Raw genomic sequence first — 60,948 nt, forward strand, 5'->3', positions numbered from 1 at the left:
TTTTACGATTATTCATTTGATCTGATCTGATCTTTTATCTGATTATTCATTTAATTTTCGATTTTTTTTCAGAGTTTGTGTAATTTTGTTCACTGATTTTTCTATTTCGGAATTAATTCTAACTTGAGCGTTAATCTTGGATATGGTTTTGTTTTCTGAATGTTCTAAATTCTGAATGTTCTAAGTGTTTTCTGATCTGCGGTTTCCTGCATTTATTATGCCTGTCTTTTGTTTTCTAGGTCTTATATTTCCTCATTTTTTTTATAAGCTGATAGGATTTTATAGTCTAAGGTGTCCTTAAGATGGTTGGTTAGGCTAATATTATTGGCTAAATTCTGAATATAGTTAAGGTTAGTCTCTATAAATTGTTACTGTTATAAGTTTTGAATTTGTTAAAACTATTATGAGGAAATGAATCATTCCAAATTTCATTTTTAGTTTTTTATAGTATTCAGCTGTGATTTCCGTAAGGATGAGAAAGAATTTAAATGGTATGTTAGGTTTTTCGTTTCCTTTTCAATTTTGATTTATGAATTTTTCTTCCATTTCGGTCTAAAATATTTGTAACTAGGTTATCGAAAACTTTCGTTTCACGATACCTTTCTTCGTGTTTTAAATTATTTCTTTTCCTTTCGAAGATCGTGTCATTGTCTTTGAATAGTTCTGGTTCTTCTCGTGTTTTGTTTAATTTTTCTATGTATTTGGATTTTTTTTCTTTTTGTTTTGTGGCATACACTCTATAAAGTTCCTCTTTTTGTTTAATTCTTTCTTGAAGGTCCTCAGGGATAGGATCTTGGTTTTTGAAGCCGAAAAATAGTTCTTTAGGGGATATGTTTGTTTGATAGTGTATAGAATCATTGTAAATTGAGACTGCCAAATTAATTTTTGAAGTAGTTGATAATTTTTTGTAGAATCTCGTAGTAATCTCACTACTATGTTGTGCAATTCTCTTATTGTTCTATGGACAATTTCTATTGTTCCATTTGAAGAGGATTGACCAACACTTGTATAATGGAATTCTACATTATTTTCTTCAAGAAATTGTTTGATTGTGGTGGATTTAAACGAACATTCTTGGTCCATCACAAGCAAACAAGGTCTTCCAACGTTAGCGAAGAATTGAGTTAGTGCTTTTAGTATATGTATAGCTTTTCTTGAATGTAAAGGAATCGCCATGGTTAGTCTTGAGAACTTATCGCAAAGGGTTAGAAAATGTTTATCACTAATTATAAAGATGTCCATATGAACGATTTCCAAAGGTTTTTTAGGAGTGACAGTAATTTGATATTTTTGTTTATATGGGCGTCTTTCATATTTAGCTTTTTGACATATTTTGCAAATGTTAATAAATTTAGTAATTTTAGTTTTCATGTTTGGAAAATAATATTTTCTAGAGTTTGATAGTTTGATCGATTTTGCGCGAGAGAAATAGTTTTTGTAGATAATTTGTAAATTTTGTAAGATTTTTTCGCTGCAACAAATGCCAGTAACACATTTGGGAGATGCATATTCTTTGATTATGTTGATCAACATAGCTGGTCCAAAAAGGGGTGTTTTTATTGTTATTCTATGATAATTTCCGAAAAGTGTAATTGCTTCTCGAGAATCATTATTATTTTCTTCTAGTATTATTTGATTTCTAAATTCATTTAGTGGTTTTTCAGTTGCTGGGATGAATTCGTCATCATTAGTATCTGCTGAGTGTTGCGTCATAGTGTCAGTATTGTTAGAGGCAGTATTTGCATTTAATTCGGATGTTAAAGCAGGGTTTTCCGTTATGCGGGATAGTGGATCTGCATTTCCATTAAGAGTACCTTTTTTATACTTAATTTCAAATTCGAATTCTTCCAAGGCCAGTTTCCAATGAATAAGTCTTCTATTTAAATCATTTTTCTGTCTTAGCCAAACAAGAGGTTTGTGGTCAGTTCTTATTTCAAAAACTGTTCCGAAAATGTACGGTCGGAAATGCTTGGTTGCCCAAACAATGGCGAGTAGCTCTTTTTCGGTAGCTGAATAGTTGCACTCTGTTTCGTTAAGCGTTCTAGAAGCGTAAGCGATTGGGTGTTCCTTACCATCTTCGAATTTTTGTGAAAGTACAGCGCCAAGGGCGAAATCACTTGCGTCTGTTTCTAAAATGAATTTTCTGCTAAAATCAGGATATTTTAAAATTGGATCAGTAGTGAGCATTTGTTTACAATCGTTGAAACAATTTATAAATTCATCATTATGTGTTATTTTAGAACCTTTCTTAAGACATTTTGTGAGGGGTTTGGTCAGTTTTGAAAAATCTTTTATGAATTTTCTGTAATAACCAAGGATTCCTAAGAAGCCTTTAATGTGGGTTGTTGTTTTTGGTATGGGCCAATGCAATATTTTTTCTATTTTGTTTGGATTGGGTTTGATGCCATCTTGAGTTACGATGTGTCCTAAGAATTCACACTCTTTTCTTAAAAATTCACATTTGTCTAATTGAACCTTTAAATTTGATTCAATTAATTTTTTCAACACTTTATTCAAATTGTCCAAATGTTGTTGGAGTGATTTACCAAAAATAATAATATCATCTAGATATACGAGACAGTTTCCTCCTACAAGGTCACTTAAAGTATTATTCATGGCCCGTTGAAAAGTAGCAGGTGCGTTTTTCAAGCCAAAGGGCATTCGTATAAACTCGAAGTGTCCTTTTTCTGTGCTAAAAGCTGTTTTTGGTCTATCCTTTTTATCAACTTCAATTTGATGAAAGCCGGATTTTAAATCAAGGGTAGTGAAGTACATGCTTCTACCTAACTTGTCCAAAATTTCTTCTATATTGGGAATAGGGTATCGATCATCGATCGTTTTTTCATTCAATTTTCTATAGTCAACCACGATGCGCCATTTCTCTTTTCCACTTGCATCTGATTTTTTAGGGACTATCCAGATTGGGGATGTCCATGGGGATATAGAATGTTGGATAATACCGTCAGCAATCATTTCTTCGATTTGCTTATTCACTTCTGCTTTATGAATATTGGGGTATCTATAAGTTTTTGTGTGAATGGGTATATCGTCTTTAGTTTTTATTCGATGTCTAATAGCGGTGGTGCATGAAAGTTTTTCTTTTTCTTGATGGATGATGCCTAGATTTTGTTTAAGAATTTCGAAAAGTTTATGTTTTTCTTCTTTGTTTAAATGATCGGTGCGAATTAAATTTTCGAGATTTGCTATGTAATTTTGCGGATGATCATTATATGGGTGTGTGCTCATGTGATTTATTTCGATCATTTTGTCTAATTCATATGTTTTTGCTGGTTTAGTCCAATGAAATGTTAATGTGTCGCCGTAATTCCTGGCAAGAACTTTAGCATATCCTTGTTTTGCTTTATAAACGCCTGAAGGAATTATTGCATCTTTTATTTGAATGTCTTTTGGAAGAAAAATGTTTCCTTTTGTTTGAGAAACAGGAAGCTTTATAATTTGAGAATTATTAGCATTTAATGTAATTGAAGGGGGTTCTAATGTTCTTATTTCTAAGTCGATTGTACGATCGGGTAGAATAAGATTATGATTTTTTGTATCAATTAGTGTTTCTATATCGGAGAGTGATTCGTATCCGAGTATTCCGTCAAAATAATTATTTGAAAAGGTAAAATTTTAATTTTTTATCTAGAATGGTTATGAATGTGCATTCTTGTGATTTGAACTTACCATTTTTATTTTTTATGGTGATTGTTTCGCATTTCACTCTTTGAGTTAGTGGAACTAATTCTGGATTTAAAAAAGTTTTTGTTCGCTCCGCTGTCTACTAAAAGTTTGATGTTTGAACCGTTTAATTTTGTTGTGTAAAAGGGTAGTCCGTTAATTGCATTTAACTCGGTGGGTTTAAGTTTGCAGTAATTTGAAAATTTACATCTTCTTCATTATCGGTTTCTTCGTCTGAATCGGATTCTTCTGATATTGTTTTTCCGTCATCTTCTTCGGCTGTATGCGAGAAAATTTTGTCTCTCATATTGGACCGTAAGGATTGATCGACGTCCATGGGAACAATTTTTGTACGATCTGAAGATGGTTTCATGTTATTGAATGGTCTATTTTCAAGGTGTTTAGGTTGTGAAAATGTATTATCCCTTTTACATTTTTGTCGACACTAGGATGTTTTTCGAACCCATTATTGGTGTTTGATTTGGTTCTTTCAGCGTTTTGGAATCTGCATAGAAAGGCGTAGGCTGATTCCAAGTCTTCTGGTTGTGCGGTTTGAGCATATCCAAAATATGTTTTGCTCAGACCATTTATGAACGCAGCGAGGCAATCTTGTTCTAAAAACAGGTTAATTGCCTCCCAATGTGAAGCGTATACCGTATTCTGTCTTGCTACTGATTTCATATTGATCAAAATTTCTTTTGTTTTTCTATAGTGAAGGCTCAAAGATTCGTTTTGTTTTAGGTTCCACAGTTGTGTTTGATACGTTGCGATGTTGTTTCGATCGCCATAAACGTTCTGCAAAATATCTGCGACTTCATCAAAAGTAGTAGGGTTTCCGTTCACACAAATAGTGTCACGTGCTTTGCCCTCTATCTTATCAATTACGGTCTGTTCGTAGACACTGAATATTTCTGGTGCCACATTGTTTTTGAAGAGGTCTAGTGTTTTTTTAACTGTTGTTAACCAACCGATTAACTGTTTTTTGTTTCCGTCGAATCCGGGAATGACCCTAATTGGATCCGGGATACGAAAATAGTCAGCATTGCGACTCGAGGTCGTTGGCTGTTGTTGTTGTTGGAAGCGTTGTAAACTATCGTTTTCCGCTTGGAGTGTGTTAACGCGTTCCTCTAACAAGCGCATAGATTCAATCAATGCGTGTATATTTTGTTCCATTTTCACTGGAATTTTCTTGTCCCTAGTGAATTTCAAAGAACGAACTTTTGGGAAAGGGGTATATTTTGGCATTCAATGATAAAAATTGTTTGTTGCCTACCGCCTTTTTATTATAAGAGTGGGGGAACTTATGCTTTAGGATGTAACTCACCTTTTTATCCACGTGTCGGGAAATTAGGGTTTTCCGTTACCTGTCCTTTGCTTTGTCCTTCCTTTTCTTCTTCGGTCGCTCGTTGTCCACGGGTTGGGTCAGCGATTGTCCTTCCTTTTCTTCTTTGGTCACTCGTTGTCCACGGATTGGGTCAGCGATTGTCCTTCCTTTTTCTTTTTTGGTCACTCGTTGTCCACGGATTGGATCAGCGATTGTCCTGCGGTGATTAGTTTACCCAGTAACGCTGGCTGGGGAGTCTTGCCGCTAGCTTTTGTTCGAATGTTCTCTTCCAATTCTAAATAGTTGAAACCAACCGTTCGTGCACTTGTTCTTACACTTTATGAAATAATGAAATTCACGCGATCGTCACGAGTCAACCACGGATCGGGCGATGGAGCAAAGTCCGGGCGATACACAGATTTATTTCCGTTATTTCACTGCACTGTACTTGAACACTTGTCACTGAACGTGAATTGGGCCTAGCCGACTGCGCCAATTATGTTTACGATAGCCCGGAGTAAGTTTAAAAAAAATATTACTGGGGATCTTTATTTGCGAACTGCTAAACTAAGACTAAAGCTAACTTCTGGATTCGGTGGTATTTAGCTAGGCTGGTGTTTTCGGTGCTGCCAGGTTTGCCGGTCACGTTGTCGTCCACGTTTATGATGATCATGTTGCCTCGGTCCGTCTGAACATACGACACCACACCTGGTCGTGGGAACCTGCTTCCAGTGGAGTTCACGTTGGAACCTGACTCCGCGCGTGGAGTAACATCGATGGCTCGCTTGCGACCGTTTTCTTACTCAGCACCTGTATCATAGCGCGTAGCGCATGTGTACATAACTCCTCCCTCCTTAAACGTCGAGCGTCCTCGATCGACTTACCGACGTTTGCAGTGGGATGATGTTGTGAATAGCTTCGGTAGACATTTTCTTCTCTGCATGCTTGGTTTTGTGTTTGTAGATGCAAAATGCAGTTATAAGAAAGCCTGTTAGAACAACAATTAATATCCCTCCTGCAATTGTATGCGTGCGTAAGCGGAGTGTTATTGTATGGAGTTGATGTATGTAACTAATATGCATTGTGTGCAGATCTTGTATACTTGGCTTGTTTAGAGTTATTTCTGTTTTGCTGCCAGTTAAGGGTAGGAAGTAGTCTTCTTGGTCTAACACATCAATATGCGCAGTAAATGTGCTATTTAAGATTTTTACGGTGCAATTGCCGGTTTCAATTAGTGTGGGTACTGCTATTATTTGGCTGTTTGAACGTGAATCAATGACTGACACGTCAAAGGTGGTATCGATTAGAATGACTCCTGGTTTCATTTCTCGTATTATCGTATGCTCGGAGCTCGTGGTGGTGGTACATTTAGATGGATGATTTCTGATGATATTTGAGATACACTCGTCATTTAGCGGTTGTGGGTTGTTGCAAATCGTGCACTCTTCGTTAACATTGAAAATGGTGTTTTTATGCTTGGTTACAAATTTTACATCCGTCTATTCTTCTATGTCTTCTACAGTTGTACAATGTTATCAATGTTCAGGATAAGATTTACTTGTTCTATTTCAGTTTTTACGATTATTCATTTGATCTGATCTGATCTTTTATCTGATTATTCATTTAATTTTCGATTTTTTTTCAGAGTTTGTGTAATTTTGTTCACTGATTTTTCTATTTCGGAATTAATTCTAACTTGAGCGTTAATGTTGGATATGGTTTTGTTTTCTGAATGTTCTAAATTCTGAATGTTCTAAGTGTTTTCTGATCTGCGGTTTCCTGCATTTATTATGCCTGTCTTTTGTTTTCTAGGTCTTATATTTCCTCATTTTTTTTTATAAGCTGATAGGATTTTATAGTCTAAGGTGTCCTTAAGATGGTTGGTTAGGCTAATATTATTGGCTAAATTCTGAATATAGTTAAGGTTAGTCTCTATAAATTGTTACTGTTATAAGTTTTGAATTTGTTAAAACTATTATGAGGAAATGAATCATTCCAAATTTCATTTTTAGTTTTTTATAGTATTCAGCTGTGATTTCCGTAAGGATGAGAAAGAATTTAAATGGTATGTTAGGTTTTTCGTTTCCTTTTCAATTTTGATTTATGAATTTTTCTTCCATTTCGGTCTAAAATATTTGTAACTAGGTTATCGAAAACTTTCGTTTCACGATACCTTTCTTCGTGTTTTAAATTATTTCTTTTCCTTTCGAAGATCGTGTCATTGTCTTTGAATAGTTCTGGTTCTTCTCGTGTTTTGTTTAATTTTTCTATGTATTTGGATTTTTTTTCTTTTTGTTTTGTGGCATACACTCTATAAAGTTCCTCTTTTGTTTAATTCTTTCTTGAAGGTCCTCAGGGATAGGATCTTGGTTTTTGAAGCCGAAAAATAGTTCTTTAGGGGATATGTTTGTTTGATAGTGTATAGAATCATTGTAAATTGAGACTGCCAAATTAATTTTTGAAGTAGTTGATAATTTTTTGTAGAATCTCGTAGTAATCTCACTACTATGTTGTGCAATTCTCTTATTGTTCTATGGACAATTTCTATTGTTCCATTTGAAGAGGATTGACCAACACTTGTATAATGGAATTCTACATTATTTTCTTCAAGAAATTGTTTGATTGTGGTGGATTTAAACGAACATTCTTGGTCCATCACAAGCAAACAAGGTCTTCCAACGTTAGCGAAGAATTGAGTTAGTGCTTTTAGTATATGTATAGCTTTTCTTGAATGTAAAGGAATCGCCATGGTTAGTCTTGAGAACTTATCGCAAAGGGTTAGAAAATGTTTATCACTAATTATAAAGATGTCCATATGAACGATTTCCAAAGGTTTTTTAGGAGTGACAGTAATTTGATATTTTTGTTTATATGGGCGTCTTTCATATTTAGCCTTTTGACATATTTTGCAAATGTTAATAAATTTAGTAATTTTAGTTTTCATGTTTGGAAAATAATATTTTCTAGAGTTTGATAGTTTGATCGATTTTGCGCGAGAGAAATAGTTTTTGTAGATAATTTGTAAATTTTGTAAGATTTTTTCGCTGCAACAAATGCCAGTAACACATTTGGGAGATGCATATTCTTTGATTATGTTGATCAACATAGCTGGTCCAAAAAGGGGTGTTTTTATTGTTATTCTATGATAATTTCCGAAAAGTGTAATTGCTTCTCGAGAATCATTATTATTTTCTTCTAGTATTATTTGATTTCTAAATTCATTTAGTGGTTTTTCAGTTGCTGGGATGAATTCGTCATCATTAGTATCTGCTGAGTGTTGCGTCATAGTGTCAGTATTGTTAGAGGCAGTATTTGCATTTAATTCGGATGTTAAAGCAGGGTTTTCCGTTATGCGGGATAGTGGATCTGCATTTCCATTAAGAGTACCTTTTTTATACTTAATTTCAAATTCGAATTCTTCCAAGGCCAGTTTCCAATGAAGAAGTCTTCTATTTAAATCATTTTTCTGTCTTAGCCAAACAAGAGGTTTGTGGTCAGTTCTTATTTCAAAAACTGTTCCGAAAATGTACGGTCGGAAATGCTTGGTTGCCCAAACAATGGCGAGTAGCTCTTTTTCGGTAGCTGAATAGTTGCACTCTGTTTCGTTAAGCGTTCTAGAAGCGTAAGCGATTGGGTGTTCCTTACCATCTTCGAATTTTTGTGAAAGTACAGCGCCAAGGGCGAAATCACTTGCGTCTGTTTCTAAAATGAATTTTCTGCTAAAATCAGGATATTTTAAAATTGGATCAGTAGTGAGCATTTGTTTACAATCGTTGAAACAATTTATAAATTCATCATTATGTGTTATTTTAGAACCTTTCTTAAGACATTTTGTGAGGGGTTTGGTCAGTTTTGAAAAATCTTTTATGAATTTTCTGTAATAACCAAGGATTCCTAAGAAGCCTTTAATGTGGGTTGTTGTTTTTGGTATGGGCCAATGCAATATTTTTTCTATTTTGTTTGGATTGGGTTTGATGCCATCTTGAGTTACGATGTGTCCTAAGAATTCACACTCTTTTCTTAAAAATTCACATTTGTCTAATTGAACCTTTAAATTTGATTCAATTAATTTTTTCAACACTTTATTCAAATTGTCCAAATGTTGTTGGAGTGATTTACCAAAAATAATAATATCATCTAGATATACGAGACAGTTTCCTCCTACAAGGTCACTTAAAATATTATTCATGGCCCGTTGAAAAGTAGCAGGTGCGTTTTTCAAGCCAAAGGGCATTCGTATAAACTCGAAGTGTCCTTTTTCTGTGCTAAAAGCTATTTTTGGTCTATACTTTTTATCAACTTCAATTTGATGAAAGCCGGATTTTAAATCAAGTGTAGTGAAGTACATGCTTCTACCTAACTTGTCCAAAATTTCTTCTATATTGGGAATAGGGTATCGATCATCGATCGTTTTTTCATTCAATTTTCTATAGTCAACCACGATGCGCCATTTCTCTTTTCCACTTGCATCTGATTTTTTAGGGACTATCCAGATTGGGGATGTCCATGGGGATATAGAATGTTGGATAATACCGTCAGCAATCATTTCTTCGATTTGCCTATTCACTTCTGCTTTATGAATATTGGGGTATCTATAAGTTTTTGTGTGAATGGGTATATCGTCTTTAGTTTTTATTCGATGTCTAATAGCGGTGGTGCATGAAAGTTTTTCTTTTTCTTGATGGATGATGCCTAGATTTTGTTTAAGAATTTCGAAAAGTTTATGTTTTTCTTCTTTGTTTAAATGATCGGTGCGAATTAAATTTTCGAGATTTGCTATGTAATTTTGCGGATGATCATTATATGGGTGTGTGCTCATGTGATTTATTTCGATCATTTTGTCTAATTCATATGTTTTTGCTGGTTTAGTCCAATGAAATGTTAATGTGTCGCCGTAATTCCTGGCAAGAACTTTAGCATATCCTTGTTTTGCTTTATAAACGCCTGAAGGAATTATTGCATCTTTTATTTGAATGTCTTTTGGAAGAAAAATGTTTCCTTTTGTTTGAGAAACAGGAAGCTTTATAATTTGAGAATTATTAGCATTTAATGTAATTGAAGGGGGTTCTAATGTTCTTATTTCTAAGTCGATTGTACGATCGGGTAGAATAAGTTTATGATTTTTTGTATCAATTAGTGTTTCTATATCGGAGAGTGATTCGTATCCGAGTATTCCGTCAAAATAATTATTTGAAAAGGTAAAATTTTAATTTTTTATCTAGAATGGTTATGAATGTGCATTCTTGTGATTTGAACTTACCATTTTTATTTTTTATGGTGATTGTTTCGCATTTCACTCTTTGAGTTAGTGGAACTAATTCTGGATTTAAAAAGTTTTTGTTCGCTCCGCTGTCTACTAAAAGTTTGATGTTTGAACCGTTTATTTTTTTTGTGTAAAGGGTAGTCCGTTAATTGCATTTAACTCGGTGGGTTTAAGTTTGCAGTAATTTGAAAATTTACATCTTCTTCATTATCGGTTTCTTCGTCTGAATCGGATTCTTCTGATATTGTTTTTCCGTCATCTTCTTCGGCTGTATGCGAGAAAATTTTGTTTCTCATATTGGACCGTAAGGATTGATCGACGTCCATGGGAACAATTTTTGTACGATCTGAAGATGGTTTCATGTTATTGAATGGTCTATTTTCAAGGTGTTTAGGTTGTGAAAATGTATTATCCCTTTTTACATTTTTGTCGACACTAGGATGTTTTTCGAACCCATTATTGGTGTTTGATTTGGTTCTTTCAGCGTTTTGGAATCTGCATAGAAAGGCGTAGGCTGATTCCAAGTCTTCTGGTTGTGCGGTTTGAGCATATCCAAAATATGTTTTGCTCAGACCATTTATGAACGCAGCGAGGCATTCTTGTTCTAAAAACAGGTTAATTGCCTCCCAATGTGAAGCGTATACCGTATTCTGTCTTGCTACTGATTTCATATTGATCAAAATTTCTTTTGTTTTTCTATAGTGAAGGCTCAAAGATTCGTTTTGTTTTAGGTTCCACAGTTGTGTTTGATACGTTGCGATGTTGTTTCGATCGCCATAAACGTTCTGCAAAATATCTGCGACTTCATCAAAAGTAGTAGGGTTTCCGTTCACACAAATAGTGTCACGTGCTTTGCCCTCTATCTTATTAATTACGGTCTGTTCGTAGACACTGAATATTTCTGGTGCCACATTGTTTTTGAAGAGGTCTAGTGTTTTTTTAACTGTTGTTAACCAACCGATTAACTGTTTTTTGTTTCCGTCGAATCCGGGAATGACCCTAATTGGATCCGGGATACGAAAATAGTCAGCATTGCGACTCGAGGTCGTTGGCTGTTGTTGTTGTTGGAAGCGTTGTAAACTATCGTTTTCCGCTTGGAGTGTGTTAACGCGTTCCTCTAACAAGCGCATAGATTCAATCAATGCGTGTATATTTTGTTCCATTTTCACTGGAATTTTCTTGTCCCTAGTGAATTTCAAAGAACGAACTTTTGGGAAAGGGGTATATTTTGGCATTCAATGATAAAAATTGTTTGTTGCCTACCGCCTTTTTATTATAAGAGTGGGGGAACTTATGCTTTAGGATGTAACTCACCTTTTTATCCACGTGTCGGGAAATTAGGGTTTTCCGTTACCTGTCCTTTGCTTTGTCCTTCCTTTTCTTCTTCGGTCGCTCGTTGTCCACGGGTTGGGTCAGCGATTGTCCTTCCTTTTCTTCTTTGGTCACTCGTTGTCCACGGATTGGGTCAGCGATTGTCCTTCCTTTTCTTTTTTTGGTCACTCGTTGTCCACGGATTGGGTCAGCGATTGTCCTGCGTTGATTAGTTTACCCAGTAACGCTGGCTGGGGAGTCTTGCCGCTAGCTTTTGTTCGAATGTTCTCTTCCAATTCTAAATAGTTGAAACCAACCGTTCGTGCACTTGTTCTTACACTTTATGAAATAATGAAATTCACGCGATCGTCACGAGTCAACCACGGATCGGGCGATGGAGCAAAGTCCGGGCGATACACAGATTTATTTCCGTTATTTCACTGCACTGTACTTGAACACTTGTCACTGAACGTGAATTGGGCCTAGCCGACTGCGCCAATTATGTTTACGATAGCCCGGAGTAAGTTTTAAAAAAATATTACTGGGGATCTTTATTTGCGAACTGCTAAACTAAGACTAAAGCTAACTTCTGGATTCGGTGGTATTTAGCTAGGCTGGTGTTTTCGGTGCTGCCAGGTTTGCCGGTCACGTTGTCGTCCACGTTTATGATGATCATGTTGCCTCGGTCCGTCTGAACATACGACACCACACCTGGTCGTGGGAACCTGCTTCCAGTGGAGTTCCCGTTGGAACCTGACTCCGCGCGTGGAGTAACATCGATGGCTCGCTTGCGACCGTTTTCTTACTCAGCACCTGTATCATAGCGCGTAGCGCATGTGTACATAACTATATATATATATATAACATATAATAGGAATTACAAAATAGCTTTGTTCTTGCAGCCACATTCGCGTTAAATGTTAGGTGCATCTTCGTGTGGAAGTACATGCAATAATAATAATAGGATTTAAGTGAATTAATTACTGGCGAGTTTATTTATGTTTTTAATCTTGTGATGTTCAATTTAACTTATTATTTTATCATGCTTTTTTATTCAATTTTAATGTGTTATCGTTAAGTAATTATTCTATAATTTTAGTATTTGGTCAATTTAATCATAGAGCGTCAATTTAATGTCTCAATCTTCCAGTAAATTAGAGTAAATGAACTGAGCCTGAGTGTTCAGCAGTCGTTAGTCTGAGAATATTCGATAGCCATTTATCAATAACGGCAACCGCCGTCGGCTAGTTTATTGTAACACCTCCTAGAGGAATTACGGGAGGGGGAATGTCGCCGACAGCGGTAATTAGGCTGCGCCAAAAGGGTATGCAATCTGCATCACAACCAACAACAACAACAAATGTCAACAGCGTAGGACGTAGGATCAAGGGCCAAAGGCTTACCAACCAACAACAACAACAACAAATGTCAATAGCGTAGGGCGTAGGGCCAAAGGGCCAAGGGCTTAGCGATCGTTAGAGCAGCATGTACCAGCAGGATGCATACCTTTCTTGGAAAATTTGTAAAAATAAGGTTTTAAATCCCCAGGGGTAAAAATAAATGAATTATATTAACTGGAGAAAACACTCCTAATGTACTGACCATGCTTTCTCCCACATTTAATACATGCACATCTATCTTAGCTAGATCTTCCTTTAGAATTCCCTTTAATGATTCTACCATGTTTAAAGCCCATTTCCGAAGCTTAAATCCTGCCTTTGCCAACATTTCGACCATGTCTTGTCGTATTAGTTTTGCTTGATCTGCAGATTCGGCACGTTTTGACGCCGGAAATTCACTCAACATCTTCAAAGGCTCGCCTTAAAGTTCTTATTGCCAGGTACGAGCCTTTAAAGATGGTGAGAGTGAATTGCGGTTCCATATGTGACAGTGTTTAGTTTAAATGTACCCACTGGCTCTGCCTCATGTGATCGCCTAAAAAAGCACTGCAGCTCTCGATCCTCCTCATCTATCAACACCTGCCAATACATTTTCTCCACATCGGCTACCATTGCTACTTTGTTAAATCGAAAGCGCAATAAAATAGAGACAAGATCGTCTTTCAATTGAGGTCCGGTCAACAAAATATCGTTGAAACACCTTCCACTGTCTGTTTTGCACGAAGCATCAAACACGACAATGCACTTGGTAGTTGTGATGTCTAGGTTCCATACGGCATGATGAGGTAAATAGTATTGTATACTCTGTTACCTGTGTCGGTTACCTGTGTCATGTGACCTAATTGAAGATATTCATCCATAAAATTATGATATTCTTCGCTCAAGCATGTATCCCTCTTCATTTGCCGAATCGTTTTAGAGAAATTGATCATATGATTCTCCTGTTTCCCTTTTATAGTTGTCCTTCTTTGGCAACTGTAGTATATATCTCCCATCTTCATTTCGTCGTGTTGTTTTATCATACCATTCTTCACATAGTTGCTCTGTTGACAATATCTTTTCCTCAGGAATATCTTCCAATCTTACTAACTTTTCCATTGCAGCATTAAAATCATCATCTATCGCACATCCCGCAATGATTTCGTTGAAATTGTCCTCAATAGCTTCTGTCATGTTCCCGCTGACAATCCAGCCTAACTTTGTTTCGAGCAATCGAGGAAGATATGACGCCAACCTTATTTTTCCTTCACCCTGCAATTCTGCAAACAAGCCGGCTCCTATTAGAATATCAATTCGCTCTGGCTTTTTGAACGTTGGATCTATACCTGAATTATACCTGATGGTATGTTCCATCGATTGACTTCTACCATTTGACTCGGATAGTCGGATGTAACCTTCGGTAACACCAAAAATTGCAATCCTGCTTGGAAATCGGAAACACGCGATCTAATGCTAGTAGAAACCACCAACTCCTGAACACGGTCTGGACATTCGCAATCTCTTCAATTTTAGTTGTTGTGCCAGTCGTTCAGTAATAAAGTTAGACTTCGAACCTTGGTCTAGCAACGCCCTAGCTGGTAACTCTTCATTATCACTTCCGCGAATCCACACCAGTGCTGTTAGTTACGCAATTAGTGTGGTGTTATCGAATTTGCACATAACCAGTGTCGTACGCGGCGTGTTCCAATGTTGCGTTGGTTCTTCCAGCCGTTTCATTCCTTGAACTAGTCGTCGTGTTTCGTTAACAATTCTGGCTAATTCAGATGACGTTGCGGCACTCATCGGTTCCAGCTGAACAACCGCTTTAAAATATTCCCTTCGCAGCTGCTTATTGTCGTCGTATCTCTGGAACAGGATGTCCCAGGTTGACGCGTAGCTTTTCTCCTCCAGTGACACATGCTCAAACTGTAATGCAGCTTCTCCTTTCAGCGAAGCTTAAAGATACTGAAGTTTGGATACATCCGGTAGCTCAGCCACATCATGCGCTAATGACACAAAACAATCCTTATAAGTTTCCCACTGGCTAATGTTACCATCAAACGTCGGAAGTTCGAGTTTTGGTAAACGCATTTTAACACTCGCGGTAGTCGTATTCGCCATCGTGCTACTTGCGATCGGCTGCACACTTTCATCAGTCTTCAACAAATCCATGATAAACCCTCTCACACGGTGAAACTTTTTAAAGAAATCCCTTCTATCATTTCGCATCTGCACTTCATCTGCTTCTTCATCTTCAATAAGCAAATTTTCCCTCGCTTCTTCGTACGCATCTTTCGCTCCTTCTAATGCTTTCAATTGACTTTGTAGTTCTACCCGCTGTTCAGAATCTTTATAGTTGTCTACAAAAACCACAAATTCCTCCATCCACGTACGGCGGTCCTTATACACTTTTGTTAGTTTCGTAACCTTTTTGTCCGCAGACATTTTGCTTTATTTGAACCACTTTATTATTAAGCCAAGAACGCTACCAATTTACGCGAATCTCGATGGCTATTTCTAAACTCCTACAAGGTCAATGACCAATCAAGCTAAACCGCTGCGTGTGCACTTTCACTCAACGCACTTCACAGTTCACCAGCACTCACACGAACACAAATGCTACCACTTTGCGCACTCACTTCTCTAATCGCGATAGCTGTTCCTAAAACTCCTGGTCAATGACCGACTAAGCCAAGCTATAGTTCGCGCAATTTCACACAAGGTTCATAGAATCAAACTCGTACAATATTAAATCTCGTCTTTCAGTCCGTTTTAACGTTTTTACAATTGTTTTTTTTTCCTTTTTTCTTTAGTCCGCACTTGTCCCCCGTTGGCCTTACCGTTTCCTTTATCCATGTTTGACAAGGGTCACCGCACCATCAACATGTTTTAGTGAATCACAAACAGCCGAACGATTTATACCGAAACTTTCCACCCACGCTTACAAATTGTGACTGTACTTAACACAATTTCCAGATCCGGTTCGAAGGACCAAATGTTCTATAGCTCACAACTAATTTAATTTCGGATCGATCGGTTCACTACTAAACATCGCGGTGGTTACGTTAATTTATTATACATATTTACAATTCAATTACACCTTAATCCTATTCTAATCCTAAGTCTATCACCAATATATACACGTTTTAGATCCGTCTGGCGGATTGCCTACTCATAGGCGCAAACATGCTCCATGGACTATTTGTGATATAAATGTTCGATTCAACATAGTTTTCGAAATTCGTTAGCCCTTGTACTCAGTAGCCCAAGGATACTTCAGTATTTTTCGATATGAATTAGCTATACACGAAAGTTCGGAGGGGTAGATGATTGATCTTCATGACTCTTCCTGGGAGCGTCTGTTCTCCATGTTAGAAGCGGCTTCCTCAGCGTGTGTCTCTTCTCGAAGGGCTGCGCTGGCTTCTTCCGTCTTGGCTCGCTGCAGGACTCTAAAAAGCCAACGAACGTAGGCCCTACGACGAGACTGAAGGTTAGAGGATGAGCCTTGCAAGTCACCCTCGTAAAAACTTCACCACAACGAACAGTCAACAAGAAGAAGTACCGTATTAGACTAATCGATTTAGACCCACGCAAGGAAAAAGGACTTACGATTGGAAGCTCGGGATATGGAACTGCAAAACCCTCTCATCGGATGTGAAGACCCGAATTGCGTTCGATGAGGTCTGGGCCCGCGGTTCCGAAATAGTAGCACTTCAGGAGGTATGCTGGAAAGGCGTGACGGTGCGCCAGTACCGTAGCAACTGCACGATCTACCAGAGCGGTGGAGAGACGCGCGAGCTCGGTACTGCGTTCATGGTGCTGGGTGCGATGCAGCAGAGAGTGTTCGGATGTTGGCCGATCAATGAGCGAATATGCAGGTTGAGAATTCGTGGCAGATTCTTCAACCTGAGCAATATTAATGTGCATAGTCCGCACCTTCGGAGCATCGATGACAAGAAGGAGGCCTTCTATACGCAGCTGGAGAGGGAGTACGACCGCTGCCCTAAACATAACGTGAAGGTCGTCTTCGGAGACCTTAATGCTCAGGTCGGACAGGAGGAGGCATATAAACAAACGATTGAAGCTTTAGCGTCCACCAGCTGACTAATGACAACGGCCTCAGGTTAATAAACTTTGCCTACTCCAAGCATATGAGCATCCGCAGCACCTTCTTCCAGCATGCACACCGTCATAGTTACACCTGGAGACACAAAGTGATTCAAAGTCCCAAATCGATATCGATCTGATTGACAGAAGGCACTTCTCGGATATTATCGACGTTAAAACGTATGGAGAAACTCTCCGTGGTTAACAACCAACGGAGTCAGGCCACCCCAAGGCACATCCTGAACCGGTTGAAGTATGCTGATATGGCGGAGGGGTATGCGACAGCGCTCGGGGAAGCGCTACCGGCCGAGAACAACATCGCCGCGATGCCCCTCGCAGACCACTGGCGTATGGTGGAACAAGCCATCATCACTGCAGCCGAACACAAGATCGGCCGCTTACCACGTAGAGAGAAAAAGGAATGGTTCGACGAAGACTGCAGACGAGCACTATCCGAGAAGAATGCAGCGCGCGCCCGCATGCTACGGCATGAAACCCGTCAGAACGTGAAGATCTACAGACGACTGAGGAAACAGCAAACCCTGCTCTTCCAGGCCAAGCAGCGCCGTTTTGATGAGTCAGACAAACAGCTGCTGGAGCAGCTCTCTCTGTCGGGGGACACCCGATTGTTCTAAAGCCATCAGAGATTGAAGGAGGCACGGAGCGAGGTTGCTCCTAAAACCGCAATGTGCCGGGATGCGGAAGGAAATCTCCTGACGGACGAGCGGGATGTGATCGAAAGGTGGAAGTGCTATTACGAAGGACATCTTAATAAAGCAGACGCAGGAGAGGCTGGTGCAAGTGGCACAACAAGGTAACCACCACAGCAGCAGCACAGCAGTAACAAAAATGACAACAACGGAACAGACTACGGTGCCCCCGCCATCTCTGGATGAGATTGCCAGCGCCATCAAGCAGCTTAAGAGCAATAAATCTGCCGTCAGCGATAGACTGGCGGCCGAGCTCTTCAAGATGGGGCCGGAGAGGCTTACCGTCGAAATGCATGAGCTGATCGTGAATGTAAATGTGTTACATAGACATAGAATGTAGATACATATTGAGTAAATGAATTACCCGTGCATAAAAAAAACTGACTTTAACAAACATTGAAGTGGCCGCTTCTGTAGATGTGTGGTTTAACCCACCAAACTGACAGTTTTTTGGCTTTGTTCGATGCAACTGGATTTTTAGTACAGGAAATTGGTGGCGTTTTCGGTATCTTGGTTATTTGGGGTGTGAGCGATCGCTGAACGAAAGAAACAAACACAAGCACACGAAAGGATGCTCGCGCATGGGCGCGAGCATTGAGAGAGCGCACCGTATATTTTGTATGGAAGCGGGAGAGAACCGTGGTACCCGTTTCCTCCCCTTTTTTTAAGCCTAGGAAATCTTCCATCGGCTTAACTCTAGGTTTGTACGCACACTATGTTAAAAATTACCCACTCTTTGCCTGTAGGATCCCCAGTTCGGCATAAGGCGTAGGGGAGCACAGCGAACTCGATGGCTGGACCAGGTGAAGCGAGACCTGACGGAGATCGGGTGTCTGCATGGATGGGAGGCTGCAGCCAGGGACCAAGCATCCTGGAGAATTGTTGTTGACCGGGCCATGTCACATCGACGTGCTCTATTGTGAGCAGGCTAAAAAGAGAGAGAGAAAGAGAGAGAGAGAGAGAGAGAGAGAGAGAGAGAGATAGAGAGAGAGAGTAAGAAATATTTACTCACCAGAATGTTTTAAAATTTTATCTTTGTTTTGTATCCGTTTTGGTATGCAAACGCATCCGAAAATGTTCCTGCAACAAGTAAACATGAAACAAATCAATTTGTTTCTCAGGCAACAAAAATGTTCCAGCAACTTGAGTTTGACAGTTCGTCCATACAATTTGGTAACAAATTTTCCCGCAACCTTTTCATAGAACTCAGCCTAATTAGACATTCCCCCCTGTGCAAAGCGACGGAAGAAATCATGGCGTTCGGAGAATTTTATCATGCCTTCTTTTTCCCTCCAACGGCAAATTTGTCAAGCAGCTCGTCGAGCTACCCGTCCCTGGCTCCGCCTCATTCTAATCGCCATAGCGCTATGTCTTTCTCGCGTGTGGCCAATGCTCGCGAGTTGTTGTGGCGCTTTAAAAGCCGTTAACAAACATTCCCGCTGCGCAAAGCGATCGAAAACTTCTCAAACTCAAACTGCAAACATATTTCACAGCGCATGGCTGCGAAATCCATGGGAATCCAAGCGTTTTCCCTGACATTTCTGCTCGCTTTTTCGACCGCTTTTGACGGAAAGCGATCAAAAATCCGAGCTACAAAACTGCTCGATTTTGTCGTGCGGGTTGCGGCGATGAAATTACATTTTCACAAATAAAAAAAAGGCGCAATGAGTTCAAACGCTACAATGTAAAAATGACAACGGAATCGCTAGCTCACGCAGGAGGGTTTGCTGTGCAACGCGCAGAACCTTAATACGCATTACCACGTTCAGCCCGGCACTGATTTTCATCAACTTTCCTTTTCGCCGGCATCAAGAACGCAAGCTGATTGTGAAACCGGCATACTGGAAAGTCCGCTGGCAGTCCCTGGGGCATGCCATCGAACTGAACGTGTTAAACATTTAGAATAACTTTAGTACACTAAGCTTTTTTGCTTTCGTATGGTGAAGATTACACGGATCTGCTGAGCCGTCTGCGCATGGGTGTGAGTATGCGTGTGTGTGCAACACTTTCGCCAAATGTGTTTTCTTCCGGAATGTTATGATCCATCGGTCAAAGAAAGGAAGGTGTTCATGACAGTGGCGGATTAGGGGAATCGGGAGCCCTAGGTGGAAAGACGAGTTGAGGCCCCTGCCAATGGTAACTGATGACCGAAAGGAGGGGGGTACTGGCACACAGCTGTTGGGAGATTGAACATACTAAAATTGCTGGCGGTGGAGGGTGGCCATGGAACCCCTACCATCATCGGTCACAGGCCCTAAAACTGTTGCCGGCATGGTGAGGGGGGAAGGGGGGTGCAAATGGTTCTCCAGCCAAGTGGCCCCAACGACCATCTTTCTGGGGGCCCTTGTCGCTAATACTCTGTCCACTTGTAAAGATTAGTGATGGGTAAATACGATTTTTTACCGGAGTCGGATCGATCCGACTCCGGTGCCTCCGGAGTCGGACTCGGAGTTACTCCGGACTGTTTTCCCCCGGGGGAAGGGAAGGGGGGGGGTGCACGAGCAAACCTCCGGACTCATCGACTCCGAGTCCGGATCACTCCGGATCACTCCGGATCACTCCGGATCACTCCGGATCACTCCGGATCACTCCGGATCACTCCGGATTACTCCGCATTACTCCGGATCACTCCGGATCATTCCGGATCAGTCCGGATCACTTTGGATCACTCCGGATCACTCCGGATCACTCCGGATCACTCCGGATTACTCCGGATCACTCCGGATCACTCCGGATCACTCTGTATCACTCCGGATCACTCCGGATCACTCTGGATCACTCCGGATCACTCCGGATCACTCCGGATCACTCCGGATTACTCCGGATCACTCCGGATCACTCCGGATTACTCCGGATCAATTTGAAATACTCCGGATCAGTTCAAATGAGTCCGGATCTGGATCAGTCTGAATCAATCCGAATGAGTCCGGATCACTCTTGATCACTTCGGATCAATCCGAATCAGTCCGAAGGAGTCCGGATCAGTCCGAATCAGTCCGAATGAGTCCGGATCAGTCCGAATGAGTTCGGATCAGTCCAAATGAGTCTGGATCAGTCCAAATGAGTCTGAATGAGTCCGAATGAGTCTGGATTAGTCTGGATGAGTCCAGATGGGTCGGGATGAGTCCGGTCGAGGCCGGGCGAGCAGTTTATGTTTCCGATGCAATTACTAATGCCCAAAATGACTGGTCACTATCGTTAAGAAAGTTATTAATGAATGTGTTTCGTTTCAAATAATGCATCCAGAATGTACGATGCGGTTTAAAAAATTTCTTTCTGTTTGAAATATTTCTTTCTTGCAATAATATTTACCTTTAAAATATTTACCGTCACATTAAAAATTCCTTTTACCTTATACTTCCCGTATGCTTCCCATTATATGAAGTCAACAGCAATAAGGCTATTTCAATTTTGTTTGATGATTGTTGGTTTATATTTATAGAATTTAAAAAACATACAATTTTAGTTCATAAAGTCAAGTTGAATTATAATTTAATACATTAGGGTAAATGTACCAATAGTGGTTCAATTTGTGGTGGTATAGATGTATTTTAATGGATTTAAAGTGTCAGGATGGACAATTTCTGAATATTTTAACACATAACAGTTGGAATATGTTTTATCTTCGCATTCACAACCATTTTTACAATGAAACACATCAAATTTACGAAAAAATACATATTTTTGTGATTGTTTCGTTGTACCTATAATGGTATGGTTCCTATAGTCGTCGTATTGTGTTCCTATAGTGGTTGTAAACAAGGATGCCTCAAAACAGTGTATAATATCAATATAACTTAGTTTTGAAGCTGTGTTCGTGTGAATAGCAAGGTATACTGCCATAATAATGATTTCTTTTGTAATGTGATCGTAAAAATGTATGAATTTGGTTGATGAAAATATTGACTAAAGTACTGTATAACACCTATCGTCAACTCATACCCAAAATAGTTTGCTTGATTTGAAGCCGATTTTTCACTCAGCCAAATAAGCGAATTTTGGCCTTTGTTTGGTAAATTCACAGAAAACTCATTTTTGTTGCTTATTTTAATAAAAACAGTACGACTTATAAAAAATGTCGTCAAAAAAATCTAAAATGACCTGTTTTTGTTGATTTTAGAACTAGGACTACTATAGGAACATGCCTGTTTGGTGTACCTATAATGGCACTATCGTAAAAAAAAACTTAAAAATACGTAAATATGGTCAAAAGCCAATTAATTTGAATAAAACAATATCATTTGATAACAATTATGTTAAAAAAATAATAATTTCGTTGTTATGTGATCATTCAAAACGTTAACTAAAATATGAGTATCGTTACAAAATCCTAAGGAATTTGGAAAAATGTTGATTCCGATCACAAAATAATGGATTTTTCAGTCACTAAGAAACGAAATGGCCCCATTTAATTTTTAAATCCTTTGTAAAAGACTAGAACACATTTCACACTATCATAAATAACTTAACTACTGTTAATTTATCGTACTAGACGCATTTTTGTGCAATACCACCACTATTGATACTAGCACCACTATAGGTACGTTTACCGTATTTCTTATTAATTCGTGATTTGGTTTTTTTTACAATTTCAATCACATGTTAACCTATTTCTCCTTTCATTCTTTCATTTTGTAGTTGTATTGAACGCATACCATTTCCTTTACTTTCCTGCTTCCAAGTCGACTTCTTTTTTGAGTCAACATCTGTCCTGTTTTCGAAAAAACTCTCTTACAGGGAACAGAAGTTGCTGGAATACTCAAATATTTTTGCGCAAGTTTTACTAATCCAGGGTATATTTCTAATCTACTCTTCCACCAATTGAGAGGATCTTCATTAATTTTTAGATTTTTTTCTTGTAAATATCGATCTAGCTCTGCAGTAGCTGTTACAATAGGATTATTGGTAACACCGGGTTGTGGATTATTGGAATAGGATTATTGGGTTGTGGTTGAACATGCTGTTTAAATCTTAAGTGTTGCTATGCATGATAAAATAGGAATTTTATTTTTATAGAAGCGATCTAGCATTTCATACGTAGAGTTCCATCGTGTGGGGCAATCCTGTTTAAGTTTTTGTTGTGATAATTTCAAATTTTGCTGCACTTCTGAAAGTTTTTGCATTGCTTTTTTGCTTCTCCGAAAATGCATGACCACATTTTTTACTATTTATATTGTTTTTTCTATAGTATAGCTAATAGATTCTTGAACTGCTAAATTTATGGTATGTGCACCGCACGGAAGGTGTTCAATGCCAAGTGCTCTTGCTGATGCTATCATATTAGATGCATTGTCTATTACTATTGTTGCTATTCTTCCATGAATTTATAATTTGTTGGTAACGTATTCGATACATTTTGCTATATTGCTCCCGGTGTGATCTTTTTCGAACTCCGAGCAATCTATTATAAATGCAGATAGTTCGAAGTTATCATTTATAAAACGAGCTGTTATGGCAAGGATCTGGAACTGGTTCCATTTATACTCGACCATGCATCAGCAGTTAGAGCAATAGAACTATCTGATATTAGTTTGGCTTTAACATATTCCAAAGTTTCATTGTAAATTTTTGGTAACGCGAAATTAGCTAATGTTTTTCTGGTTGGTACATTATAATTTGGATTAAATTCTTTTATAAATGCTCTGAAATAGTGATCCTCAACGATATAAAATGGATAATATTCCTTACATATTAATAATATTAGCAGTTTATCTAAATTTTAAACTGCGTTTGGTGACAGACTGGTCTTAGATATAAAATAATTGTCTATTGTGCGTGATGATTTTGCAGAAGACGAGGATTCTTGCTCGTTATCTGAAGTTGGTTCGGCTCTATTTAAAGGAGTTGAGTGATGCTTTCTCTTCATATGTCGTCGTAAGTTAGAAGTGTTATCAGACCACAACATCAAGCTACAGTATATGCATTTTACCCCACTATCCACTCTTTCAAAATGCTGCCAAATTTCGCTAGAAGAATAGACATTAGGCGCTTTTATGAATAGACATTAGTCCGAACTTTATTTATAGGTCTTAAAGTAAAAAAAACTGAAACACCACAGCACAATGTATCCTTTCAAATTCTATAAAGCGTTTAAAAGGTTCGGTATTTAAAACTTCTTCTTCTATTTGACGTAACGTCCTACGCGGACATGCCGGCCTATACAGGCTTTCAAGACTTAATTAATTACCACGTAGCCGAATAGTCAGTCCTTGCTACGAGGCGACGGTCCATTCTGGGATTAAATAGCATGACGGGCATATTATCGAGTCGTTCAATTTGACGACTGTGCCACGGAACCGCCCGTATTTAAAAAAGAACTGTTTAAAAATAGTTTTATAATTTTAATTGTGTAATTGAACATTTGGAAATATTATTAAGATTGTTTGTTGTGTATTCCTTTGATTTTGTTTGATATTACTTCAATAAGATTTCTCATACTACACGTCCCGCCAGGTTAGTGGTTAGTTGGATCATTTCAAGTGCATTGCGCTAGATCCAATGTGGCGAGAGAAAGATAAATAGCAATAAAGAAAGAAGACCAAATTCTCCTTAGCAACAAATAGAAACAGGGGAGAGTGCAATCTAGAGCGTACTCGTAAGTTGATGAGAAAAATGCTCGCAAAATACGGCGATGTGACGAGCATTCAGCATTGATGAAATTTATATAATTTTAAAAATCAAGAACGACTGTAAACAAATACAGACAATTTAATAAAAAATAATTGCGTTGCACATGAAAATGTTCAAAGGAAATCTTTAAATAAATGAACCCTGTTTAAGGGAACCCTGTAATCATAACTCGGTTGTGATCAATCGGTTAAGTTTCCCGTTGGGGGAGGAGCCTGCTATCTTCTCCTCCAACGGTTAATCCAACTCGGCATGTCGTAGGGAAATCAACTGGTCCTCCAAGCTGTAAGCTTTTTATTCCTCAACGTAATAGTAATTAACCGAGTGAACCAGTGATAACAGTTTGAACACTAATAAGAATTGGATGACTTTGATAGTATATCAATACAATCTACGATTCGCTTGTCTTCTAATCCTTTGAGAATCCTTAACGGGTAGTTCGATTTGGACACTAGTTGACCATCCTCAGCGACATCGGTTCTATTCGGTGATTTTTGGTTCCTCCTCTCCTCTTTTCCAACCCGTAAACAAAAACTATAAGAATTGTGAGTTAGTTAACGCAACTAGGGGTACTGTTGGTCGTGTAACATTTAAATAACCGGTAAGTTGATTTTGAAGTAGATTTTTGCGTAACGACTGCAGGTCGCTTTCCCAAGTGTAGTTCTGTGTGAAGAGTATGTGAAGAGTGCATTTTGTTCAAATTTAAATTTAAAATTTCTGTTTTCTCCTCTTTGCTCAGATCGCTACAGTCTTGAAGGGTGATTACAACAAGCCGTGTTTTGCCAGTAGGTGTGGATATTCTTTCCATGTGAGTTATTTTCATATACTTTTCTAGTGTCCTAAATTAGTTTTACCATGTGTAAAATTCTTCATTATAAATTTTTAAATGAAAAAAGTTGTTTTACCCATTACTGACGTGTAATGTAGATCAGGTGGTCTCGTCCCATACAATTTGATAACTAATTTAAGAATAAAAAAATGGTGAAATGAATTTCCATAGGAACAGTTCGCTTTTCATAGCACATACGTAGTATACATTGGTCTCCTAGTGTTGAGTAGCGCTACGATTCGGAAAGTAAATCTTTTTGCTAAACCTTTTTTACATGCCCTTTTGATAAGATCGCATAAAAAATTAGTTTTATTTGCTTCCGTATTGTTCGACTTCCTTTTTGCTACTGACCTTTCCTCCACTCTCTCTCTCTTTCTATCTCTCACACTCTCTCGTTTTGTCGCTCTCATTTCTCTTCTTCTCGCAAATCGCACTCTTTGCGGAAGCAGTTTACCGCGTTCAAGAAAGGCCTATTTACCTTGTCTATAGACCTATATCGGATTCTGCGGTCGTACCTTACACCCCCACCCGTAATCCTGGTCTAGTATCACAGGCCAGTGTTACTTTATATCAACGACCGCTAAATTACACGTCCCTCTTTTAAATAAACCACTTGCAGTTCTTACTAATGCTTGACGGCACCTATCATCTTTAGAAAGTATAACCTCCTCTATAACTCCTCGTATCCATTGTTTTCTGTTTTTTCCTTCTGCTATGAACACTATATCTCCTTTCTTTAAAGGGTTGGACTCGGCGAACCATTTCGATCTATTATTTATGCCTGGCAAATATTCATATATCCACCTCTGCCACAACTGTTCCACGTATAATTGTGATAGCTTGTACTTATCGCGAAGCGCTTCTGCATTATTAGGTCTTGCTGAGACCAAATGTGGTTCATTTGGAGATACTTCCGTTAAAAAATTGTTCGGACTTAGCGCGTCCGACGATTCATCCGCCACATACGTTAAAGGTCGCGAGTTTACCAGGTCTTCAGCTTCCGTGATCGACGTAAGAAGGACTTCATCTGTCAATCGCTTTCCTTCTTGTAGAACCTCTAAAGCAGCTTTAACAGTCCGCACCATTCTCTCCCATGAGCCGCCCATATGCGAAGAAGTTCGCGCGTTAGTCAGCTCGTTGGCGCATTCTTCGTCGACCGCCTGCATTCGTTCCACTAGTTCCTTACTGGCTGCCTTCAAATTCGTCCCATTGTCTGAAATAAATTCTGAAGGAGGGCCTCGACGGCAGATAAATCTTCTAATAGCCATTAAACATGACGATGCACTCAAATCGTAGGCTACTTCTAAGTGCACCGCACGTACTACAAGACATGTGAAGAGGACAATCCACCTTTTTTGACGACTGCGACCTACCGTCACCTCGATTGGGCCGAAATAATCGATTCCGACACTGCTGAATGGGCGTTGCGTGTTGCTGATCCTTTCAGGAGGTAATGGTGCCATTCTGGGAACTGCCGGCCGACTTCGCTTGACTTTACACCAAACGCAACCGCTTACGGTTTTTCTCACTGCTGCATTCATATTTGTAATGAAGTAACGTTGCTTAAGATCGTTTTTCACTGCCTCTCGAAAAGCATGTCCATGCTTTTCATGGTACCACTGAATGATTTTTCCGGTGATGGAGTGGTGCCTGTGCAGAATGATTGGAAATCTTAAATCAAAAGGAAGTACTTCTTCATTAATGGTGCGCCCTTCCATGCGAATAATTCCATCGCCGTCGATCAATGGTGTTAGGCGATATAACATGCTCGACTTCTCAAGAGGAATCCACTCTTCTGCTGACAAATTCATGTTATGTCTCAATACCTTTAGTTCATCTCCGAAACATTCCGCCTGAGACATTTTTAAGAGAATAAACTCTGCTTTATAATGCTCTTCTTTAGTTAAAGGAACGTTTACTTTTTTCCAATTTATCGTGATTATTTTCTTCCGCTGTAGTTTGGTCGCTTTAAATGTTTCTAGCTCTTTCCCATCTCGTCTACGTTTACAATTGGATATAAATCTAATCACACATGCCATAGTGCGAATTAGTATAGTCCATTTCGATATACGTGTCACATCAATGAGGGGTTTCTGGAGATCTACCTCATGGTACAGGTGAATTGCGCGTAATCCTTCTTCAGTGTTTGCGCCAATACTTGGTTGATTTGGCCATTCTAATTCATTTTTATATAAAAATGCAGGTTTTTGAGCCATACTGCTTCCGGATCTTTACAACGTTTCGTCAGTTTATCTGCTACATTTTCATTCGAAGGAATCCAGCGCCAATCCATCACACTCGACGTTTCCAAGATTTCACCAATCCGGAAAGCAACAAAGGGTTTGTATCGATGTTGGTCGGATCGTATCCACGATAATACGGTACGAGAATCGCACCAGAGAAATTGCTTCGTAATTGCCAATCTATGCATTTTCTTTACTGTGTTCACTAACCTTGCGCCTAGAACTGCTGCGCATAGCTCTAACTGTGGAATCGTACGTTCTTTGATAGGTGCTACCTTTGATTTGCTCATCACCAAAGCACACTGGATGCTATCAAAGAACACGGCTCTGAAGTACGCTACACACCCATATGCAGATTGACTAGCATCCACAAACACATGCAATTGAAGCTCTTTGATCTGTTTTGTAGAAAACCCACCAAAATATGCTCGCGGGATTTTAATAGCTTCGATTTTAGGCATCAATTGTCTCCAATTTTCCCAATTTTTTAGCGTCGAATAGTCGATGGGTTCATCCCAATCGCATCCAGTTCTCCATAACTCTTGAACGAGCATTTTTCCTAACACTGTGAATGGTGTCAGGTATCCCATTGGATCAAACAGCGACATCACGCAACTGACAACTATTCTCTTCGAAGGGTGATCATTTTCATAAACTTTAGAAGGTGGTGCGAATTGAAATGTGTCATCCTTTACATTCCACATTATGCCCAGAACTCGATCAACTTTCGTAATACACTCTGAACATTTCTCTTTAAATTGGATTGATAGCGCAGGATTTTGTTCTCCCATTTCCTCGCTAAATCCTTTTCCATTACTGACCCAATTTCGTATATGGAAACCACCTTTTGAGTGTACATATGTTACTTGCTTTGCCAATCGTACTGCTTGTTCTATTGAATCCGCACTATCATAATAGTCATCAACGTAGTGTCGATTCTTTATTGCATCGCAAGCTTCAGGATATGTCTCACTATACTCGTCGGCATTCTTATTTTTTACAAACTGTGCCGAACATGGCGAGCATGTTGATCCGAAGGTGGCAACATCCATAACGTATGTTATTGGTTTCTCATTTTCTGGGTCAGGGAACAAGAATCTTTGAGCTTGTTTATCTTCCTTTCTAATTGCAATTTGGTGGTACATCTCTTTGATATCTCCACCAAATCCAATTGGACCTTCTCTGAAGGGACATATAACGGATGGCAGCGAGCAAAGCATATCAGGGCCCTTTAGTAATTCCGTGTTCAAAGACACACCTCTAACGGTTGCAGCTGCATCCCAAACTAATCTGAGTTTTCCTGGTTTGTTTGTGTTTTTTACCACATTAAGTGGGAGATACCATACAGAAGCAGGGTCCGTTTCATCTAACTCTTTTTTAGTCACCTTATGAGCATAATTCTTTAATTCATACTCTTCTATCATCTTATGTATGGCTTCTTCCAGTTCCTTGTCCTTCGCCATTTTTCGTTTCAAACCATCTAAACGCCCTTTTGCCATTTGGAAACTGTCAGGAAACTTTCGTTCATCTGATTTCCATAGGAGTCCCGTCTCAAATCTGTCACCTATACGCACCGTGGTCGTTTGCAAGATATCGTTCGCTCTGCGATCTTCTTTGGCTACTGGCAGCTTGGCTCCAAGAACGTCAGAATTCTCTAAAGTGTATTGCATTCTTAAAACGTCATACAGCTCTTCGTTGGTAACTGGAACGATAGTATGGGAATTAATTCGTTCATTTGGTATATTGCTTACCGTACTCTTCGGGCCATAAATTGACCAACCGATCTTGCTTTTCACGGCGATTGGCTCTCCTGGCTTGCCAATTTTCGACTCCATCGGGGCAAATAAATGCAGGTTGTCCAGTCCTAGCAGTATCCTCACGGGCTCATTTGCCGCCTCTTCAATTGGCACATCTTTCAGGTGTGGGTATTGCTGCTGTAGATAACGATAGGACTCTCTTTGAGAAGGAAGCACAAGCTTTTTCACGGTTCGTGCTCCCTTTAGTAGAAAGCTCTCTGATGATCCTCTTGTGGATAAAACGACATCGATTTTCCTTGACTTATCTTCCCGTCGTTCGACGTCTGCACTCCAGCTCACCACTAGCGGCTCATTCACGCCTTGAATGCCAAGCGCATCAGCAACTTCATCCTCAACAAATGTTCCCGAAGCCCCTTCGTCCAGAAAGGCCACCGTATCATAAGTACGATCACCCGCCGATAACGTAACTGGCATCGTTCGAAAAACCGTGGAAGGATATTTTCCACGATGTGCGTTGCACGCAGCTTCCACTAGGGTAGACGTCTGATGCAGCAAAGGATGGTGGAGATCGTTGCATCCCTCAAACCCGCATGCACGCCTAAACCGACACACAGCTCTTCCATGATTGTTCAGACAGTTCTCGCACAACGAATTTTTCTTTACGTAGTCCAGCCAGCTTAGTACTGAAAGATTCTTAAATTCGTTACAGTCTCTCACCTTGTGCGAAATGCTGTTGCAAACGTAGCACTTTTTGACGTCCCTGTTTTCGATCGCATGATGATTTAGGTTTGCACGGGTCCCAGAACGGAAATTTCCTCTGTTGGTCTTGTAGCTTCCGAAATCCTTCACTTCCGTGATATCCTCCGTAAGGGCAGTCAGGTAGCTTGAAAACACTTGTAGAGATTTTCCACGCCTATGTCGTTTATATCTTACCCAATCCAACTGGTAACCTGGAGGCAGCTTCTCCTCCAGCTCTTCGACGAGCAAAGGATTGCTTAAATGCTCCGTCAGCTTCGCACCCACGATGTGTCCGACCAATTGTTTCACTGCGAGTCCGAACGTTATAAACGTCTCCAGTCGATCAGCATCCGGAGCAGGTACAGCTCGAACCTTGCGTAACAGCGCCTTCAGGATACGACGAGGTTTCCCAAATAAATTTCGCAGCTCCTTTATCATGTCCGGAACAGCATCCGCGAGCATCAACGTTCCATTTACCGCTTCCAATGCATCTCCACTTAGGCTTTGTCTCAATCGTTGTAAGTTTTCGAGGTTAGAAAAGCCACATGCTTTTGCCGTGTCCTCAAAACAGCTGATAAACGCCGGCCAATCCTCGGGGGCACCACTAAACAGGGGTAATGGCATCGATAAACGTTTACGTGCCGACTCTTGACGACGCGTAAGGGGTTTTTCTTCAACCTCCGTTTCCACATCACTTTCAACGAGCTCACGATCACCGCTAGATAAATCCTCACTCGCCGTGCTGCGCTCATCCTCATCCATCTCCTTTGTTGCACTACGACTTGTCACGCAAGGGTTATCAACGGGACGACGTTGATTGCGTTTCAATTTGGAAACCTTCAAACGCAAATTCTCAATCTCGTTATCTTTCTCTCGCATCTCTGCGTCGTATTTGGCTACAAGCGCATTGATGCTTTTCTCCTTGCTCGATCTCGTTTTACTTCTTTTCTCACCGTTTAGCTTCAATTGCTGCGCACCACGTGTCTGCTGCGCCGATTCTCCTTTCTCGATCATCTCCACTCTCGCTGCAACGGCCAATACGGCATCCACAACGTCGCCGGTCTCGTTCGTACTTTCGGGAATACGCTGCGTCGTCGGCTTCGATTCCCGTGACGGTCCAGCCTCTTCGTCGTGCTCCGTTTTGCGTTCCATCATCTGGCAGAACAAGCACTCGATGCAGGTAGAGATTCACGATCACTTTTAGTATTGTGGTAAGAAACTATTTTTTTATTGTTGAGTAGCGCTACGATTCGGAAAGTAAATCTTTTTGCAAAACCTTTTTTACATGCACTTTTGATAAGATCGCATAAAAAATTAGTTTTATTTGCTTCCGTATTGTTCGACTTCCTTTTTGCTACTGACCTTTCCTCCACTCTCTCTCTTTCTATCTCTCACACTCTCTCGTTTTGTCGCTCTCATTTCTCTTCTTCTCGCAAATCGCACTCTTTGCGGAAGCAGTTTACCGCGTTCAAGAAAGGCCTATTTACCTTGTCTATAGACCTATATCGGATTCTGCGGTCGTACCTTACACCTAGTGTACGGTATTGTTTTAATGCATAAATAATTTTTAAAACGTTCAGATTTAATGTAGCTTATAATTAGAATTCATTCCCACAATTAGCGTTGCCCGAAACAGACGTGTTTTTTTGTTTGCGGAGCTCGAGTGGCGTATACTAGTGATGGGCGTTTCGGAGCGCACCAACGGTTCCGGAGCCGGCTCCGACTTTTTCCCGGAGCCGGCTCCGCTCCGACGGCTCCGGAGCCGGCTCCGCTCCGACGGCTCCGGAGCCGGCTCCGCACCAACGGTTCCTGAGCCGGCTCCGCACCAACGGCTCCGGTGCCTGCTCCGCACCAACGGCTCCGGAGCCGGCTCCGCGCCAACGGCTCCGTAGTCGGCTCCGGACCAACGGCTCCGTAGTCGGCTCCGGACTAACGGTACTCACGGCTCCGTTCCAATGGCTCCGGAGCCGGCTCCGAAATTGTCTGGAGCCGGTCGGAGCCGGCTCCGGCTTCGGAGCCGTTTTGCCCATCACTAGCGTATAAAAATCGTTCAGAGTTGTAACAGTGTTAGTGTCCGTGCAGAACAAGGCACTACATTGCCGAGCTTTAAAAAAAAATCGCTCACCCGATCCATCGTCATGGATCGTGGTAAAAAGCGACGTGGAAGACCACCAAAAGCATCAACAATACGTCACAATATTGGCAACAACAATGTGACGGTAGAAACCAGAAATTCGTTCGAGTTATTAAATGATAGTGAAGATCTTCCTCTCTCCTCGTACAATGCGAGAGCAAGTGTGCGTACAACCGAACGTGTACCTCCAATCGTCGTGACCGGCACATCTGTAGGCGATGTCCATCGTAAAATAACTGGTGTTGGTGTAGTTAATTACACAACAAATACTACCGTGAAAGGTATCGTAGTGCATGCTACAAACACGAGTGATTTTCGTAAAATAATCGAGGAATTCAAAAAAAACTTCGACGCACTTCTACACACATCAGCTTGATGACGAAAAAACCACAAAAATTGTCATCTTTGGCCTCCCAGATTATCCTTTGGAAGAAATCAAAACAGCACTGGAAGAAGTGCATGTAAAACCAACGGCGATAAAAAAATTGCAGATTCGTAGAAAGAAATTCGACGATCAGATGATGTATCTATTACATTTTGTGAAGGGTTCAATAACCCTTAGTGAACTCAAAAATATTCGAGCAGTGAACCACCATCGCGTATTTTTTGAATATTACACATCTGCAAGCGGGCCAATGCAGTGTAAAAATTGCCAGCGTTATGGTCACGGTAACGCAAACTGCCACCGCCCACCTGTGTGCGTGAAATGCGCTGGTTCACACGCATCCAAATCCTGTCCGCTTAGCGTAACTACTACTAGCCCAGACGGTAAAATAGCGCCGACAAAGCTGCGCTGCGCTAATTGCGGTGACCACCACACAGCCAATTATTCAGGCTGTCCTACACGTGTAAGCGTAACTAAAGCTACTAAAGCGCCACCTAAGACGAAAGAATTCAAATACAACGAAAACAGTTTCCCCTCAATAGGAAATCCGCCCAAGCCACGCCAAGTGCCGATTAACTATTCAAATGTGTTCAATTCAAAGAAAAACACTTCTACAGGAGATTTCGACATAAATTTTGAAGAAATAGGCCAAATTGTCGAAGACGTATTTACACATTTAAGCGAATGTCGCAACAAAAAAATTTTAATTTCCGTAATAGTACAGATAACAGCTAAATATTGTTTCTCCAATGGCAAATAAAAAGGGCTTAAAAATCATGTATTGGAATGCCAATGGCATAGCCAGCAAACAACATGAATTTTTCAATTTCATGGATGCAAATAAGATACAAATAGCAGCTCTGAATGAAACATTCCTTAAATCTAATATGCGTTTTTCACATTGCAGGTGGTGTAGCTATAGTAGTCAGTAAAAATATCATCCATAAATTACTTCCTTCATTCAAATTGAAATCACTAGAAGCCATAGGCATACAGTTACAAACTGATAGAGGAAAAATAAGTATAATATCAGTATATAATCCTGGAGCAAACAGAGATTGTGAGAGTTTTAAAGCAGACGTTAACCTATTGAGTGCTATCCCAAACAGTTATTTCCTTTGTGGCGACTTTAACGCTAGACACAGGCTATGGAATTGCCAAAGTGCAAATCGGATGGGAAAAACCCTTTTTTTGAAACTTTACAAAGAGGAAATTTTTCGATTCACCATCCACATAACCCTACATACTTTCCCAGTGATGAAAATCGAAACCCATCCACTATTGATCTCGTTCTCACAAACAATTTACACCAGATAACATCACCACGAACAATAACCGAATTTACATCCGACCATCTTCCGGTTATCTTTGAAATTTCCTTAACCAATAGCTTTAAACCATGTGGCAACAGTATTCCAAACTACTCCAAAGCAAATTGGACAGGGTATCAAAAATACATTTCCCAACACATAGAGCTGTCAAACTTGAATTTAGCTAAAATTAACAATGAAAAACAAATTGATCTCATGGTAGCCTATTTTTCTAAACTAATCAGCACAGCACATAGCAAATTTGTACCACTAACTAAAATAGACCGATATAAATTAATAATCCCTGAGGCTACACTAAACAAAATGAAATACAGAAACCAATTAAGGCGCCGATGGCAAAGAAATAGGTGGGACCATGCTTTAAAAAATGTGTACAAAACATTAGCAAAACAAGTTGAAGAGGAAATATCCCTGATCAGAAACAATGCTTGGTCTACCAACTTAGAAAAAATGAACAAAACACGTAATAATACTAGGCTATGGAGATTTGTTCGGATCATGAATGGAGACAGTAAAACTATACCCCCAATTAAAGAATATGGAAATTTCTTACTAACAAATCCTGAGAAATGTGAAGCCTTAAAAGCTCACTTTGAAAACGCTAACAATACCACAATACAAACAAAAAGCTCTCAGGAGCGCTTAGTTAAAAAAACACTAGATGAATTCAACAACTTTCACTCCTTACCAGCTAACTTAGATAAAGAATTAATTAAACCAAAAAAACTTTGTCAAATAATTAAGAAACTACAATCAAAAAAATCAGTAGGTATTGATAACATTAATAACACAGCTATAAAGAAAATACAGATGCAGGGAATAATTTACTTGACATTTATCTTAAATGCATGCTTAAAATTATGCTACTTCCCTAATGATTGGAAAAAAGCAAAAATAATTCCTATCCCAAAACCAAACAAAGATCCCAGCGATACTAAAAACTATACACCGATAAGCCTCTTGAGTTGCCTGGGAAAAATCTTTGAAAAACAAATTGCTGATCGCATAAAAAAACACATTGACATGCACAACATTATCCCAAAGTACCAATTTGGTTTCCAAGCTGGACTATCCACAACTCACCAATTACACAGATTAACAAACACTATAAAATCACAAAGAGACAATAAGAAGTCAACAGGATTAGCATTACTAGACCTAGAAAAGGCTTTTGATACGGTTTGGCATGAAGGATTGTTATTCAAACTTGTATCCTTCAATTTTCCTCCAAATCTGATTCGACTTATCACTTCATTTCTCAAAACGCGAACAGGCTCGGTTCACATAAATAATTTTACCTCCACACCGTTCTACCCATTAGCAGGTCTTCCTCAAGGAAGCGTACTGTCACCGATTCTGTTTAATATTTACACATGCGATATTCCAAAAATGAAAAATGTCAAACAATACTGTTTTGCCGATGACTTTGCGATTAGTTCCTCTGCCAAATGTCCAAGAACAATTATAAAAAGCCTAAACAAAGGACTAAATGAGTATGCAAGATACTGCAAAACATGGAAGCTGAAAGTAAATGAATCTAAAACGGAAGCTATTTTTTTCTCGCGTTGCACAAGTAGAAGAAAATTGCCAGATAGAAAATTAAACATTAATAATAATGAAGTGGAATGGAAAAATGAAATTAAATATTTACACAAAATTTACACTCGACAAAAGGTTAACATTCAAAAAACATATTGAAAATAGAATACTCTCTGCAACAAAAACCTCATTATCTCTATATAGCTTTACTAACAGGAATTCAAAACTAAACTTAAAAAATAAGCTTTTGCTTTATAAACAAATCCTACGACCTATATTATTATACGCATACCCAGTTTGGGAAAAAAGTGCCTCTACGCACTTAAAGAAAATCCAAGTGTTCCAAAACAAATTTCTTAAACGAATCCTTAATTTACCACTTTGGCATAGTACTAGTGACATTCATCAAAGAACAAATATGATAAAAATAATACAATATGCTGATCTACTATTAGAAAAGTATAAAACAAATTGTACGTCCAGCCCGTGGCGATTTGTAAATAGGTTATATTAAAGTAAATAGACTAGATTATAAATTTATGTAATAGAGGAAAGATTAGTGTAGATAAGGTTGAAACTAGATTCTCTTTCGTTATCATTTTTTCTTAGACTATAAGTGCTCAATGTGACCAGGGTTTTTTTTAAAAAAACGTTTCCCTGCAGAAGAACTCCACTCTAACGCGATGGCTGAAACATGATCTATATCATGACGTGTAAACTGTTAAATTTATCCAGTATATTGTGTAAAAGGCACAAAAGGTCTAATATCAATCAGAGCTCCACTATATTGTAATTAAAAATAGTAAACAATGAAAAAAATAAATAATAAATAAATAAATAAATAAATAAATAATTAGAATTATTTTACGTATTTTAGATGGTATTTTAGTAAAAATGACGAAGGGTTTAAGTGTTTTTGTGTATTGGGCAAGCCTCCAGAAAGCTTGTTTGAGGAAAAAAATTCACCCGTGCTGTATAAAAGTGCAATTCACATGTGGTTATAAAAACAGGGTTTGAGACCACCTGGTCTTCAAACACTTTGCATTTGGCCATAAAAATGTAATGCTTGTCACATCGCCGTATTTTGCGAGCATTTTTCTCATCAACTTACGCTTACGCTCTAGATTGCACTCTCCCCTGTTTCTATTTGTTTCTAAGGAGAATTTGGTCTTCTTTCTTTATTGCTATTTATCTTTCTCTCGCCACATTGGATCTAGCGCAATGCACTTGAAATGATCCAACTAACCACTAACCTGGCGGGACGTGTAGTATGAGAAATCTTATTGAAGTAATATCAAACAAAATCAAAGGAATACACAACAAACAATCTTAATAATATTTCCAAATGTTCAATTACACAATTAAAATTATAAAACTATTTTTAAACAGTTCTTTTTTAAATACGGGCGGTTCCGTGGCACAGTCGTCAAATTGAACGACTCGATAATATGCCCGTCATGCTATTTAATCCCAGAATGGACCGTCGCCTCGTAGCAAGGACTGACTATTCGGCTACGTGGTAATTAATTAAGTCTTGAAAGCCTGTATAGGCCGGCATGTCCGCGTAAATACCGAACCTTTTAAACGCTTTATAGAATTTGAAAGGATACATTGTGCTGTGGTGTTTCAGTTTTTTTTACTTTAAGACCTATAAATAAAGTTCGAACTAATGTCTATTCATAAAAGTCTTATTTTTCTATTAAATTTCTATTTATCAATGGAATTAATTTTGCTTTTAAGTTTCTACGTTTCTATGAAACAATTTCATTTTTGTTAGCCTTGTTAAAATAAATCATTTTGTTAGGGACACCTTTCTAAGATAAACACAATTTATTTTGTTCCTTAATTTTGGCTCATCTTGAGGAATAAAAAGGCTGATCATGGGACAAATACACCGAACCATATAACCTAAGATGAGGTCCACTTAATACAGTCCATAGACATATTTTATTAGGATGATAGTATGCATGGTTTGATGATTGTGTTATTAACATTTGGTAATTTGATATGTTTCATAAACAATAAACAATAGTGCCACAAGGCATTATTTACATAATTCTACTGTTATATCTAAATTTCTACGAACCTTACCTTGTAGTAAACCGTCCTCCTTGGAATTTGTTGTAAACGAAAGTAATTTTTATCAAATTCCTAAATATATTTTTCTATCCATCTGTGTTTTACTCATAGACATACAAGCTGCTTTACGCTCTATTTTGGGCTCTACGATGTCTTCTAGCGAAATTTGGCAGCATTTCGAAAGAGTGGATAGCGGGGTAAAATGCATATACTGTAGCTTGATGTTGGGGTCTGATAACACTTCTAACTTACGACGACATATGAAGAGAAAGCATCACTCAACTCCTTTAAATAGAGCCGAGCCAACTTCAGATAACGAGCAAGAATCCTCGTCTTCTGCAAAATAGACACACGCACAATAGACAATTATTTAATATCTAAGACCAGTCTGTCACCAAACGCAGTTTAAAATTTAGATAAACTGCTAATATTATTAATATGTAAGGAATATTATCCATTTTATATCGTTGAGGATCACTATTTCAGAGCATTTATAAAAGAATTTAATCCAAATTATAATGTACCAACCAGAAAAACATTAGCTAATTTCGCGTTACCAAAAATTTACAATGAAACTATGGAATATGTTAAAGCCAAACTAATATCAGATAGTTCTATTGCTCTAACTGCTGATGCATGGTCGAGTATAAATGGAACCAGTTCCAGATCCTTGCCATAACAGCTCGTTTTATAAATGATAACTTCGAACTATCTGCATTTATGAAACTTTATGAAACTTTATGATTGCTCGAAGTTCGAAAAAGATCACACCGGGAGCAATTTAGCAAAATATATCGAATACGTTACCAACAAATTATAAATTCATGGAAGAATAGCAACAATAGTAATAGACAATGCATCTAATATGATAGCATCAGCAAGAGCACTTGGCATGCTATCATAAATTTAGCAGTTCAAGAATCTATTAGCTATACTATAGAAAAAACAATATAATGTAATATACTGGAGATTTGACCCCTGATAAGACCATAGTGCCCAATATGCCGGATCAGAATATGACCATCACCGTGACAACTGTGCGATAATCTGAATGTCAAAATAAAGATCATTCGTTTACGGATCGTTGTACTGACAACACCTTCAGCCTTCTGTTTATTCTTCTACTTTGCGATTTTGTGCCTTTGCTATAACTTGAACGTTCAATTCAAATTGGTAAAACTCGAGGTTTTACATCTCAGAAGTGGGATACGTCTTATCGCCTGCACCTGCTTTTCTGTCCAATCCAGCACGGCACAAGATTGTGTATCAAAGAGTTTGTGTGTTTGTGTGTGAGACGACGCTACCATCTGCCATCACGATGCGCAAAAACGAGAAGCTTCTGTATGTGCTTGCCGGTACAGGCAGCAAATTCGATGATTAGGCAACGATTTGCCTCATGGCTAGATGGCCAGATTCACCAGCCGCAACGATCTCGATCCCTGCAACCGCATAGACTCCAGCCATCCAGCATTTGCATTTTGTGTGGCCGCCATCTTGTTCATGTTGGACGACAATGACGACGCCGCCATTTAGTATGAATACGGCCGCTGGCTATTCTTTCATCATCGCTCATACTTGGAAAAGCTTCGCGCATCACTTCTGTAATTGCATGTGCACCGCATGCCGTGTTGTCATCGCCTCCGATTCATCGTGTGTATAGCCTTCCGCCACTTTATGGATTGACCCCGCTACCACCCTCTACCGCCGCGTCATGTTCGAGTGCTGTGGCATCGGTTGTAGCCTACTGAGCTGTTGAACAACAATCATCGTGGTGTCGTTCAGTTTTCAGGTTCATCCTGATCGACATTGTCCTTATGCTTGGCTGTAACTTCTGTAAACGTCAGCAAGACTTCTGGAGGAGATGCCGATCAGCGGCAGGAGTACTTACACCCACTATGAGATTGATTCAACCGCACGCATCACATGACGACATCATTCAGGATCAGTTCTTTTCGATATCAGCATCGTTCTCATGCTTGGCTGTAACTTCCGTAAACTTCAGCAAGACTTCCGGAGGAGATGTTGGTCAGAAAAGCAGCTGTGATTGAAATTGACACCCACCTTGAAATTGACCCAACTTTACGCATCATATGACGACATCATTCAGAATCAACACCTTTCGATATCATCATCGTCCTTATGCTTGGCTGTAACTTCCGTAAACTTCAGCAAGACTTCCGGAGGAGATGTTGGTGAGAAAAGCAGTTGTGATTGAAAGTATGTGAGTTATTCTCATTCTCAGCTCTGTTCAATAAGTATTGAAGATTTCTACAGTAAAGCCGCTCAAATTGAGGTCAATTTGTTTGTCAGGATAGCCGAGCTGTAATATCCTGGAGATTTGACCCCTGATAAGACCATAGTGCCCAATATGCCGGATCAGAATATGACCATCACCGTGACAACTGTGCGATAATCTGAATGTCAAAATAAAGATCATTCGTTTACGGATCGTTGTACTGACAACACCTTCAGCCTTCTGTTTATTCTTCTACTTTGCGATTTTGTGCCTTTGTTATAACTTGAACGTTCAATTCAAATTGGTAAAATTCGAGGTTTTACAATAAATAGTAAAAAATGTGGTCATGCATTTTCGGAGAAGCAAAAAAGCAATGCAAAAACTTTCAGAAGTGCAGCAAAATTTGAAATTACCACAACAAAAACTTAAACAGGATTGCCCCACACGATGGAACTCTACGTATGAAATGCTAGATCGCTTCTATAAAAATAAAATTCCTATTTTATCATGCATAGCCACACTTAAGATAAGTTCAAAACTTAATGAAAATCACTGGGAAATCGTAGAAGAAACTGCTAAAGTCCTCCGATATTTGGATTCAACCACTAAAGAAATAATGGCGGAAAAAACAGTTACATTATCAAAATTGGGTGTGCTGATAAAATCTTTGATTATTCTATTAAGAGCGCTATCATCTCATCTACATACAAACGCCAAACAGCTAGCAACAGAAATTATGTCAGGGATTGAAGATAGGTTCAACACTCGTAACTATAAGGACATTTCATCATTAGCAATACTACTTGATCCAAGGTTTAAAAAAGAAGGGTTCTAGGAAATTCCATAGAATACGAAGAGGCGTATGCTTGTTTACTTGAAAAATTAATTCCATTTAAAACTCAATGCGAAAATGACACATCTACTGTAGAAGAATGTACAGAAATTATACAGGACGATGATATATGCGGTGTATTCAAACAGCATGTTCAACCACAACCCAGTGGTGTTACCAATAATCCTATTGTAACAGCTACTGCAGAGCTAGATCGATATTTACAAGAAAAAAATCTAAAAATTAATGAAGATCCTCTCAATTGGTGGAAAAGTAGATTAGAAATATACCCTGGATTAGTAAAACTTGCGCAAAAATATTTGAGTATTCCAGCAACTTCTGTTCCCTGTAAGAGAGTTTTTTCGAAAACAGGACAGATGTTGACTCAAAAAAGAAGTCGACTTGGAAGCAGGAAAGTAAAGGAAATGGTATTCGTTCAATACAACTACAAAATGAAAGAAGGAAAGGAGAAATAGGTTAACATGTGATTGAAATTGTAAAAAAAACCAAATCACGAATTAATAAGAAATAATGTATTAAATTATAATTCAACTTGACTTTATGAACTAAAATTGTATGTTTTTTAAATTCTATAAATATAAACCAACAATCATCAAACAAAATTGAAATAGCCTTATTGCTGTTGACTTCATATAATGGGAAGCATACGGGAAGTATAAGGTAAAAGGAATTTTTAATGTGACGGTAAATATTTTAAAGGTAAATATTATTGCAAGAAAGAAATATTTCAAACAGAAAGAAATTTTTTATACCGCATCGTACATTCTGGATGCATTATTTGAAACGAAACACATTCATTAATAACTTTCTTAACGATAGTGACCAGTCATTTTTGGCATTAGTAATTGCATCGCAAACATAAACTGCTCGCCCGGCCTCGACCGGATTCATCCCGACCCATCTGGACTCATCCAGACTAATCCAGACTCATTCGGACTCATCCAGACGCATTCGGACTCATTTGGACTGATCCAAACTCATTCGGACTGATCCGGACTCATTCGGACTGATCCGGACTCATTTGAACTGATCCGGAGTAATCCAGATTGATCCGAAATGATCCGGAGTGATCCGGACTGATCCGGACTGATTCGGACTGATTCGGAGTGATCTGGAGTGATCCGGAGTGATCCGGAGTGATCCGGAGTGATCCGGAGTAATCCGGAGTAATCCGGACTGATCCGGACTGATCCGGACTGATCCGGAGTTGAATCCGGTTGTGATCCGGAGTCGGAGTCATATTTTGCGCACCGGAGTCGGAGTTGATCCATGACTCCACTTCGGATTACCCATCACTAGTAAACATACGGCATACTACAGACTACAGATCTTCGGCGACCGCTTAGTCCGCCTACCGTTAGATCCGCCGCTGGTTCATGACGGTGTTTTTTTTTATTGTAGAGTGCATCCTTTCCCCTGCCTGCAGCGTATGCATCGAGCAAGAGACAGTGTGGCAGTATGCAAGTTTCCCGTTGAATAGGAGCCGTCCCGCGGCACCACCATCATTCCGTACGTCTCAACAGCATGCCCGTCATCGGTTCTAACCGCGTATGAACCGTCCGCCGTAGCAAGGGCAGACTATCCGGCTACGTGGTACTCAAGTCCTGAAAAGGCCGGGATGATCGCATAGGCTATTACGCCAATAATAATAATAATAAGAAGAAGAAGAACTTATCATAACAGTCCACACCCGGGGAAGAGTTTGTCTTGACTTTGTGGCTGCCGGGCTACCGCTACGGCGCGACAAATCAACGGAATGAAATCGACCGAAACATTAACCCACCGATCCGTACCCATTGCCGGTCAATCGGCGTCATGATAACGACTCCAACTCAACAAGCCACCAGATTCTGGACGGACAGGTGCAGCACCATACGCGCACCGTAATAAACTTCTCAAACTCAAACTGCAAACATATTTCACAGCGCATGGCTGTGAAATATTTCGCATTCAAAATTGTTGCAAATTTATAAATGAATGCATCGCTAGCCAATGGCAACTTTCCCAAAGCATGGAGGAAATCTTGGATGGTTCCTATTTACAAAAAGGGCGACAGGACAGATGCCATCAACTACCGGGGTATTACATCCTTGTGTGCCATTGCCAAGGTGTTCGAACTAGTGATATACAAAAATCTGCTACATGCATGCCGCAGCTACCTAAGTCCGTATCAACATGGATTCGTGCCAAAAAAGTCGACTACCACGAACCTGGTTGAATTTGTAACCTATTGCACTAGTCAAATTGATGCCGGAGCTCAAGTCGATGCAATTTATACAGATCTAAAAGCAGCATTCGACTCTCTTCCGCACGCAATTCTTCTCGCTAAACTCGATAAGCTAGGAGTTCCCAGCCCGCTCGTACAGTGGCTTAAGTCGTACCTAATTAATCGCACATACATTGTGAAAATTGAAAAGCACATGTCCAAAGAAATAGTCAGCAGCTCGGGTGTGCCACAAGGAAGCAACATTGGCCCGCTTCTCTTCATATTGTTTATCAACGATGTTACCCTCGCTTTACCTCCCGACAGTATCAGTCTGTTTGCCGACGACGCAAAAATTTTTGCGCCTATTAACAACACAGGTGATTGTACATTCCTGCAAGACTGCATCGACATTTTCTGTTCGTGGTGCAAGCGTAAGGGACTGACTATCTGCATCGAGAAATGCTACTGTGTACTCTCTGTACTCTTTTAGTCGATGCAGGAGCCCAGTGACTGGGACCTATTTCATGGACGGCACTGCAGTTAATCGACAGAATCATGCCAAAGACCTGGGCGTTCTGCTTGACTCTAGTTTGAACTTTAAACAGCATATCGATGACGTTGTAGCCAGAGGAAATCAATTACTTGGCGTGGTTATCCGGACAACTAATGAATTCCGCAACCCCATGTGCATCAAAGCTGTGTACAACTGTATCGTTCGTTCGGTTCTGGAATATTCGTGCGTAGTCTGGAGCCCAACTACCGCTTCTTCAATTGCTCGACTTGAGGCGATCCAACGTAAGCTCACGAGATATGCCCTACGCCTACTTCCCTGGCAGGATCGCAATAATGTTCCTCCGTATGCTGCGCGGTGCCGTCTTCTAGGCCTTGAACCTCTTTCGGTTAGAAGACGCAATCCACAGTGTTCTTTCATCGCTGGATTGCTAAATGGCTCTATCGACTCATCGCCATTGTTGCATCGAGTCGATATCTATGCACCATCCCGAACACTTAGGTCTAGAGAAACTCTACGGCTCGCTCAACCCCGTTCCAGTGCTGGTCGGTCAGACCCTATGTTCCGCATGTCGGCTGTCTTCAACACTGTCTCCGATTGTTTCGACTTCGACATCTCAACTCAGTGCTTCAAGGAACGTCTCCGGCTTTTGCCGTGGCCGCAGTGAATTGCGATGCAAATCTTGGTTTTGCTATGTATTTTTTTTTTTATTGAACTGTTACATCTTAATTAGGCCATACGGCCCGTTGAAGATTAATAAATAATAATAATAATAATAATAATATTTCAACATTTTCAGCGCTGAAATTTTTGGATTGATATATTTCTTCGATCGGAATCCAAGCGTTTTCCCTGACATTTCTGCTCGCTTTTTCGATCGCTTTTGGCGGAAAGCGATCGAAAGTCCGAGCTACAAAACTGCTCGATTTTGTCGTGCGGGATTTCTGCTCGCTTTTTCGATCGCTTTTGGCGGAAAGTGATCGAAAATCCGAGCTACAAAACTGCTCGATTTTGTCGTGCGGCTATGTATTCAATTCAAATTTTGTTTCCACTTGCGTCCGCTAGATGAATTGGAAAGAAATGCGCTACATATCACATGCACGTTTGCTTCGATCGTTTGTCCTTTAATACCCCCAACAGCAGAGCCGGTCGTAAAGATGGTGGTACCAATCCAATGGTAGTGTTTAGTGTTGGTTCAAGAGCGAAAGAGGTACCTCAATCGCTCCGCTCTTCTTATTGTGCGTGCTCCCGCACTGCCCACAGGAAAAAGAGGTAGCTCCGCACGACGCGCTGCACACAGGAGCGATTGTGCGATGCGCTCCCAGGAGCGATTGTGCGATGCGCTCCCAGGAGCGAAATTTCGCACATTACTGAGCGCTGCACGCAGGAGCGATTGTGCGATGCGCTCCCAGGAGCGAAGTTTCGCACCTCACGGAGTGCTGCACGCAGGAGCTGTGCGTTTGAAAGCTTCGCACAGAAAATGCGCGTACAGTGCGCGCAATTTTCGCACACTGCGCACAGTGCGAGCACACTTCGTACTGTGCGAGCACACTCCGAACAGTGCGCGCACTTTACGCACAGTGCCAGAACAGTCCGGACTTTTCGCACACTTCGCACAGTGCGAGCACACTCAACACTTGCTCAAACCAGGTTGTAAAAACGGGGTTTCTCTAACTAACTCAAGCTTCAACTGTAAGCTTCATCTCCAAAGCGTTAAATCCCAATACAACGTTGTCAAATGTGTGTGTGTGAGAGAGAGAGAGAGAGAGAGAGAGAGAGAGAGAGAGAGAGAGAGAGATAGGCAAAAACGTGATCCGGAGTGATCCGGAATGATCCGGAGTGATCCGGACTAATAATTGTTAAACAACATGTTATCTAGTCTATTGAGTAATAATGTATCTAAAACACGTATTTAAGAGAGTGTCACATTTTTTTCGGCAGATATTTCCTTGGTTTAAACATCGAAGACATTTGGCACTTGGCGGTCACTTTTTACCTTTCAAGCCCCAAAGCGCAGAACGCTGAAACACGCGCACAGCTGAAATCAATACAATTTAATCATCGTTGGCCCAAGGCATTGGGTAGAGCGAGAAACATAATTCTTTGCCAGTGTGGATGGCCGGTGCACGAGCACACCGAAACTGTGCGGAGACATTTTCTGCGAGAATCGAATGTACAGAACGCTGCGCTTGACCACCATCGAAAACCCGTTACACAAACACAAGGATACAACACACCCAGACAAAAATTTAAAGGCCCCGAAACACAATAACAACACAGCGGTCCGTAGCTGGAGAAATTATTAGGAAAAATCGGCTGACATCAAGCACGCGTTTCTTTAAAACTATGAACTGTGAAGGTCGTAGGTAAACGACGCTCCAGTGGGTTGAGGTTTCTCTTGAATTTGGCTGAGATAAAACGTCCCGCAGTGCAAAGCGGCGGAAGAAATCATGGCGTTCGGAGCATTTTATCATGCCTTCTTTTTCCCTCCAACGGCAAATTTATCAAGCACCCGCTGCGCAAAGCTATCGAAAACTTCTCAAACTCAAACTCAAGGATAATGTATTTAGAAGGTTGATTTTTATCGCTTTTGCTGGGCGACATTGTGGGGGACATCTGTCACTCTCTGCATACAAATTTCCAAGGTGGAATATAGAGGAGGTGTCTTCTTAGCGTTTGGCATGTTGCCATTTTGAGATTCGGTTTGACAACAGCCGTCGATATTTGTTTACAGGCAGCAGCTACATTATAACGTGTAAAATGTCGATTTATGGAGTGTGGATGCAAAATACGAATTTTAATGCTAAAAAAATGTTTATTAAACGAAAACAATTCATATATCATATCCAAATACCAGCAACATTCGTCGCATTTGACAACTGCCGTCGATCATGGTTTTGTGCTTTTTTCTAAAGCCTCGATGCCCAATTGTTGTACATGACGACACCTCCTTTCTACCGACTTTGCAAATTTCATTACCCCGCACCAGCCTTCCCCGATTTTTAAACCGGAGCCCACGGAAGAGATATGTCAAGTTGAAAAATGTCATTTTGCTATGAACAACTTCACCTTGTCATTTATAACACCTTGCTCAAACTGCAAACATATTTCACAGCCCGCTGCGCAAAGCGATCGAAAACTTCTCACACTCAAACTGCAAACATATTTCACAGCGGATGGCTGTGAAATATTTCGCATTTAAAATTGTTGCAAATAAAAATGAAATATTTCAACATTTTCAGCGTTGAAATTTTTGGATTGATATATTTCTTCGATCGGAATCCAAGCGTTTTCCCTAACATTTCTGCTCGCTTTTTCGATCGCTTTTGGCGGAAAGCAATCGAAAATCCGAGCTACAAAACTGCTCGATTTTGTCGTGCGGGAATATATCAATCCAAAAATTTCAGCGCTGAAAATTTCGAAATATTTCATTTATAAATTTGCAACAATTTTGAATACGAAATATTTCACAGCCATGCGCTGTGAAATATGTTTGCAGTTTGAGTTTGAGAAGTTTTCGATCGCTTTGCGCAGCGGGATTGAAGAAAATTGACAGTTTGATGGTTATAGCGTACGGTGCGAACTGGCTTACAAATATTTATTTTTCTCTTAAGTTAGTGCATTGTTTGTCGTAAAATTGGTGATATTTGATACAAGAAAGGTCATATTATGTGTGTATGTCGACACATTGTAGTGTTCTGGTCAATTTTAAAAGAAATATTCAGCCAAATCCAAGCTGTGTTATTGTTCTGAGCAAAGTGGGCATAGGGACTAGGTGGGCTTATAGGTTTGGCGGGAAGGCCACATTGGACGAACGAATGACAGGAGGGGATTCGATTGTGATACGTAGTTTTTCACCCATACGTAGACACATCAACCAAAACAGCCATTGGAATTCACACGCATACATCAACAAATGATCGAATCCCCTCCAGTCATTTCGTTTTCATTTTTCTACAGCACGGCTGTCAAATTGCTCAGGATAAGCCCACCTGTATAATAAACCCACTTTCAAGGTGGATTTAAAATGAACCACGTGGTGGACTCTAGTGCATTTTGACAATTCGTCACTTGACGTAAGGTCCCCAGGATTCAAACTTTGTTTATATTTATTAAATTTGTTCATATAATTTATCTACCCCATTTTTTCGATTAAACATTCTTTAAAAATATATTTTGGAATTCGCGAGTTCTTATTTAACATTAAAACATGGATTAAAGTGTGTTATTTTGTGTTATTTCGTGAATTTATTCTATAATTCATTGTGTTTTCGACATTTTTCATGATAAAAATTAAGAAAGCATTATTTTTTTTCAATTTTCACATCAATTCCTCATTATCTACGAGCCGCATTGACAATTTACGTGAGATTAGAACTCTTACTCGTTAAATTTCGTGCATAAACAAATCATCAAATCTTTTGTTAATATATCTAATTTTTTTTGATAAAACTAATAGACACACAAAAATGCACATAATAATAAAGAAATCTGTTCTATTTGCTAAGCTTTGTGTGCGGAAACCGGATGGTTAACGGTTCAAAAATGACGAAAAGTCCTTCAACTATGGCGGCCCCCCAAAGGCCCTAATCCACCACCTGATATTTTTAATCCACCTTGCCTTGCCCACTTTGGTTCTGACCGTATTAATACACGATGCGCAATCTTAGATTGCGCATACATTCATTTTATCAAAACATAAGTCATTTCGCGTAGCCAGCCCTGAGCTATAAACGTCATTTCCATACATTTTCAGATTGCGCCAAGATTGCGCATAAATTTTCAAGATTATATGTCCGAGATATATAAATATTTTTTGACAGATAAATATATCAAATCGGGCCGTTTGACAGATAAATATATATTCAGGCACAGCCCTGTCACTTCATATCGTGCTTAACGAAACACGAACATTCTTCGTTCAATCGAGTGTTCGGCTCGATCGAGTAGTTTATAAATAACCGTGAATGTCGCGAATAAACTCTCTCTTCCAATTTTGCTGCACAACGAATAACTGCTGGTAAATATAAAAGGTTTGAAAGTTACACCGAAACGCGGAAAATAAATTATCCGAAATAGTGAGATTAAACAATATATGCGCAATCTGAGATTGCGCATCGTCTATTGCTACGGTGAGTTTCGGCAGGAGACCACAACATTGAGCTGTCAAAAATGAACATTTATTGTGTATTTGTTTTCGGCAGCATTTCAAATGAAAAATAGCTTGTTTATCGTGATTTTAAAATTCCAAACAAATTAGAAAAAATTAAATAAGCATAAAATCTTTAATATACACCATTTTTCCATTGTTTTACTGTTCTGATGCTCTTAATCACAAAACCTGCCGAACCATTGGCTGACAGCAAAGCTGCCGAAAAAAAGCAAAATTTATTTGATACAGGCGTTCCCCGAGTTACGACGTTTCGCAGATACGGCGATTTTGATTTTGACAGTTCAAAGTTGTCATTGAGACGAAATTGATGTATTTTTTGTATTTTAAAATGCTAAATAATTTTTGTTTTGATCGGATATTATAAACTATTTCAAAGAGTTTAAAAAAGTTATATTCAGTCAGAATCATATCAAATAATTAAATCAGTGGCTAAAACCTCTCCTACTTGCCAAATTACACGCAAATTAGTGATATTTTGGCTAAAAATCACGAGATACGACTTAGGCCCGTGTCTGTGCTCCATCGCATGCGATTTTATCGCACGTGCTGTCAAACGCTTTTTCGTATAATATTGCGATTATTTGGATGATTTTAATAATATAACGATTATGAAAAATTAAGTTGAGATTGTTCCTACAAAACACCACACGTTTAGTTTGACAGATAAAATCAGATGCGGCGTCCGACGAAATCAAATTTTTTTGATTCCGTCGTACGACGAAATCGCACGTCCGACGTTAACTGTCAAATCCCATATAAAATTTTGACAGGCCTTCCGATAAAATCGCATCCGATGGAGCACAGACACGGGCCTAAGGGCGGTGGCAACGCTTTTTCGCATGCGATTTTATCGGACGGCCAGTCAAATTTTTGTATGGGAGCAACGCTGATCGGATGCGATTTTATCGGACGAGATTTATATGGGATTTGACAGATAACGTCGGACGTGCGATTTCGTCGTCCGACGTTATCTGTCAAATCCTATATAAAAATTTGACAGGCCGTCCGATAAAATCGCATGCGAAAAAGCGATGCCACCGCCCTTACGCGGAAATTCGAGATACGTGGTATTTTGCGGCCGTTTTCGGCCTCCATTAACCGTGTATCTCGGGGACCGCCTGGACACAGCTAGCACAACATTTGGAACACACAGCACAACAATTGGTACATGGAAGAGGATTTGGAAAACGGCTTTAACTTTGTGAAAAGTGTCCAATTTACAAAATGTAAAAGCAATAATGAAGCTAAGATATGTGTCTATCTATTTAACCTCTGTTTATTAATTTTATTCAGTAAATTCGTCACAATTCTTGATTTGTCCAAACGCTGTACTAAATCGTCCATAATTGGTGCACCTAGCCTACTTCGATTTTTAATTTGACGATGAAACACTGTAATCGAGCTGTAGTCGTTTTTTTATTCGTCTTTTGTTTGATGACTTCCATTCGCGATGCCACCAATGAAGTGTGATAAAATACCGTTTTTTTTGTAAAATTCCCAGTTTTTTCCGGAAAAAGAAAATTCCAGGCTGATTCTCGGTTTGGCCGGTTTTTCCGGATAAATCGCAACGCTGAAAAGGGGGACAAATCCCATCACTCAAAGAAGAATAATAAGATAGTTGAAATGTTTTTTACAGGATTGAATTGTTTGGGTACTGTATTAAGCTGGCTAGAAAACCCTGCAGAGCAAGGAACAATTGTGTCGATTAACCCTGTGGTGGATTACTTATAGCAATATCTTAGTTTTAATCAAGTAGCCATTGGTTACAGCAACCGTGGTTACACTGAATATGGAATAAATGTAGTGAGTCTTAGTTCACACTTAGAACGGTGTACATCGTCTTTCAATCGCTCCTACAACCCCATAAATTCGGTGACAGAAAATCAAAATAAGCTAGAGAGACTATAATGAAATCAGACTTTATAACGGGTTTTAATAAATCAAATTTTGTATCACAATATTAAATATTGTACAATATAAATTTAAATAAAACCTATAAATGGAATTTCAATGGACTGCACCTACAATAAAACCTTTAAATAAATAATAGCTAGTACCTGGTTACGAAAGCAGATTCCAAAAAGTTATTTGACTAGTTACAATAATAATACTAAAGCGGTATTCAATAAATATTCGCACTGAAGTTTCCAAAACAGTGCGCTGTGAATCTGTCGTTGAAAGCCCATTTATCCATCTAATGGAGCGCCTAAATATACCATTGAAATTTCCGTATTTCCATACACCGCAGCAACAGTCGGATAGAAATTTTTTTCTGGTAAATCTGTCAAATAAATAAATAAAAATAAATAAATAAAATTCTCATTTTTAACATATTCGTTGCTTAATAGATCAGAAATCATTAAAATTTCATGCATAATTATCCAAGTGCCACAAATCCGCTAAACGACCTCTAGACGGGGTTTAAACGACTCAACCTCTCAGCTTAAAGGAATCTAAAAAAAAAACTTCGTTTAGAAGACGATACACAATTGATGAATTTTAAAAATTGCAAAACAGCTAGTGATAACTTAGCTAGCCAGCGGAGCTTTCTCTTTCCCTTAGTATTTTTGTAGTTTTGCATTGAAGGTACAAAGTGCCAAATTATATAAGGGAATAGTTCAATCACTTAGGGGAATGTTTCAAATCGGTAGGGGAATTTTGCATGCAAGCTGAGAAAGTTTGCAATCATATAGGGCAGCAGTCGGCAAACTTTTGAGGCAAAGGGCCAAATTTAGTAAATAATCTAAAGTTGCGGGCCAGGGAAATGCGGTTTTTTCTATTATTGTGATTTATTAATTACATTATATAACTTTAAAAACAAAATATTTGGTTAATGATATCAAGTAATGCGATAGGTATTATTGCTGTTTTTCTGTAATTGTGTCATCCAAGTATGGTTCAAAATTGATAATACCTACTTAAAAAAAATAATGTACAAATATATAAAGCATAAAATTTCGTATGCGACCTTCATTTCGAAAGTCTTATTGTGATGTTAAAATAATGTTAATACAGTGGAGCGCCGTTTATCCGGGCTTCTCGGGACATTACCTCACCCGGATATGCGAATAACACGGATAATGTGTCACATGATATATTTTATCACCAATTCCTGATTAAGTTGTGGAAAATTTACTTATTTTTTGATAAAAATAACCCAGTTTTTATTAACTTCATGTGTTTTCAATGAGAATATTTGAAATTTGCCATGAAATATAATGTTTTTTTGTTACGACAATGTGCTCTTTTAACCACTTTTTCAAATATCCTCCTCATAACGCAATGTCACCTTTGTATTGAACTGTCATTTCTCAACAGCACGGATGAACGGAAAGCCGGATAGAGGGTACCTGGATAAACGGCGCTCCACTGTATTACATAACGGTTGCATTAAAAAATGGACAACAATTGTCGATTTTTCATGGTTTTACCTTAACCCGCACTAACAAAACGTTAATTGCACTTTGAGTAGTAGTATCCCATTAGTTAGCAGACAAAATTTGACACCTCTATCAGTCGAACTCTAACCATGATGGACAAAAAAGTGAATCAAAAGCGTGCGCGATCAAAGAATGGCACCCCGTAGCGTCCAAAATCGACTGCGTGCGGGAGTTTGTGTACGTCGTATATACCCGTTTTGGCATTTTGGTCGCCAACATCTTGGCACTATTAGGCAACAATCAAAGCATCGAAAGAAAGCCCAGGTTCATTTTTGAGGTTTCAAATGAAGCCAAATGAAATGAAGACAGGGGAGCGTTAGCTGGACTGGGATATCGATGCAACCCACCAAACAGTAAAATAATACCTGGGAAACATGAAGAAACCGATCAGGAATTAGAAATCGCATCCACTGGCTTCGAAGTGGCAAACAATTACGCAAAAACTCAATGCAATCATTTCAGGTGAATTTCGACAGAATTTCGATATAACACCCTAGTCCGAAAACTGGTCCAACATCCCTCACCTGTGTCCCATCGATTTTTTTTCTACGCCAACGTGATGCAAAAATTCTACTCTAACAAGTTTGTAGCGAAATGTATTGATAAAAAAATGAAGGTAGAACTTAAATCATGCATGTCTTTGTCCACCATGGTGAAAATTCCTAATAACTGACGAAAGGCAATTCGCAAAGTCTTGAACATATGTGTGCAAGTAATCTGAAATAATTCCCTTTGAACAGATGTAAATGTAAATAAATTATCTTTCCTACTTTTTTCTAAGTAAGTAAGTAAGTAAATAAGTAATTTATTGGTTTTTTTTGTAACAATATTCCAAGAATTATACATTGGTTCCGATCGATTGACCTCTACTCAATAACCTGATTGTTATAACGCTTTGCGTATTTGGATTGTACATCTTTACCTGAATTGAAGTAGATCGGGAAAAAATGAGAAAAAAAAGAAAAAAAACCCTCTGATTGTTTTACCTTAAGATAATCCTACGTACTAGTCCTTACTCCTATTTTTACATCTACATTACAATCTAGCTATTTACAATTGTGCCTTCACTGGCATTACAAAACTTATGTGTTACGAACAAAATTTTTTACTAGTTCAAAACCCGTAATTCTATGTATATCAAATGTGCTATGCCATGGGGGAAGGTTTAGCACTCTTTTCAAGAACTTATTCTGAAATACTTGTAACTTATTTATATGAACATTTGCACAATTTGCCCATATCTTAGATGAGTAAAGAATTGTTGGCCTAATTACGGTTTTATAAAGTAACAAATTGTTTTTTAAGTTCAATTTAGAATTCTTGTTTATGAAGGTATACAAAATTTTTATAAGTCTTGATCCACTTATAACTTTTTCCTCTATATGTTTCCTGAAGCCTTTTATCCAAAACCAATCCCAAATACTTTACATTATCTTTCCAAGCAATATCCCAGTCACTTATTTTTAGATTACGATCTGGTAATTTATATGCGCTAGTGCAACGTGTAAAAAATATGGCCTCAGATTTTTCCTCGTTGATTTTTAATTTCCAAGTTTTACAAAATGTCACATATTTTTTAATTCCATTGTTGAGGTTTTTAATAATAGATTTTGGATTGGAATCCGAACTACTCATGGCAAAGTCATCTGCAAAACAATATTTTTTTACAGATTTTGTTTTAGGCAAGTCGCTTGTAAATATGTTGAAAAGAACGGGTGACAGCACGCTGCCTTGGGGTAATCCGGCAGGTGGGTGAATGTCATTTGGTTTCGAAGAGGTTATTTGCACGAAACAGCTTCTATCGGATAAAAATGACTGAATCAGTTGAATGATGTTCGGAGGAAAATTGAAAGAAATTAGTTTGTACAAAAGCCCTTGGTGCCATACCGTATCAAACGCTTTTTCTAGATCTAGCATCACAAAACCAGTGGATTTTTTAATATTTCGCTGTGTTTTGATGTTTGAGGTTAATCTATCAATTTGTTTAGTAGTTGAATGCCCTGGTTGTAAACCGTATTGGTAAGAAGGTATGATGGTGTGTTGATTGCGATGCTTCATATTTTTTTTTTTGTAAATTTTTTTCAAAATTTTTTCCCAGACAACTGAGTAAACTTATTGGTCTATAGCTTTTAGGGTCTTTATGATCTTTTTTGGGTTTAGGAATTGGGATGACTTTGCCTATTTTCCATTCAAGAGGAAAATAGTGGATTTTGGTACAAGCGTTTAAAATAAACGCTAAATATACGATGGCTTTTTTAGGCAACTGTTTTAGGGAATGGTTATTGATTTGATCTGGTCCTTGAGATTTTTTTGATTTCAACTTATAAATGATGTTTTTAATGTGTTTTGGTTTAATAAAGTTTGTGGGATCGAAGTTGTTGCTGGGTTGTGCTTGATGGTAGGAAAAGAATCTACTATTTGTCTCTTGGATGTGATGTTCAATTGGGCTCTGTTTTGGAAACGTTGTTCTGTAAGCTTTTTCAAAATGGTCTCTCAAAATTTCACATTTTTCATTATTTGTAATATAACACTTTCCATTAGCTTTTAAGGGAGGAATAAATGTAGAATTACCTTTTATAATTCTAACAAATTTCCGTAGTCTAGATTTGCTTGGGTCGTTATTATTTTTTTCAAGGTTGCCTGTCCAACTCTGGTTTCGTAAGTTTTTTATATCTAATATTATTTCTTTTTTTTAATGTGTTTTAAGTTGTTTTAAGTATAGTGTTATTTCTATCTTTCTGCCATTGCTTCCTTGTTGCATTTCGATGTTTAATTTTTTTAAGTATATTAGGGGGTAGAATTATTTTAAATTTATCTGGTATTATGAATGGGACAGACTTAGTGTGGGCGTAGTTATTTAATTTTGAGAAATATTTTATCATTTGATCTATTTGGTTTGATGTGTTAATATTTTGGAGATTTAGATTATTTGTATTGAGGCGATTATTTAAAATTTCTTTGAATAAAGTCCAGTTTGCTTCTGAGTAGTTCGGTATTCCAGAAATATGTTTGTTTTGTGTTAGGCCAATATTATATTCAAAATAAACAGGTAAGTGATCTGAGGTAAATTTTTGTATGGTAAGAATATTGCAAATTTTTTCGGGTTTGTTAGTTAATAGTAGATCTATGGTTGAGGGGAGACGGTTTGGGTCATTTGGATAATGGGTGTGCTCTTCAGGATGAACAATAGAAAATTTTCCTCTTTAATTTTCTCGAAAAGGGTTTTTCCCATCTGATTTGATTTGCTACAGTTCCAGAAACGGTGACGTGCGTTAAAATCACCACAGATAATAAAGTGATTTGATATTTTGCTTAGTTTTGTGATGTCCTTTCTGAAACTACTGTGATCATTGTTTGAACCTGGATTATAGATGGAAATAATGGTCACTTTACTGTTTTGGGTCTTGATGGTAATTCCTATTGCTTCAAGTACTTTTAATTTGTAGTCTCTATTTACTTCGTGGTTGATACCTTTAGATATTACTAAAGCTACTCCACCTTTTTCTCCCTGAGTTCTGTCTAGTCTGTAAGTATGATAATTGGGGTGCGAAAAACGGGTACCATTCTTAAGAAATGTCTCACTTATGGCTGCGATGTGTATATCTTTTTTCAAAAGGTAGTTAAAAAAATTCGTCTTTTTTGCTTGAAATACCGTTGGCATTCCAGTGAATGATTTTAAGTACACTATTTGAGGTTAGGAAAACAATATTTTGCTGATATTTGAACAATAACTGCGATTAGGTCTTGTTTTGAGCTACATTTGCTCAGATTTGAAAATACATCTTTAACGATTTGCCCTATCTCGTTGAGGTCAAAGTCAAGTTTATTGTTTGAACGTGTTTGTTGTTGGTGGAACAGTTCAGAGAAATTCATGTGGTTTGAAGGAGTGGAACGTGTTGGTGTGTTGGGGAGACGAGGGAACGATGTCTCGTTGTACGTAAATTCTCTGGAGCGAGAAGGTGTTGGTGTTACCTTTTTAAGCCGTAGCCTAGTAGCTGGGCAGCCGGAGAAATTTGCCGTATGATGTTCACTGCAATTTGCGCACTTCAATTTGGCTGGAGCTATTTTACCGTCTGGACAGGTTGTTGTTTGGCTTAGTGGACACGTTTTGGATGTGTGTTTATCGGCACACTTTACGCACACTGGAGGAAGATAACAGTTTACGCTACCATGTCCGTAGCGCTGGCAGTTTGTACACTGCATTGGACCGTATTTGTTAGAGTAGTACTCAAAGTATACTCGGTGATGATCTACTGCTCTAACCTGTTTCAGCTCGCTCAGTGTTATTGACCCTCTAGGGAAGTGTAGGAGATACATACACTGGTCGTCGTAGCGTTTTTTCTTGAGTTCGAGTTTTTTGATTACACATGGTGCGATATTGACTTCAGCAAGAACGGTTTTAATGTATTCTGTATCTTGCTCGGGTAACCCAAAGATTACCACTTTCGTTGTTTTTTCTTCCGGTAGTTGCGTGTAAAAAGAATTGTTGTGGCGCTTCAACACGTCCACTACAAGCTTAAAATCTTTAGATGTGGTAGTGTTAACCACTATACCTTTATATGTGCAGTTTGTTGTGTAGTTCACTACACCAACGGAGGTGATTTTTTTGTGCACATCTCCTACTTGTGTGCCGGTGACTGTGATCGGTGGTATTTTTTATTTTTGTTGTTTTGCCGTTGCCGATGCGGCAATTATCGATGGAGCTTCTTCATCTTCGCTAAGAATATCGTAATCGTTACTTGTGGAAACGTTTGGTATCGTGATGTATGAGCACGAAGGCACGGCGTCCCTCGGTGCTGATCCTTTCTTGCTGCAGCCCATGGCTATGGGCCGAGCTAGCCTTTTTAACGCCTTCGCTATTTTGTTGTCGTAGTTGTCGGTTTTACTAGTGTGTGTGTTCTATATCAGTGATCGCAGATAACGATTAGATGCGTCCGAACGGGTCGGAGACTGACGAAGAACTCTCCTACTTTTTTCTACAGCCAGTCGAAAATGACATATTTTTCATGCAAAAGTTACGGGGATATTGACCTCGAGTTCGAACATACTGAACGGCCCGTCATTCCATAGTACTTTAATTAAAAGTTGAAAAAGTACGATGGTTTAATATGGTATACTAAAAGATCTTCAGTAATTTGTGTGCGAACCGTTTCTTCCCCATCTTTCAAAATCAGTCAAATCCTTTCGCGGGCCGCATTTGGCCCGCAGACCGGACTTTGCCTACCGCTGATATAGGGGAGTGTTGCAATCGACTAGGGGAATTTTGCAAGCATACTGTGGAGCTGTCATCAGACTGTGGGTGCCGCTGTAAATACCTCAAAATATTTTCGTTAATTATTCTAACTTATCATGTTTAATTATGGCTCCGCAGCAGTGTTTATTTAGTTTATCATGTGTACAGCTGAATGCCACACGAAAACAACTCCAAATGATGTTTTAAAAACAACATCATCGCTATTAATTCGAAGCTTTTTACAAATGTATCTGATGACAGCTTCACAATATGCTTGCAAAATTCCCCTAGTCGATTGTAACACTCCCCTATATGATTACAAACTTCCACAGCTTGCTTGCAACATTCCACTACCGATTTGCAATATTCCCCTAAATGATTGAACTATTCCCTTATATGATTCGAAACCCTGTATGCATCACTAGAACTAGAACGGCGATACGATTGACAAAATACTCAATTCCTATATGAACCACCTAAAGCAAGTGAGAATTGAATAATGGTTGATCGTGATGACACCCGTGTATTTGACAATACGACCATTCCTATTAATTTTTGCTCGAAGAGTTAGAAAGGTATATACAGGGTTTTCCATTCCAATTAACAACTGTCCACAGTCAACTAGCAATCCTCTATTTGAAAAACACGATTGTCTACCACTTACAAACAAGTCAAGCCGTTTTTGGTACACTGTCCATTTCAATTTCACATTTGTCGTCTTCGAAAACACACGTCAGATGCGGCACGGGTTGTTTTGGTTTTGGCTGGAACGTGTATCACTTGATGCTAGGACAGCTGAGCGAAATGGACATGCTAGGCATTTTATGTATACTTTAATCTTTCAACACAATGCAGAAATTTTGACATTTATCGGTGCTTTTACTTGTAGCCAGTGAAAAAAAATTACAACGTCCCAAAATAACCTAAAAACTGTAACGATCCAAGAATAACTAAAACCAAATGATAAAACTGCTGAACATGTCCAAATTGCCCAGCTTTCCCATTTTCTGATATTCAATCAAGACCTGTTTACAACATGGTTCAATTCTTACAGACAAGTGATACACGTTCCAGCCAAAACCGTGCCGCATCTGACGTGTGTTTTCGAAGACGACAATTGTGTAATTGAAATGGACAGTGTACCAAAAACGGCTTGACTTGTGTGTAAGTGGTAGACAATTGTGTTTTTCAAATCGAGGATTGCTAGTAGACAGTGGACAATTGTTAATTGGAATGGAAAACCCTGTAACCTAAAAACTGTAACGATCCAAGAATAACTAAAACCAAATGATAAAACTGTTTAACATGTCCAAATTGCTCAGCTTTCCCATATTCTGATATTCAATCAAGACCTGTTTACAACATGGTTCAATTCTTACAGACAAGTGATACACGTTCCAGCCAAACCCGTACCGCATCTGACGTGTGTTTTCGAAGACGACAATTGTGTAATTGAAATGGACAGTGTACCAAAAACGGCTTGACTTGTGTGTAAGTGGTAGACAATTGTGTTTTTCAAATCGAGGATTGCTAGTAGACAGTGGACAATTGTTAATTGGAATGGAAAACCCTGTAACCTAAAAACTGTAACGATCCAAGAATAACTAAAACCAAATGATAAAACTGCTGAACATGTCCAAATTGCCCAGCTTTCCCATTTTCTGATATTCAATCAAGACCTGTTTACAACATGGTTCAATTCTTACAGACAAGTGATACACGTTCCAGCCAAACCCGTACCGCATCTGACGTGTGTTTTCGAAGACGACAATTGTGAAATTGAAATGGACAGTGTACCAAAAACGGCTTGACTTGTTTGTAAGTGGTAGACAATCGTGTTTTTCAAATCGAGGATTGCTAGTTGACTGTGGACAGTTGTTAATTGGAATGGAAAACCCTGTAAGGCATGAGCGAAATAAATAGCAAGCAAAGGGCAACAATATAATGATAAGATATAAAGTGCCGTCGATTGAGCAGACCAGTGAAGTTATGAAGCTATCGTTTTTTTTTTGTATGGATATTTGATTTTATAGTCGTTTAAGCTTAATCTGGGGCCCTTCATCGACTCTTAGCACATTTACTTATTAATAAAAAAAATATTTACCTGTAAATGCAACTCCAAGAAATTCATAGTTTTTCTCAAAAGACAAAGAATTTTCGTCACAATCCAGTATTACACGTATTCTTTCTCCAACCTATTGAACAAGATAGGAATAAACCAACAATTATTCTGATGTATTTCTTCTCCATCATATTACTCAGCTATCACGTACCTTATATTTAGGGGCATTATTCAGAAGAGGGTATATACCATGGGCGTCTCCGTTGTGAAGTAGCAAATTATCTACCAGATTCCATCCCCAACTTTGATCGTCGGCACCTATCGGTAAGCCATGCAGTTGTAACGTGTGATATAAGATTTTAATGGTGCTATTAGACTAGGTAGATGAAATTATAATCGATATGTCAAAGCGCGTTCGACAGAAATTATCATGGGGCAAAAAATTTATTCGGATGACCGTATGTTGATTCTATACCGAGAGGAATTTACCTGTCAGAGAGCTAAAAAACGTAAATTTAAACCAATGTTCCATTAAATGCAAGGTTAAACAAAGCCAGACATGTTTTCAACGTATTAGCAAGCGTTTAAGTAATTGCAACAGAAAACAATTAAACACATTCAATTCAGATTCCCTGCGCGTTATTACACTAGAAACCAGAATTTGAGTGTCATAAAGCTCGCTGGAATCGATTTTGACAACCGAAGTCCAATTCCATCCTCGAAATATAATAGCACGGCTAATATCTTACCAAGTAAAGCATAATATCCATGACATTGAATAGCGGCATCCTTGGTAGCAATTCCTACAACTGCTACCGTTCCAAGTGGACCTTCCCACCGTACTTCCCAGGCATGCCTGCCATGTTTAAATCCAATTTTCCCTCTGGAACCGTCCGTACTTTGTGCCACAGGGTTTCTTCGTAAAGGAAGACAAAATACAGGTTTTCGATTTAGAGAAGTACATAATTCTTCTGGTCGTAATGCATTTCACTGCAAGCCACGCTCCAGTTCTAAGATTTTTAGTCATTCACACCTGTGAAGAGTAAACCCATTTGGCTTGATATATACGTGGCGACTACAATCAAACGGATTCCAGGCGTGGAAATATGCTCGCAGTTTAGCTTTGTACGTCGGCACAACAGTCAAAAGATCGTTTTTAAAAGCCTCTGCAGGAACTTTTTGCAAACATTGTGCGCGCCAAACTTCATTGTTTTCATCGCAAAAGAATCGGTACCAGCTTTTGCAAACTAATGTACAGTTACGTAGATCCTGCAGCTTCAGAAAGGAAAATATTAGCTCCAATACATTATCCGGAATGTTTGGGGCGTATTCCATCAAATCCTCTTCCATCGTATGCACAATAGCAATATCGATTTTATGCAACACAAATGTCTTACAAAACTATTGTTAAAGAGCACTGTAGTAAAACAAGTTTCTTGTACTGGATCAAGTAAGTTCAAAGCGGACGATTGAGCTAGTCTTCATTGTTATTCCCGAGCTGCAATGTTGTATTATAAGATATATACAGTCTGTTCCCGAGTTACCGTTCAGTTAGACATACAGCGACAACGCCACGCGCGACAAAAAGTAGCTCAATTTTGCAAACAGAGCTACTCGTCGCGCGACAATTTTGCTTCATCCGAAATAATCGAATTATCTAGTTTTTTTTTACAAGCCAAATGAATGCAAAACGCAAAAAACAAGATTTGAACACATTTTGACCTATTTTTTTGTGTTTTCAAATATAAAACAAGTTGGTTGACTGAGTCAAATGAGCTACTTTCATCTACACAGAGT

At 39.0% G+C, this 60,948-nt stretch overlaps 1 protein-coding gene across 8 annotated transcripts; it reads right to left on the reverse strand.

Moving 5' to 3' along the window:
* Window positions 1-18,761: 18,761 nt before the first annotated feature.
* LOC120899901 (F-box/SPRY domain-containing protein 1) lies at window positions 18,762-60,667 on the reverse strand. 8 transcript variants are annotated; one of them, XR_005739122.1, is made up of 6 exons: window positions 60,185-60,664; window positions 59,901-60,067; window positions 59,363-59,469; window positions 59,194-59,284; window positions 55,829-56,755; window positions 49,659-49,986 (listed from the first exon to the last, which is right to left on the reverse strand). XR_005739122.1 is itself a non-coding variant. In XM_040306230.1 (6 exons), exons 1-6 carry the CDS (start codon window positions 60,499-60,501, stop codon window positions 49,772-49,774), a joined length of 813 nt encoding a protein of 270 aa, XP_040162164.1. In that variant the 5' UTR covers window positions 60,502-60,666; the 3' UTR covers window positions 49,659-49,771. The 8 variants fall into 8 exon arrangements, 6 of the variants coding, with proteins under 6 accessions (XP_040162167.1, XP_040162164.1, XP_040162163.1 ...); XR_005739121.1 differs by having other exon boundaries at window positions 49,659-50,697; XM_040306230.1 differs by lacking the exon at window positions 55,829-56,755 and having other exon boundaries at window positions 49,659-49,823; window positions 49,908-49,986; window positions 60,185-60,666.
* Window positions 60,668-60,948: the final 281 nt, after the last annotated feature.

Source organism: Anopheles arabiensis, chromosome 3 (genome assembly GCF_016920715.1).
Source record: "Anopheles arabiensis isolate DONGOLA chromosome 3, AaraD3, whole genome shotgun sequence".
In the NCBI taxonomy this organism is placed as follows: domain Eukaryota; kingdom Metazoa; phylum Arthropoda; class Insecta; order Diptera; family Culicidae; genus Anopheles; species Anopheles arabiensis.

Bases quoted from the DNA above. Each gene is read 5' to 3' on its own strand.
- LOC120899901 (XM_040306229.1), bottom strand. From the start codon at position 60,501: ATGGAAGAGGATTTGATGGAATACGCCCCAAACATTCCGGATAATGTA. The intron at 59,470-59,900 runs GTAAGATATTAG...GCTTACCGATAG, and splicing joins TGGATATTATGCTTTACTTG to GTGCCGACGATCAAAGTTGG. The intron at 49,987-59,193 runs GTAAATATTTTT...CCCCCTTTTCAG, and splicing joins TCTTGGAGTTGCATTTACAG to CGTTGCGATTTATCCGGAAA.